Here is a 72,089-nt window from a genome sequence, read left to right as displayed (position 1 = left end):
ATGATATCTCCTTCTTACAATGACGCACGAACTACATCTAATTCTCTCGTGTTTCGTTTTTGAAAATATGGTAACCTTACATGAAAATCGACTGATCATGTATAACTTCATTCAAACATTGATAGAATATGTAGGTTGCCGTAAAGATTTAGTTTTACTTGCTTGTGGGAATATGTTCAGAAAATGAATAGCTTTCCTAGCGCAGAAGTAGCAGCAGTGCAGAGCAGATTCAAAGCGTCGGTTTCTTTGGTTCTCGCTTAATTTGTCCATCTTTTCACCTTTTCTAATTTCTCCAAATGCCCTGATACAGCCAAATGATCAACGTTTAGTTTCTCTGCAATCTATGTGCCGTTTTCCGCAGATCGGCTCCGGGGTATCAGCTTCAATTCGTAGTCTTCAAAAACCGAATGATGTTAGCGTTCTTTCTTATCCTTTAAACGTAAGTCATCACAACATAATCTTCGGAATCAACCTTCCATCGTATGTTCCTCTTACATTGTATTAAGTTAGACCTCATTTACATTAATGTTTCGTTGCGTTTCAGTTCAAAATTTCTTGTCGCCGTGAATTCTGTCGAGGAATTTGAAGCCTAAAAGATATAAAACGATAACCATGCCTGTTGTTCTGTATGGTTGCGCAACATAGTCGCTCACTTTGAGAGAAGAACATAGACTGAAAGTATTTGAGAACAAAATCCTGAGCCAAATATTCGGACCCAACAGGAATGGGAATGGCGGAAACAGGGCTCCCAGCTGTCCTATTTTCCTACTTTTTCCTATATTTTGGAAATTTGTGTTTATTTGTCCTATATATGTCCTATATTTTAATTTTGTCCTATATTTCCTATATTTTTCAGTGAAGGAATTATTAAAAGTGCATGCTAAGGGCAGTTCTAGTGATGATTTAAATTGCTACATATTAGCAATATGCTTAAATGTGTCTTAGCATTATTTTTCTGATGGACAGTCACTAACTATTTGGTCTAGGAATTAATTCGTGCGGTTGGTGCGCACACATTGAAGCTGTAGTACAAACACAAAATACATAGATACCTTAAGAAAAATATTGTCCATCGCTAGCCACCACTTTCGCCCATCTGTCAGGCAATGTACGGATTCCGTGGCGAAAGAAGTCCTCATCCTTGGAAGCGATCCAGTCAGAGACCCATGTTTCGATATCTTCTGAAGAAGTAAACCGCTGTCCAATCAAATCGTTGTTCATGCAATCGAACAAGTAGTAGTCCGAAGGAGCAACATCTGGTGAATACGGCGGGTGGGGTAAAACTTCCCATCCGACATTTTCTAAATAGGTTTTGACCGGTTTTGCGACATGTGGGCGAGCGTTATCATGTTGAACAATAAGTTTATCATGTCTGTTCTCCCATTCTGGTCGTGTTCTGGCCAGAGCTTGCTTCAAACGCATTAATTGTCGTCGATAACGTTCTCCATTCATAGTTTCACCCGGTTGCAGCAGCTCATAGTACACCACACCTTTCATATCCCACCATATGCACAGCATAACCTTTGCACAGTGAATATCTCGTTTTGGTTGTGATGGACCTGGTTCACCTGGTTTCACCCAGGCCTTTTTTCGTTTAGGGTTCTCGTAATGGATCCACTTCTCATCCCCCGTAATAATTCGATGCAGAAACCCCTTTCTGCTCTGTCGTTGAAGCAGCAATTCGCAAATGGTTTTTCGTCTTTCAACGTCTCTGTCTTTCAATTCATGTGGAACCCAATGTGACATCTTTTGAATCATTCCCATGGCTTTCAAGCGTTTGGAGACTGTTGTTTGATCAACGCCTAATGCTGCTGCAAGTTGTTCCTGCGTTTGACACGAATCCTGCTCGAGCAATGCTGTCAATTCTTCGTCTTGAAATTTTTTTGGCTGTCCAGGTCGCTATTGGTCTGCCAAGCCGAAATCACCACTTCTAAACCGTGCAAACCACTTCTGACACGTTCGCTCAGCTAGAGCATGGTCACCATACACTTCCACCAAAATACGATGACTTTCAGTCGCACTTTTCTGCATGTTAAAGTAATGCAGCAGGACACCCCGCAAAAACACTTTATCAGGCACAAATTGCGCCATGTTCACTTAACTACAAACTGGTGTTGTTGACGCTTTAATCCACTGCCCTATACTACGAACGATACGCGATGACAGGGGTTTGCAACACATGTGTGGATACACGGAACTGTGGGACGCTCCGTTCGTTGCGCCATCTCTTGTCCACCCGCACGAATTAATTCCTAGACCAAATAACTAACTAACTCTATGGTCTATGGAACCCGGAGGTTCAATACCGCGTTCACAAAAGCTCTCCACTGATTTCTATCCTTAGCTAACTGCATCCAGTTTCCACTTTGTATTCCAATCTGCGAGATCCATCTTAATATTGTCCTCCCATCTGCGCCTAGGTCTTCCTATTGGTCGTTTTCCGATTGGTCTTCCAGTCAAGACTTTGAAAGCTTTTCTACTTTCTTCCATTCTAGCTACATGACCCGCCCACCTAAGCCTCCTAGACTTGACGAACCTAACAATGTTGGGTAAACCGTATAAATTATGTAGTTCCTCGTTATGAAGTTTCCGCCATTCCCCATTCCCGTTCCTCTTGGGTCCGAATATTCGTCTCAGGATCTTGTTCTCAAATACTTTCAGTCTATGTTCTTCCCTCAGAGTAAGTGACCATGTTTCGCAACCATACAGAACAACCGGCATGATTATAGTTTTGTATATTTTAAGCTTCAAATTCCTCGACAGAATTCGCGACGACAAGAGATTTTGAACCGAATAGTAACACGAATTCCCTTCCTCACAATTTTTTTTAATTTGTTTTTTCCTATCCTTCCATGGCCACTTCTTTCACCCATCTTTGGTTCCTATGTGCCTATTCTTCCCCAGTGAAGCTTTGCTGAGGAACCTTGCCATGCTCCAGTTTCTTACAACGCAAGCTGTGTTAACATTTTCTTTCAACAGTGTGTGCAGCGGTATTGGCTAGGCATTGAGGGGTGTTTGTATTCAGCAACATTTCCCAACGCCTTCTAATATTGCTGTACAAAATACGCGTCCTGAAAAAACCTGGAAATAAAAGTGTGTCGTGGAAACGCTTTGGAAAAGTTATGGAAAGCAGACAAAAGGTGAAAATCCTGGAATTTATTTATGAACTGGAAATGTCCTGAAATTTATTTTATATAACAGTTGTTAGAAGTGTATATATATATATATATATATATATATATAATTTGCAGAGCTATGATAAATGAAATGTTGTTACGTTATTTATTTATTTCAGAGGGAAATACTTTGATCAAATAATTCAGTGTTTAATTAGATTCAAGTATTTTATTACAGAGAAATAAGTTATCAATTTTCTTTTTCCATTAGAAAGATATGAAGTAATGAAAAAAAATGCCAAATAAAGTGTATCTGTAAATAAAAGAACTAGAAGGTTTTGCTGGAAGGTAGAGAAATAGTGAATATTTTTGCATGCATTAATTAAATTTACGTATTCAAAATTATATATGAATAGTGGCATATTAAAAGTGTTAAATGTCATGGTAAACCTATAAATAAGAGTTAAATATTTCTTTTTCTTCTGAGCTGGTGCGAATATGTTCTGAATTCTAAAGATATTGGAGCTGCGTTTTTATTTTTATTTATTTATTTATTTATTTACTTATTTTTACTATTTTGAATAACAAATAGTTGTCCATTGGGGTGAAGGGTGGCTTTTTTTTTTTTTTTTTTTTTTTTTTTGTTCTTTAGAGCATAAAATTCCATTGTATAAACCAAACTGTCCTATATTTTTTCAATGTCCTGCTGGGAGGCCTGCGGAAACTTCATAACGAGAAACTACATAGTTTATACGGTTTACCAAACATCGTTAGGGTCATCAAATCTACGAGCCTCAGATGGGCAGATCATGTAGCTAGAATGAAAGTAGGACCGCTTTGAAAGTTTTAGCTGGAAGTCCAACTGCATAGATAGGAAAACAATATAAAAATGGATCTCGCAAAAATAGGAATACAAAGTAGAAACCGGATCCAGTTGGATAAGAACAGAGAGCACCGTCAACCTCTGTGTTCCATAGGCCATAGAGTTAATATCCAAAGCAGGGGTGCACCCACGGAGCGGTTCGCCAGGTCCAGACCCCCGCCAAATAATTTCGTAACTCGACTAAATTTGTAGACTTTGTTGTTTGACAGAATTATACTTGTTTAACAAAGAAATGATTGATGTGTAATGTGATTTTGGACTATTGGATGTGCATTTAAAAAAAAAAAAAATAGTATACTACTGTAAAAATAAGTTTAAGTAATATTTCCTGAAAAATAAGAAATTTTCACTTTCCAGAATTGAAAGTCAAAAACAAAAACAAATTCAAGAGTAAATACAACAGGTGAAAGACCAAACAAGATATATAAACGGGTAGCAAAATAAACAAGGGAGGAATAACTGGTAAAGGCTTCTTCAGATTGGATTATTGCTCAGTACTCATAATCAATGTTTCTCTCAGAATTAATGTTCCCGAAGGGGGGGGGGGAGCACTGCTGGTACTATTTTATTTTATTATATAATAAACGTATTAATTTGGCACTGTTAGAGCTCCGGGGGGCAGTACCCCCCCCCCAAAAAAAAAACAGGTCTGGAAGAAACACTGCTCATAATCATAGTAATATCACTATTCAAGAATGATGATGCATAAGGCTGTTTTACCTTCTCAATTTATTCCGTAAGTTAAAAGCTTTAATTTTGTTATAGAAAAGGAAACAATTATACGAGAAATGTTCATAATTATGCCAGGAGGTCTCCCTCTGTGCAGGTTATTTATTCATAATCAATATGTAAATGTTTACTAGCATTCCTTGTATGTTTGTGTAAAGAAAATAGAAAAGATGTATCTCACTTTTTTACTTTTATTTTTACCGAAAGATACAGTCTATTTAAGTTAATGGCAGTTATCCTTCTTCACTACTTTAATTTTTTGGTGTTAACTTAAGTTTCAAAAATTGACTAATTTAAATTCATAAAACATAACACACACTTTAATTTTAAAGTTACGAAACAGATGCAATTAAAGATTTGTTTTTACGCCTCATCTGTACTCATTTTTTTCTTATAAAAATAATCTACTTCTATCATTTAAAAAATATATATATAAGTGGCAGTAATTAACAATTACTAATCATATTTTCGGGTGCACAATAAGACAGGTTCAATATTACATAGACGTTTTGAACCCTGAGCTCCCTCGTGGCTAAGCGGTTAGCGTACGCGCCTTTGGCGTGGGAGACCCGGGTTCGATTCCCGCCGGGAGCTCATGTGGTTCGGATTCCACGTTAATCAGTAGGTCCACGTCTCATATAGCCTCGCTGCTGAACGGGATGCTAAACTAAAATCAACTCAACTCAACTCAACGTTTTAAACCCCACCGAAAAAAAACTGAACCCCTCCCAGCGAACATTTCTTGGTGCGTGCTCTCAACGGGTCGGGTCGGGTCGGGTTGAAGACCGACCCGACCCGACTAACCCGAACCGTGATCCGATCTGATTGACCTGACCCGATAACCCGACCCGAGTTGACCTGACCCGTTTGAGAGCACTACTTGGTGCACTCCTGATCAAAAGTGTACGTACACAGTAGACGCTAGTTTGCGGCTGAATAAAGAAAAATAAGTAAAGAAAAATGAAATAATTTACTTTTTGTTTCTCGCGGCGACAATATCCGCATCTAACCCTGTGATGTTTGCATTTTGCCGTGAAGAGCGCCAAAGATTGAAAAGCAAACGTTGTTATAATACAGTTTGGATGTATTCTATCAAGAAGGTGTTTATATTTTGGCACCGTCTCACACTTACAGCTCGTATCGTAGCCTATATTCTTCTTCTTTTTTCATCCAAAGTAAATAAATATTTCTTTTATTTTTTTTTTAAAGCAACCTTGTATGATTTAATATCTGACTCCCCGTTGCAAGCAAGCCAATATATAAGGAGCTTAAAGGAGGCTTGTACCGTTGCTATGGAAACCATTCGAACAGCAACAGGTAGCAGTCACCTACTCCTCTGAGTTATTTATAGTGGCTGAACATGGAAGCAGGAGTAAAACGGGATGTATCAATATAAAAGGTTATTACAAGTGCAAAACACATTACAAATAATACGTCCCTCACTTTCAGAAATATGTACGCCACTGTACTTCGGAAGATTGAAAACTCAATAGGATTTTTAGAATAGTTACCGCAAAATTTTGAAACTACACGGTGTTTTAAAACAACACCGACAACGTTTGGGAGGTGATTCCAGACACCAAGATAAGACAGAAACTATAGACCAACCTGGGTGCACAAATGCTTCTTTTCAGAGTTACAGGCTGCCGAAAGCATGAAAAAAAAAAGAACTTTAAAGGTCCATAGCTCCAAAACTATTGAACCTACCGTAGTCGGGTCAAGACTTCACTTAGGAACTAGCGTTATCCAAAAATAAATGTTTCAGAATTCTAAGGTACTCATGCAACAATTTTTTAGAGGGAATTTGGCTACGGGCATATAATTTAAAGTACTCACCAACTACCTCTATAATAATCTACCAGAAGGAAGTACGAGGATTGTGAAACTTGGATATTTGGATATGGCACATACTAGTTCCTAAGTAAAGTCTTGACCCGACTACGGTAGATCTCATAGTTTTGAATCTATGGACCTTTAAACTTCATTTTTTCATGTTTTCGGCAGCCTATAACTCCGAAATGACATGTTTCTGCACCCAGGTTGGTCTATATACTTTTTGTCTTATCTTGGTGTCAAGAATCAGCTGCTAAACATTGTTGGTATTATTTTGAAACACCCTGTATATTTGAAATATCGCTTATACTTGCCCCTTTGGAAACCACAACATGGTCTCCCTTGTCCAGAGGTACATTGGACTACAAATTCTGTATTTTCAAACGGCTAAGTTGGCTTATCTTCTGAAATTTGGGGAGAGGGAACACGATTACTTCTTAAGTTTTGGTAATTGCCAGAACGAAATTCGGTATGGTAGCAGTGTACCAGGGTATATAAGTTTGGCTGGTTCGTTTCACCCTGGGTAAAAAGTTGCCAAATTGCCAAATATTCAAATTTCAGAGGTTTTTTTTTTTTTAACCTATGTTATTCTTTTTAATGATGACTTATTCTACAGTGTGGTTAGGAAGTTACTTTACACTCACTTGTGACTATTTGATTAACCACTACTTACCTCCTATGGTTCCAAAATATCCTTGTGGGTTCCTCCACGTTCGAGCATATTCTTATGTGCCTCCATGTCCTATTTTTTTATTCTAGCCTTTTCATCCGCGACAGCATTATTATGGGTGATTTTTTGTCTTTCAGTTGCTCGTTATCAGTGTATCGGGTTTGTCGCGCCTCCTCTTCCGCAATATCCCAGAATGCATTGTCAGGTGTGGTAATAACTGGCGGCCAGGTCAACGGAGCCGGAAGCCGTTCTGACCAATCTCTGATTCAGCGATTTGAGAAAATTTCGTTCAGGCGTTCGCCGATGGACAAAGTGGAAATTACTTGTATCCGCCATCAGGATTCACTGAATTAAATTGTTCGCACGTTTTTTCTCTCACCCAGTAACTACAATGAAGTTTAGTACCAATCGTACTATGAAGAAAAGCAAAGCAAAGTATGGCAGTCCAGTTTAATATTAATAGTATTCTTTAACCTTCATGCAATTTGATAATATAATTTAATATTGATTGTAAAGGGACTTTCTGACCACGCTGTATTATGTGGTTGGTTCGATGAATACAGGAGTAGCAGGCCGGTAGCCAGCTCAAAAATGTAGGGGGCCGATCCAACCATATTATTGTTCATTTCCAAGCCTATCGTGAAAATTTTAGGGGGCCAGTAAAAATTTAGGGGGCCCGGCCCCCTAGACCCCCGTGGATACGGGCCTGAGGAGTAGTGTGGCTAGCAGTTGGGTCGAACTTTGCGCTTGGGTCCCTGACTGCGCTTGGGTCCCTGACTGCAGAGGTAAGACCAACCCTCTAAAATTCGGCAATAGGTACGTTACCCCATCATCAAATTTCGGTTTGGTACATAGGACCTTGGTATGTATTACTGTGTTTGGATGGTCTCGTTCCCTTTTATGGATGTAAAATTATCAACAATTCAAAATTAGTAGGTTTCTGACCTAATTTATACCTTTTGACGAGGTTTTATTACATTATGAAAGATTATAGAGCTCCATTAGGGGTGCATATGATCACCTCCTCTAAATTTTGGCAATGGGTACGTTGTACCACTCCAAAATTTCGTGAGGGGTGTATTAGGGTGGTCCTTAATTTTCGATTTCCGAATTTCTTTGCTACCAACCGCTAAATTGATTCGATGTCGGACCAAATTAACCCATAAAAAAAATTGGCTCAATTGAATATTAACCGACCCCCAAGCGACCTAAACTTCTGAATATATGTAGTATATGGCAAAAGTTTGGAATAGACCCTTGTAACTTTGAAACGGCTGAAGGGAAAGGGATCATATTGTGGATAGAGGTAATGGAGATAGATCCATACCTGAAAATCAGCAGCACCATGATAGTGGCCATCTTGGATTCAGAACCAAAATTTTAAATAGAAATGGGGTCGTGTGACATATCCTTTTGGGGTAACTTTTCACTACAAAGACATATATGTGTTTATTTTCAACTTATCTCTGATAATGTACAAGGGTTGGATTTTTAGTAATGGCAACACTGCCATACATATAGTCGGGAGAAAAGCAATCCATCATAATTCATACCAGCGTAGGTTAAATGCCGACCCTCCCTCAGAGTGCATGAATTCCACTGCCCAACCCTTCGTGCGCGGCAGAAGTTAGAAGGCAGTTCTGAGGAGTGAGTGCTCGTGGACTACAGTGGAGCGTTCACCTCCGGGGTTTAGGGTCCCTAGTTTGATCCCAGCTAGCGCCGGGTGCACCTTGTGTGTTCTCTCGGGGTTCTCCTGGGTTTTCTCGGGGTTCTCCCGTTTCATCCCACTTTCTTCATTCTACTATTTCATTCATTTCTTATGATCACCGTGTCCTTTAGCCTAACCGGCATAACCGTGGGACGTAAAACTGAAAGGTTTCATTTCAATTTCTTGTGAGGTGTTTTCGCTTGAATTGGCCCACAATGAAATATTTTTGCGTAACAATTGAAAGAGAGTCATTCCTGAATTCTTGGCACTCCCTTGGACTCAAAAGTACCGTCAAGTTAGAAATATCAATTTTCCAAAATGTACAGGATATGAGGAAATTGTTATAAACGTTTTTTTCTCTATTTCTTTAATACATTATGACATTGTAAATGAACTTTTGACCTCTATTAGCACTCAAAAATACAGATGGTGATCAGAAAAATGGAAACACCTGAACGAAATTGCAACTTACCAGATTAATATGGTGTCGGGCCACCTTTCGCCTTCAGAGCAGCCTTGATGCGACGTGGGATGAAGGCATAGAGGTCGTGAATGGTAGCAAGTGGAATTTTACACCATTCCTCGTGCAGGGCATCGGCCAGTTCTGTGAGAGAGGATGGAAGTGGAAATCGTCGCCGGAGTCATGTTCCTCTAACCACGCTGCAACAACGCCAGCTGTGTGAATGGGTGCATTATCATCCTGGAAGATGGCGTCATTGTCCGGGAACAACATCGGGACCATAGGATGCAAGTGGTCTCCTAAAATTGCGACATAATCGTTGGCAGTGATTCGTCCGCTAAGTGTGACCATAGGACCCAATGAAAACCATGATATGGCGGCCCACAGCATCACCGAGCCGCCGCCATGTTTCACAGTTGGGCGGAGACACTGCAGATCATAAGCTTCTTTGGGCGTTATCCACATATAAACACGGCCCGTGGTTGGGAATAGGGTGAAGGATGACTCATTCGACCATATCACACGTTTCCAGTCCTCAACGGTCCAAGTTGCATGGTCGCGGCACCATTTGCGGCATGCGAAAGCGTTATGGTCCCTAATGAGCGGTTTGGCCCGTGCAACACGACCCCGTAAGTTCATGTCATGTAATTCGCGGCGGACTGTGATTGTCGAAACAGAGTGGGGGAGGTGCTGATTGAGTTCCTTCGTCACTTGCTCCGCAGTGGCACGACGGTTCTGTGTGACAATGCGCTTCAATACCCGGCGTGATCTGTCACTCATGATTTTCTTCCGCACACTGTTCCGCTTCCTCGATGTGGTTTTCACGTGTGTTGTGTAGGCCGTCATCACCTTCGACACGTCCCTCGCGACACACCTAACACAGTAGCCACTGCCGTCACACTCAGAGTGCGAATTATCGGGGGGATGAGGAGGATTTTCCCCCTCAATCACATTTTGTTTCCCCCCAAAGAAGTCAGCTGAAGTATCCCCACTGGGGATGCTCGCTTTCCCCCTCAAACTATGCTTAGTATAACTCCAAATTTCACTGATTTTTGTTATTTCTTTTAAATTTAATCTTCTAGCTGTATTTCGAAATGATCGATGTAAACTGTTCAGTTTCGGTCATTCTACTTACCACCTAATTACCCACTATTTTCAACGTTGTTTAGTAGAACTATATTATTATGACTACGGTTGTTACTTGCAACTGTACCTTCGTACCCTTCAGTTCGTCATCGTTTGTGAATTTGAATGTACTAATTGCGTATAACAAAGCCACATATAGATTTATAAATGTTCTTAGCGGTTGGCCAAGAAGAAGTAAACAAATAGCTTCTTCTACCATACTTGGCTAAGTTCGGATATGTCATATTCATCCTCTATATTTGTATCGATTATCATCTTATTTTAATTTTTGTTATAACATGTTATTTCATTTTCCAGTGTACTCTTTGTTAGCACATGGTCTTCATTCCCTAGTAGGTTGTGTGTATGCAACTCAAAAGTTGCATTTAATTTGTGATAATTATCATAGTAATCACTGCTTTTACAGTTTACGGAAATGAACTTTTGAAACTGTACTCAAAATCTGAGATATAGGTATTCTCTCGTAAGTATATGTTAACGTACACGCTGGGGGATACGCCCCTAGTGAGCAGACATGTTAATGAAGGTGATTTTTAGGTGAATAAGCGAATAATTCAAGATTTGTTTCAGCATTTGTTAATACGACTGGTTCTCCGTGTCATTGTCCGTGTCTGTATAAGCATTTCAACTGGAGCGGTTTTTTTTTTTTTTTTTTTTTTTTTTTTTTTTTAAGTTAACCCTTCATTTTTCCATCTTTTCGCTGTACAGTTTGCTGTCCACGCAATTAATGTTGTCTGAAAAATTTCAGTGTAATGTTTTACTTTATTTGAATAACGTAGCCCATAGTGAATCAACTCATCTTCAACCTAACAGTAAAGTAATTTTTAAGTGTTGACTTTCTGTGCCCATCACGGAATCGATATTTGGAGAAAAAAAGTCGTGATGAGCACAGCTTTAGCGGGAAGTAGAAGCACAAGCTCGAAATTTGAATTGAGATATTTTAAATATTTGGCCTTCGATTTGACCTTGATGTGAGAAATCAGGACCAGCAACAATCCATTTCTTATTTGATAGGCTAATATCTAGATTTTCTTAAATAATAATAATAATAATAATAATAATAATAATAATAATAATAATAATAATAATAATAATAATAATAATAATAATAATAATAATAATAATAATAAAAATGTCCAGTTTAACTAATAATTTTAGTGGTTTTCACAAGACTGAAGTAGGTTTCTTTTCGCAACCTGTATGTATTAATGCAAAGTGGAAGCTTTCAATATGAGTGGAAAAATTAACATATGCTTGTGATCATGGCTATCGCTCGAGCCGAATTAACTAAATAAACCTTAGAGAGCTACGGGGACAAGAGTGAGTACAACATTAAAACACGTTCAGAAAGGTTTAGTGGGATGTGTGTATGTCAGACAATATATATGTGCATAGTTATTGTCGGTAGATTTATTAAATTAATAAATCTCTTATTTATTACAGATGTCACACACACATATATATATATATATATATATATATATATATATATATATATATATATATATATATATATATGGGGGGTAAGGCATTTATTGTCTCATTTTGAAATTTGAACCTTCAGACTATGTCCTTTGGCCTAATTTTATCCCCCCCAATATAGATTATCTAATTCGCACACTGGTCACACTCACTTCACATAACCGCGCACCAACAATTTGCCCTCTTTGAAAATCTGAGAGGTCTCCCATTTTACACTACCTCTGTCTGCTGCAGCCACTGGACACTGCTGTTCCACTGCGCCTGACGTAGTATGGAGACCGACCTAACACACCACCACCAGTGGTCCGGCGCTGCGGGCGCCTCAACAACACTGCCTACCCATACATCTGACGTGTTGCCAACTACAGGTGTTTCCATTTTTCTGATCACCATCTGTATATTCGGACATCTTTAACAGGCCAAAGTAGTCTAAGTACCAACAGCAACAATGTCGAACTTAATGTGCACATCAATATTAATTTCGACCATATCTCGACTCTACGAGAATTATATAAATATCGTACAAGTCAATTTATTTGCTGCTGGGCATTCCCACTTGCCCACTTGCTATGCTCCAGGCGCAACTGCAAATGAACATATTATTTGGGCAAGTCTTTACTTTAGGCAAGACAGTGACAATAACCAATTCATCTGAACCGGTTCCCGCAGTTACAGTTCCCAAGAAGGAAAGACAGAAAACAACGTGTCCTGCGGGGCTCTAACCCGCCTTCATTCGCTAACGCTCGCTCGGCAATACTACTGACATAATATCACTGCCTTGTCCAAAGTAAAGAGTTACCATTATTTGTTTATGTGGATTATATTTCTCCAATAACGCATAAATTTAGAGTCCCAGCACATTTTCTAGAAATGTGGAAAGATCCCGTTTTAGAAGGTTCTAGGTTTTCCTGACAGTGATGAACGAAGCACCACGAAACTTTTTACTCACATTGCACGGTAGAAATAAAACCGTGACTCACTGCAGCTTTGGTATATGATAAAATTAATATATCTTATTGAATTAATTGATGCACATTACACAATAGAATCAATAGTTAGATTTGAAATGGACAATTATTCTGTGTTATTTAAATACTGAAGGGATACAAAACATGAAACACATCGCAAAAACTCAATGGTACTAGTATATACTAGGGCGTCCATCAGGGAGGAAAGGTAGGGCGCTCGTGGTTACTTTGCACCAAACTTTATATTTCAATAACTATGGCCATATTGAATAATTACAAATGAACTTGCACTAATATTTTCCTTATATATCTAGCTATTATATGTTTAAAATACAGTGTTCTAAATCATTACATTTGTAAGTTACATGCGATTTTCTTTAAAATTACTTAAATCTTGTGCAAAGTAACCCCGTATTACGGTACCTAATATGTTTCGTTAGTCAGTCACTTTTTTACTATTACTGAAGCCCTTTCTGATATCGGTCATTTTCGATCATTTTTATATATTTCCCCCTCCTCCAAATTGCGGGGTTGAATTTGGATTTAAACAGCATGGGAAGTGTCACTCTTCATCTCAGCGACTTCGAAAACTATGTATTCGACACTAATATCGGCCATTTTCAATCATTTTTATAAATCTCTCCTCCTCCTCCTCCTCCTACCCTAAGTTGCACCGTCAAAGTGAAATGATAAAAGCTATCCCAGGCCCGAACCTTATCTTTTTGATCGAGCTCAGACGACTGGTTCAAGAGTTATTAGGTCACAAACAGCAGGGGCGGATCCAGGGAGGGGCGATCGGGGCGATCGCCCCCCCCCCAGGAGAGGAAACTTTCTTATTTTATATATATAAATAAAACCCATCCCAAAGATTGGAGCCCTTAAAAGTAGCAGTATGACAACCCACCGCCCCCCCCCCAGAAGTCGGTCCTGGATCCGCCCCTGACAAACAGACACTCATTTTTATTTATATCGATAGATATGCAATTTGAATTTCGCACTTAATAGAGTGTTTTTACAAAATATAATAAAAAATTTTAACTCTTGCACAAAGAATTTAGCATCTACACTATTAACCTGACGAATGCTGTTTTATGTTTGCAACATAATGTGTATATACAATTGTTTCCCAATTGTTGTACATTTTATAGCACTATAATGTTTTTTGCATTATATAAAGGTAACCAAGGAAGTTCTGAAGCTTTTTGTGGAGGTCTGTATTCAATTGGCCCTCACACCGTAAGTTGAATGCGAATGGAGATAAGACGAAGGTCAGTAGTTAGGGTGGGTATAACCAACATACTATCTGGTTGTGGTAATTCAGTTACACCGTAAACATGTGTAAGGACAGAGTGAACATGGAACGCCACAGTGTGTCATAAGGGCGTGTATGCTGTCAAACTGGAATCAAACGCCGCTGTAGCAGGGCGGAAGATATGGCAGGACTTTGGTGAGGATGTCGTGATTATGCGGATACTGCAGCGGTGGTTTAATCAAATTTAAGGACGGTGACGAAACACTTGAAGACACACTACGTGCCGGAACACAAACACATGTACAAAATGAAGAAAATGAAGATCTTCAGGCAGGAATTGAGGCGAACAATGGCCAGACATGTGAGGAACTGGGACTACAATTCAGTGAGAGTGGAGAAACCATTTGGCAGCACCTGCATCAACTTGGGAAGCGCTACAAGTTGGATCGATGAGTTCCACATGATTTGACCCCGGGCCAGAAGGCAACGCGAGCAGACACCTGTGTTTCTTTGCTGTCTCGTCTGAGGAAGGAGCCATTTCTGAACAAGGTATTGACATGTGATGAGAAGTGGGTCCTGAACGAAGCTCCACGGTGCCATCATCATTTGTTAGCATCCTATGAACCAGTTCCAAAATAGCCGAAACCAGAACGGCACCAGAAGAAGGTCCTCCTGTGTGTTTGGTGGACTGCTCGCGCCATCGTGCATCCGAAACTGCTACTAGCTGGTCAGAGCATCAATGCAACTGTGTACTGTCAGCAGTTGAGCCGTGTTCATGAAAAACTCAAAACTCTAGAGCAGTACTTTTGAATCAGAAAGGGGTCCTGTTATAGGACAACACTAAACCCCACGTGGCTAGGATGACCTGGGACACCATTCTACGCCTTGAATGGGAAACACTATTGCATCCGTCATACTCCCCGGACATTGTACTTTTCGATTATCACCTGTTCCATTCCTTGTACAATCACCAAGGACGCAAGTTCAAATCCCTCCTAGAGGTGAAAATGCACTTGATACCTTTTTCGCTTCACGGCCCACCGAGATCTACCGCGATGGAATCCATGGCCTTCGACGACGTTGGCAGAAAGTTTTCGATGCTGATAGGGACTATTTTTGATTTTCCAGGTACGTCTTAGGTGACATATCAATGTTCGAAGGTGGTGGGTGAAAAAGCGACAGAACTTTCTTGGTTGCCTTTATAGCTCCATACGAGCTCAGAACAAAGAAGTGATTTACGTCACACCTAAAATCAAGGTCAAACATCTAATAATCCATATGGGTTTGTTTGCAATAAGAATCCTGTTCGTTTCGGGATTGATATGAAGCTATAAGGAAAGTGCATTGCCCGAAGTGAAGACATGCTTTAAACACAAAGTAAAATGTTAATTTGTTTCCTCTCTCTCAGCTTGGACAGCTGTTTTACTTGAAACTTTATTACACTTCATTTTTTCGCAAAAAGGAAAGGATGGGCAAAGGAAATACGTTTTCATTTTCAAAATCATCCAATGGGAGAGGTCTCTGATCGCATGCATGCTTTGGAAATTGGTTTACGCCCCTGCTCTCTCCTCCTCTCTCTCACACACACACACATACACACATACATATACATATATACACCAGTTCTACTGTCACTATTTCGCAAACATTTCCCTTATATGACGCTTTCGTCAGTTTTCACCGTCAATTTCTCAAACGCTGCATATTTTCGTAGCAAGCGTCGGGTATTAGGGAAGCTTGCCCCAGTACCGGACTCCTCCCAGTGCCGGGCAGTACTAGTATTAGTATTCCGGTGTTAGAGAGCGGTAGTTGTTCTACATATATCCGCAGCATTTATCAAGAGGGGTGTTTGGCGCCACTTGTCTGTCGTGCGAACCAGTCTTAAATAAATTGCTGAAAATTGATCCTCACTGCTGCCTTACATTATGCATGTAACTTTTGCAGAAGATTTTTACCCTCTTCTGGTAAGTGAAGTAAATTTATTTTACTCTCATAATATTTCTTAAAATAAAAGAAACGTACAGTGTGGAAGCATTAACTAAAATTTCCATAATCTTTAGTTGGTAATATATATATTAATAGATCGTGTGCTCCCAGTACCGGACACTCCGTATGTTCCCAGTACCGGACAAAAGATATTACCTAATTAGTCTTAGTTGAGAAGATATTTAGGGTGGAATTTATTTCTAGAAACTTGATACAAGGATGGCTACATACAAGAAAGGGAAACGGGATGAAGAAAGTTAGAAAGCTGTGGATAGTGTATTAACGGGAAACTAGTGTTCGGAGAGCTGCTGGACAAAGCAGAGGAAAATACCCTCAGAGTGTCTTATTTGTAGAGAATGTTTCGATGAGGATTGGGTACAGTGCTGCAGTTGTCGAGAATGGTCACATGCAGCGTGTGTCGACAGCGAAATTATTGATTATTTCATTTGTGAAAATTGTAAGCAGTGAGTTTACTGAGATGAAGCACTTAACTTGAAATATCTTTTGGCTTTAATTTCCTACACATTATTGTTACTGTAATCTTAGTTTTATTATTTTAAAAATATGTTGCTTGTACCAACGATTTTAACAGTAGTCACTTTTGTGTAAAATTTAATACAGATAGAAATATTGTTGCAGTGAAGCATTATTTTATTTTGCTTTTTTAATTTTTTTACTTACTTTTCATACTTTTAAACTGAAAGTACAACGTCATATAGCTCATCCTGTCAGATAACATTGTAAGAACTGGATAATGTAATATTATTAACATAGCAAATAAATTGTATTTGACAACTACATCATAACATTTGCTTCCATATTCACAACCATTCCTCGGTTTGATATTTATAGTAATCTGTCCAACAGTTTTTTGACCAACGCCATTTTGAACATTTTAGAAAATTGAAAAATTTAATGTTCAATTCTTATAATAAAAATGTTCTTGTTATACTATATTATCAATGTTGTGATTATTGTCAGTGTGTTTTCTTGTATCGATTTGTTGATTGTTTTTTAAGCAAATAGAAAAAAAATGCGTAGGTGTCCGGTACTGCGGCAAGTTCCCCTATGCATGTATTCTTCGTTTAAAATAATAATTTAGGTAATAAAGTATGACTTTCATTACTTACCTCTATTCTAATTAGCACAAAATCAGTTCGACGTGTTCGAATATTTAACACTGGCAAACAAGGGTACGGTGCAGATTTACAATAGGAGTCCCGCTACAAATTTATCACGCAAGCTTTATATATATATATATATATATATATATATATATATATATATATATCTTAGTGGCTTCAAACATCTTATTTTATAGATGACGTAGCATTATAGGTTAACATAAAGAGAGCAAAATATACAGCAAAAAATAAGCAAATAAAATATACAGCAACTCACCCCAACCTACGTAAGGTGTTTAAAGTAACACTTATTATGGTGCAAAATTACAATAGGGATCCACTTGAAATTCTGTGCTTTCTCGACTCTTAGTAGCTTCAAAGATAGTGTTTTATAGAAGACGATGTGGTTCACGGTACAGGTTAGCTTTAGAAGGGCACAGTTATTGCAACTATAAATGGAGAGTTTTATTTTTTAAAAATACTAATGCAAAAAAACTCTTTACCAACCTGTGCTAGGTGATCACTACAAATAAGATTGCAATATATACAGTATGTCCGAAAAGTAACGGAACTTTTTTCTTTACAGATAACCACTAGCTCCATCTATTGAAGCATCATCGGAACCTGGATATCTGCTCAACAAAACGAGACCACAATCATGAGAACCGATTAACGGAGGGTCAAGTTATAGCAAGAAAAGTGAGTATATCTCGTATCACCTCGTCACCAAAACACGATGGAGCAAAGAGCCAATATAAAATTTTATTTCAAGCTAAGTAAAACATTTACACAAACCTTGGAAATGATGAAACAAGTGTATGGTGATGAGTGCTTATTTCATTCATTTCTCATCACCGTCCCCTTTAAGCCTAACCGGCATAAACGTGGGACGTAAAACTCAAAGATTTCATTTTTGTTTATACATGTGTGTTCGAGTGGTATACGCGATTCCGGGACGGTCATGAGTCCTTGAAAGACAACCCAAAGCCGGGCAGACCGAAAAACAAAAACCGAGATGAGTTGGTGGAACAGGTGCGTGAAATGATAGCCCACGATGCGAATTCGACTATGAGATGAATGCCGGAGGAATAAAATACGACAAAAGACATGATTCACGAAATTTTGACAAAGGATTTAAAGAAACGGCTATGCTCGATTTCTTCCGCACACTTTAACTGACGATCAAAAAATTGATCGCGTTGAACATTGCAAGGACCTGATTAAAACAGCCAGTAGTAACAGAACATTCCTGGAATCGACTGTAACTTGTGATGAGACTTGATGCTTCAAATACTACCCGCAAACAAAAGATAAAGTGCTACGTGGAAGTCTCCAGGTTCTCCCAAAGCGAAAAAATTGCGTTTTCAAAACTCACGTGAGAAGACAATGTTGATTTGTTTTTACGATTCCAAAAGTATTATACTTCAGGAATTCGTTGCACATGGTCAAATTGTTAATGGTGAATATTATCTGGATGCTATCAAGCATTTGTGGATGCAAATCACTCGCGTAGGGCCCGAGTATTGAGCGCCAGGCAGTTGGTCTTTATTGCACGACAATGCACCATGTCACAGAACCGTTACAGTTAGTGACTTTTGGCTAAAAATCAAATCTTTGTGCTTTCACATCCTCTGTATTCACCTGATTTATCGCCGTGTAATTATTTCCTATCCTAAAAATTCATGACAGGACATTTTACGACAATGTTACATACGTCCAGTCTGCCGTGACGAGGGTCATTGAGGCGATTCCGAAAAACTCTACCCGGCATTGGTTGAACATGTCCAGGAATGTATTGATGAGGAAGGGATGTATTTTGAATAAAAAGAATACCTAATTCTTTGGTAAAATATCAAATTCTTGTTTTTTTTTTTTTTTGTTTGTTTGTTTGTTTTTTTTTTTTTTTTTTTTAAGAAAATAAAAGGTTCCGTTATTTTTCCGAAACGGTTTGAAAGTTTTGACTGGAAGACCAATCGGAAAACGACCATTAGGAAGACCTAGGCGCAGATAGGAGGACAATATTAAGATGGATCTCGCAGAGATTGGAATACAAAGTAGAAACTGGATCCAGTTAGCTAAGGATAGAAGTCAGTGGAGAGCTTTTGTGAACGCGGCATTGAACCTCCGGGTTCCATAGGCCACAGAGTTAGTTAGTTAGTTAGTTAGTTATTTTTCCGACATACTGTGTATTCTGATTCTGAGACGGAAGAAGTTGTTGGCTCATTTAATTCAAAACATTTAACTGAGAAAAACAGTGTACAGTATCTTTACTAAAAGTTTGATTTCGCCCAAGTTTTGAATTAACAACGTACATTAAATAAAACCACTCCTGAGGATATTTTTAAATCGTTTATTAACATATTAAATACTGTACAGAACTCCTATAAAAGAGGAAAAACACTCGTATCCAATATACCACAAAAACACATACCCTGTAAAAATCGACTCAGATTAATATCAAACCATACCACACACTGGTCCTTGAGAAATGAGAGGGGGAAAACTCATCTTGCCTGTTCCATTATATACGTCAGAGCGAACAACAAAATCACCTTTAATACATTTACTTTAAAACAAACTTGTGATTATTTCAAACGAAGATTACATAATTAGTATGGTTTATGTTTACATGATTTAACAACAGAAAGTTACATAAATCGAATACAGTATTTTGTTTGCATATTACCATATAACAATTACTGAATAACCACAAAAAAAAAAAAAAAAAAAAAAATCCTGGAAGATATTACTTAGAATATTTTCATGTCATCCTTTCACGGTTCTGACAGAACTATGAAACTGTCAACTACAAAAACCAGAACAGTGCTTTTTTTTTTTTTTTTTGTTTTACTTTAGCTTAACAAGCTTATGTTCCGAGGCTGAGAGAGATAATGACCATGAGATAGATGATAATAGTGGAATAAAGAAAATGGAAAGAAACGGGAGAACCTCACGAAATGTCATGCACACTGAATCTGTCTACCGCAAGAAGAGAGCATGTAGAACAGGTGACCACTTTTCGGTATCTACTGTGTTATTAGGGCATGTAGAACAGGTGACTATTTTTCGGTATCTACTGTATTATTAGGGAATGTAGAACAGATGACTACTTTTCGGTATCTACTTCAGAATTAGGGTATGTAGAACAGATGACCACTTTTTAGAATCTATTATACTATTAGGGCATGTAGAACAGATGACCATTTTTCGGTATCTATTGTATTATTAAGGCATGTAGAACAGATGACCACTTTCCGGTAACTACTGTATTATTAGGACATGTACAACAGATGACCATTTTTCGGGATCTATTGTATTATTAGGGCATATAGAACAGGTGACCACTTTTCGGTATCTACTGTATTATCAGGGCATGCAAAAAAAGTGTCAACTATTTTATATCTAATATATTGTTAAGGCATGTAAAATACGTGACGACTTTACTGTATATAGTGTTATATTTACCCAACTTTCACACAAAGTATGGGAGTATTTCGTGCCACCTGTCGACGACGTTGTCTCTGACACCAGAACCAAGTGTGTGTGTAAAATTATACTTCATTAGCTGATTTAATTTGGGTCTTCTAAATCAAGCACTTGGAACACGTCACTTTGGTTGTGAAAAAAGGCATAAGTCAACTTGTTTTTTTTTATTTTATTAAATATCTCTGATGATATTGGATATTATTAAAAACCTCAAACTTTGTAGATCATAGATGTAAAATACATTATTGAAATAAGCTTCGAGAATTGTAGAAAAACTTATCTAATTTCAAGGATTAACTCAATCTCTATTCCATTTAATTTGTGTGTATCGCAGTATAGACGAATATCGCATAATACCACAATATCTGTTGATTATTATCTGAAGATTTAATATTTGTAGATATTGAACTTGTTGCTGTGAGTATCTTATGTATACTTATTAATGTTATTGGACAAGTTTTTGGTAATAAACAAATTTCGCACAGAAGAACCAGAGATTAGCTTATATCAGTTTTGTATTCAGTTAAGGAGGCAAACTACTAAATATTTTTGAAAAACTAATAATTTTTCTTTTGCCCATTTTTCGTAAGTGGGAAGAAGTAATAAAATGTAACTTACCGCAATAATAGATAATGTTATTCTACACCCGAAAATACGAATCGGAAGAATTTTCAGTGTTGCCATCCATAGAAATTACAGTGTGACCAGAATTTGAATTACTCAAAAATCTAGGTAAAGGCAGCGGCTGGAAAAGTGAACTCAACGGTAATTGATGACTTATCATGATGTCTATCTTCCTTGTTTACTACTTTTTAAATATTTTTCTATTTATTTTGTAATAACTTATTTATTTTGTAATAATTTATGTAAGTTTTATAAAATTAACAGAAATATTATTTAAAAAGTAGTAAACAAGAAACCTAGATAGCATGATAAGTCATCAATTACCGTTGAGTTCATTTTTCTAGTCGCTACCTTTACCTAGATTTTTGAGTAATTCAAATTCTGGACACACTGTAATTTCTATGGATGGCAACACTGAAAATTCTTCCGATTCATATTTTCGGGTGTAGAATAACATTATCTATTATTGTGGTAAGTTACATTTTATTACTTCTTCCCACTTACGAAAAACGGGCAAAAGAAAAATTATTAGTTTTTCAAAAATATTTAGTAGTCTGCCGCCTTAATTCTCAATTGTCGTATTGTAACTAACGGAATTAAATTAGCCTCTCTGAAATAATTATTGAACGGTACTCGTAATATCCTACTTGAAAAATGTTTCATCCTACTCAAGTGTCTCTGTACTTTAACCGATATTAGTGTTTAAAAAAAGAAAAAAATCCTTGGAAACTCTTTTATCAGATATTACACTAGGCATTATTGATAAAAATCTAAAATTTGATCCAAAAACAAAACAGATAGCGACTTTTTTGGAGCCCTGAATGTAATGTTTGGTCCCAGTATTATACTTTGCAAAGAAACAACTTTGACATTTTAAAAAAGAGGACGAATATGAGTATGAAGAAGAATACTGAAGAAAAATAGCTGGTTTGTACGAAGTACCAATGAAGTAATATTGGGATTAGGGGAAGAAAAGTCTATTATCGGAGACAATTTTAAAAAGGGAAAAAAATAAAGTATTTGAAAGCAATTGCGTACTGAGAGATGTCATTGAAGGTAAAATGAAATGAAATCTTTAAGGTTTACGTCTCACAGTTATGACGACTAGGCTAAAGGACATGGTGATGATGAGAAATGAATGAAATGATGAAAAGAAAGTGAGAGGAAACGTGAAAACCCCGAGAAAATCCAAGCGCACGGTGTTGGTCCACCACAAAGCTCACTTGGCGCGAGCTGGAAACGAACCAAGGACCCCATGCGCCAGAGTTGAACGCTCTACCAGTGAGCCACCGCGGCCCTGACTGAAGGTAAAATGGAAGTAAAGCGAGGAGGGAAAGATGATGAGTACAACTGATCACGAAAAATCACGAAAACTATTGCTTAGACGTATTTCTGATCTTATTTTCGCAGCTCTTAATGTGATAAACCCTTAAAATTTAACAGAGATAGACATTTTCAAGCTTTTAGTTTGTGTAGGTGATCTAACCGTTAAAAACAATAGCTTTAGAAGCCATCATCCGGTTCTTCAATTACTGTCTGACAGATGATGGCAAAAAGATTGGTTGCTGAAATTATAACAGGAAAGTAATCATCAGAATAGGAATCCCAAGGGGGCATAAAAAATGTTAATGGTTCTTACTAAATGCTTACTTTTTTATCTAAGTTTTTAGGTCATAAACTTAAGGCCCTGACTGAGTCATTTCCAAGTTTTATGCCGAGCTTCATTGGGTAGCAACCAAAAAATGCATTATAGTTTCAGCTTGCTTTATAGTTCTTAATGTGCAGAGAGCTTGCTTTATAGTTCTATGGGGCGTCGCGGGGAGAAGCAGAGTTCCCTACTATTGGAAAATGGCCATGTAGAATACGCGAAAAGGAAGCACTATATCAAAGTGTCAGCAATATCTCGTTCATCTTGCAAGGCAACCTAGTTTGTTTGTTTGTTTGTTTAATTTTCTCAGATCAAGACCGTCGATCTACAGCTTATGCAAAATACGAACCGTGTATATTTCACCGGGAATCGAACTCGAAATTCACATAAAAGCGAATAAGAACGCTAACAATGTACCAACAGTACATTTTTCTCTGAGTGCAACATGTTATAAACATTATGCTACATACACTGTATTAATGGTTCTGTTTCAATCTTTTCCTGATATGAAAATATTCCAAGCAATAATACACATATACAGTAATTAAAACTACATTTACTAAGACAATTGATCAAGAAAAATCATTAAGGAACAGGTACCATATTCTCTGTAAAATTAAAGATAAAGTGAGATCACAGCTATACCTATTAACCGCTACCAAACCTTGCCTACAGCAAGGCATATGTATGTATAACAAGAACGAACACTAGCCTTTGCACCTCGTGATACGTTACTTCTAATGCGAAACAAAATTACCACACTTATCTGGCACTACTGTCACCGAATGTACTGGCTAAATAACTGATTTTTTTTCCCCCTTTAACTTAAATTTGTTTTTGTACTACGTAGAGTAAATTCCAAAAAGAATGAAAGTTTCTAAATGGTTTACATGTATCATTATAATGTCTTTGCCTTGTACACAACTGGGAAACGTTTTTGATCCAGAACTACTTTGTGTAAATACGTTATGCACGTATCTAATTGTATTCTAACTTGTACTATATATTATTGCCGAGATAATGAAATGAACAAATATATGTGTTATATTGTTTCATGCTCAAATAATGAACCTAAATACTTAGCATAAGCAATTCACATGGATCTAATAATAAGTTAAACAACAATAACTGTAAGTAAATTGCTTACTAAATTTAATTATAGTCGAATGCTTTATGGTTAAATCTTTTGTATTTCTACGCACTATAACTCTCAAATATGTAATTATAATATTAAATATGAAGTCATATAAATATGTATTTGCACTAATAATCATACTTAAATATGGGACAAACTGTTTTTACTAATTTCTATGGTCTATAATCTGATTTAAAATATTTTCCAATTAATAACTTGGTACGCACAGTAGGATATATTTCGGTAATTGTGGGAAGTTATCGTCTCTTCTTAAAACATATAACAGAACAAATATATATATATATATATATATATATAAAGCGTGCCATTTTATCAAACTTTATAATTTCGGAAGGAGAAAAAAAAGTGATCATTCTAAACTCCCCAGTATTCTCCCGTATTACAGATGCCCCTTCGTGAGCAAAATTATTACCGCGTTTACTATCTAGGAGTGGGTTCCAGTCCGAAAATATCAGGTACAATGCCTCATATACAAACCAAATTTGTGGTTCGGGCCCACCTTAACCCTTTGCGCACCAGTGACATCCATGTGGGTGTCATGAAAACCTATCCCTTATTAAGGATCTTATCAATCCTGGAGATGGTGAAATTTGTTAGTGGATGCAAGGCAAGGCTTAGTTCTATTATTTCTTAGGTGGCAGCACCTTACTGGCAGAAAAGACAAAAAGAAATGTGCTGTCTCAGTAGATGGCAGCCCTAAGGCAGGATTCAATTATAAAACACACACGTGTTTTTGTTTACACAATAAACAATGAGCAACTTCGAGATCTATTTCAAGATTGAAAAAGGAAAATATTTGTCTTTGATCTCCGATCAATGTTGTTAACCTAACGTAGCATAAAATCCCTTCAGAACATCAGAATTTTCCTTTTCAGTTCAAATGTTCCACAATGCAAATAACTATTTTTATCAGTAATGTGAATGCTATCCTCACGTGCGCACAGTATTTATGCCCCATATAATGGTCTAGACAGTCTTTCAACAATAAATGAAACCAGTATTACAGTGCACATAGGAAAATAACACCTAGAACGCAAGGGGTTAAAAATTAGGTCCCGTCTCATATACATAGTCTCGATGCTGAAATGAAACATTAAACCACAATTAAGACTAGTACATAACATGGGTCGCAAGAAATGCTCAATTTCGAAGCAGAATCCTCCTCTGTTAAAATAGATCCCTACATTAACATGTATTATTATTATTTTCACAGTACATTTTATTGCGTAACTTACAAAGTCAAAACACATACTAAATTATAACATTCACATTCCCAATTCCCCAATTTAGGGGGCCTGCAGTTTTAAGGTCATCCAATTATATTTAAGATTCGAGAGAACTTATCCGCACGCAAACTTAACTTGAAACAGTCTGTCAACTCTACAAAGTATTTTAAATCAGATTATTGGGTCATTTTTTCAACATATTAAGTAAGAATCTAATGATATATGATTCTATAATGAATAAATTGATTTATGATAAGTAGACAATGTTAAAGAAAAAGTAAAGATACTTTGCACAGTTCGTCTCTGAATATTACTGCCACAGTTATACACAGAATATACTGAAATTTTACACGTAAATAGAACTTTTAATAACAGATATGGCAACAGTTCAGTATCATAAGAAATGAAATGATCAGAACAGAACACAAGTGTAAATTCATATGCTATACTCCCAACTTCGTGATTTTTTTTTTTTTTTTTTAAACACAGACTGATTAGCAATACCATGCAATTAACAATCGTATACTCTTAATAAAACTTATGTGACGGCAAAACACTTAACAGCACATTTCTGTAGCAAATTATCGTAGTGATCACAGTAAGCAAACTGTTGGTATCTTGATATCTGTTTCAAATTATCATACATAGTAGTTTCTCCGATTACCATAAAAAAAATATTTAATACACCAGGATAGGATTTAAGATTTACAGAGGTCAAACTTAAAATACAATAGAGGATGCTGGGTGGAACTTGTAGGTAGTGAATGAGACATACAAAATAAAGTTGTGATTCCAGATAATAATGTCTCAAATAAACATTTAACTGCAGCATTATATTTCGTCAGTCTAATGCCAAAACCGCGAATGTGCAAATTTTGCTATTTTCACCTAAGTGCAGTTTCATGTTATTTGGGGCGCACAGATGCCAATACCAAAGTTCCATTGTAAAATATGAGTATATTAGAAGTTATCGTAAATTCCTAAAACATGTACCTAAGTTTATATACTGATTTTTCGGGGTAAATTGAATATTAAAATGCTTACAACTCAAAGTCAAATTTAGCACATTCGCAGTTTTGGCATTGGATCGACGATTTGTAATATACTACGAACAACAATTAAATTTTACAACACGTGGAACAATACAAGTTATTTTTTTTTTTAAAAAAAAAGGAAAGAAACTTATACTTCAAAATGTATCATACTATATCCCTTCTTAATATACAGGTGTTTCAAAACAACAACAACAATGTTTGGGAGGTGATTCTTGACACCAAGATAAGACAAAAAGTATAGACCAACCTGGGTGCACAAATGCTTTCTTTCCGAGATTTAGGCTGCCGAAAACATGAAGAAAAAATGAACTTTAAAGGTCCATAGCTCCAAAACTATAGGATCTACCGTAGTCGGATCAGGACTTCACTTAGGAACTAGTATGTACCCTAGCCAAATATCCAAGTTTTGGAGTCCTGCGGTACTTCCGCAACAATTTTTATAGAGGTAGTTGGAGAGTATTTCAAATTACATGTCCGTAGTTAAACTCCCTCTATAAAAATTGTTGTGTGAGTACCGTAGGATTCTGAAATATGTATATTTGGATAGCGCACATAGTAGTTCCAAAGTGAAGTCATGGACCTTTAAAATTCATTTTTTTCATATTTTCGGCAGCTTATAACTTCGAAATGAAGGATTTCTCCACCCAGGTTGGTCTACTCTTTGTCTTATCTTGATGTCAGGAGTTACCTCCCAAACGTTGTCGGTGTTGTTTTGAAACACTTGTATATATATCTGTATGTGTGTATTTCGTTTGAAAACCAAGAAATCAAACACTACCTACTTTTATTTCTACACTGCAGCTGTGAGAATTATTTCCCACTTAGTATATAATGTACCTGTCCCGAAACTCAATTGAATAATGCAACTGATTAGCAACAAAAAAGATAACCAGCAATGAAATGAAATTTGTGACCAAAAACTTGTCATAATATGAGTGCGTAATCAATATAATAAAGAAAACATTACTGGCCCAACGGCAAAACAAAATCATTAACACAATAACCTACAGACGAAAATTTTCAACGAATGTTATATTTATTAACTGTATGCATTTTAAAATCAAACCCAACGACTAGAAAGAACAAGAACCTTCAGACCGGAACCAAAAACGAATTATTTTTCTGGCTTTTTTTTTCAGTGATAACAGTCGAACAAAAGGTATAAATATAAATAAAACTGGCCTCATACTGTAATTAACCACGGTTTTTTCCCCTAGAAAAATTAGGAACAATAACCAAAAGAACACAATTTGAAGAAGGAATGATACTATGTTTTGAAACAGTCAGTTCTTCCCATGTACCTAATGCCACAATAGGCTGTGGATTATTCACCATATTTGACTTTTAGTCGGTTGCTTATATGTATATATATATTTGAAGCTTGTGATTTTACTGGTATTGCTTCTTGGTTTTTTGACGTACCTTTGTTACACAAAATTAAATATTACTGAAGCGTTTAAAATAAAATGTTTTATGTAAACATGAAATTTTTGTTTCATGATTATATCTTGTAAACCGATCATGCTGATGATGATAAATCTAAAGATATGGAAACAATTAAGTAACACAGGCACAAAAAAAAGTTCTGTGCATCGGACCCCCAGAACGATCTATCGTGTCATTTTATTTATTTATTTATTTTTTGTTTATGGACGAAAAATTTTAGTGATTTTAGATGGGGAGGATACACAGCCATACAAAAAAAAAAAAGTGCAGCGTACCCCAGGGTCTATGGATTTGATGTATTTTGGCACACAGAATCCAAATTTCGAAACCCCAGGACGACTGACCGTTTCAATATTGTTTTATGGGCAAAAAACGTATGTGCTCTCTTACGTACCAAAATTCGCGTAAGTTTTTCGTACATAAAAAAAAAAACACGGTCCGTCGTCTTCGGGTTTCAAAATTTGGATACTGTGTACCAAAATACAACAAAACTTTTGTTTTTCTGTACGGCTGGCTATCTTACGTGTATTCTCCCTATGCAAATTCGGTAAACTTTTTCGCCCATTAAGGTTAGTGTAAAGGGACAAGTTTTGCCGATAGATGTCACTACAGTCCTCGTATCTCTCTCATGTATTTTTTACCTTTCACGAAAATTTACAATTTCTTTTATAAATTTCAACCTGGAGACCTTTTATAAACTTTTTGAGAAGGAACTTCATAACCTATTAAAGGGAACAATCCGTGCCGATTTTTTATTTAGAATTTTCTTCATAGTTGAAGCAGTTCCATTGTTAAAGGCTTGGATATCCTTTTCAATAATCAAGCCATTTCAACAATGAAGAAAATTCTAAATAAAAAATCGGCACGGATTATTGTCTTCGACAGATTATAAAGTTCTTTTTCTAAAAAATTGAAGTCTGTTGGTTGAAATTTGTAAGAAAAATCCTGAATTCTCGTGAATTTCGAAAAAAAAAAAAAAAAGCATAGGACAGATACGAAGACTGTAGTACCATCTATCGGCAAAACTTGTCCCTTTAAACCAACCTTTTAAAAAAAATGACACGGTCGATTGTCTTGGGGTTTTAAAATTTGGATTCTGCGTAACAAAATATATCGAATCCATACCCTGGGGCCCAGTGCACAGAACTTTTAACTTTTTTTTATTTTTATTTTTTTATTACTTTTTTGTGTGTTTGTGTGTGTGTGGCTATGTAATTAATGTACTGGTCATTAAATGAAACAGAACTAGGAAATACGTATGAAGTAGGCCACTAGGATGGACTAGCACTGAAATTTCGACAATGAACATGAAAAAGACCGCTCCCACTAGTCCATCACAAAGTTGAAAAGATGGTATCTACACCCTACTGATTTACAATGACAAAAGTCTACATAATTTATTCATGAATACCCTGCTTAGGTTAGGTAATACTTCACCAATCTCTTAGGCAGTAGTATTATTTAGGTTGTAGTCCTCGAGATATCTTGGATAATTTTTACATAACTGTTCTTCGTAGAATGTAGAATGTAGATTACTTTTAAACATAATGTTTTGAGATTTATTGTCAGATTATCTTATCGATTTTATTATCGGTTAAAATAACAATAAAGATTAAATGTACTATCTAGCTACAAGAACCTTCTGATTTTATGTCTACACTTTCTGAAACTAACACTAATAATAGTAGTGTATACTCTTATCCCCATTACTTTCCGAACACAAGTCATACTTTTAGTAAATATCAACATGACATATTAGTTTTCAAACTTCCTTCACATTTGCCTCTTTATTTTAATTTTTTATGTCCCTGTTTATTCCCTGATGTTTTTCTAAACATTTTGTCTTGGCTTGTCTGTGTCAGTGCCCACTTAGGGGTACCACATATGCAGGGGCGGATTAAGGCTTTTGGGGCCCTGGAGACGACTATTTCAAGGGGGCCCTATGTTACGAATAATTCCAGCGCATAAATTTTCGTTGCTGCCTTACACAACCTCAAACGCTTACCGAAACACTGAGAACTATGCTGTTATATTTTAATGTGCTCCACGTTTACAATGATTAGTTTAATTACATTCATTATTAACAGTTAAATGCTTATATACTGAAGTGTAACACACAAATGCCAAATATAACCCAAATGGTCAACAGTCCCTGCAAAAAACACTAATAGAGTAAAAAGGAAAAAAATCATATACAAACAGGTAAAGCTGTACGTACAAGCTTACATTGTTAGAAAAGTTTCCTTCCTACGTTTTTGCTCTCCAAATGATTCTATTTTGTCATTAAACAGCATTGAAATGACAGAGATATTTTAAAGGAATTGTCACCACAAGGCAATATTTTGGTTTGTAATAGAGGCCCAAAATAGCTCACTTCCTCACAGAATAAGAATCGTGAAAACGCTGGTAGAAGAAGACTTAACTCTAGTGACACCGCGAGCGTAGCAAACGGGAAAAAAATTAGCATGGGTCTGAAGCCTATAACATAATACGTTGATTACTATATTTTAGTACTAAAGAGAAAGATTTTTGGAGAAGGATTTGGAGGCCCCCAGAGCATGGGCTCCATTGGCTCCGCCCTTAATCCACTCCTGCACATATGCAAGAACTGTGCAATTGTGAACTCATTATAAAGATAGTTGCATCTACACATAAATTCCTCCTACATAAAACACTGTGACTTCCTAAGGTATCAAAGAAATGGAAGATTTCAGTTTAACGTCCCACGATTATGCCCTTTAGACTAACACGATGATTAAGGCAAGTGAACGACCATGGAAAAATTGGTGAAATGACAAAGTAGGAGGAAACGGGAGTACCCCGAGAAAACCCCGGATACGATGTTGTTCACCCCAAACTTACTTGGTAAGGGATCGAACCAGGAACCCCACGCACCAAAGATAAGCGCTCTACTACTGAGCCACTGTGCCCACACGATATCAAGGAGCACGAATCTACACAGAGGGAACTCCCTTGGCCTTCCAACACGAAATCAGGAAATTGCATCAGAGGTCAACGACCAGAGACGGACGAGCAATTAAAGAATGTACTTACTTCGCCCAGATATAGCAGAAAACAATGATTTTTTTTTCTTAACGATGGTCGTTTTATTCTGTTCGTTTGTTTTTAAGGAGTCTGGTTACCTTGTTTGTCCATGTATCCTTCGGATGACCAAAAGTCGCAAGAAATCCTTCATGGGTCGCCATAAATTTTGGTGAAGTTGCAATAGGTCAAAGCTGGGAATATAGTTCGTTGAAGCACATGATTCATTGTTAAGCAAGATATGGACAATCGAAAATCGGCTCCCCATGTATGAATAATTATGGGTATCATCCTTGCTAGACAGACTACTTGCAATGTCGTTGAAGTTAACGGGTTAGTATAATGCTCAGGATACAAAATAACTAACCTGCCGTGGAATACAACGCTAACATGAATCTCAATGACATTCTAATCGACAAATGTAAATACTTAAATATTTTCTATTTCCAAATATTCATTCATTCTTACTAAAGTTTTTGAGTAGGGAATGAAGTGTGAGGGGAAATACGTCAATTTTCACGTTTATACATTGTGACAAGCCAAAAGTCTTGACGTGGTATACATTGTGACCCTGCTACTGTTATTAATGTTAGTGAGGGGCTCTTAAAATGTTAGTAAAAAACAAAAAGGGGAGTTAACTTTACAACGCCCGCCCTAGCAGGTATACTCACTCAGAAACGAGAAATTACACACTAATAATTTTATGAAAATGGATCAAAACTTACTTAACCTTAAGCTAACCCGTTCCTAACCCCTACCCTACTTATTTATATCTTACTCTACTCTACTATCTAGGTATACTTTTTAAAAGGGCCCTACTTATCGATGCGCAGCTGGAGCGTGTCTTGTAAAGTTTACCCCAAAAAAGGCAACAGAAGTGACAAAACAACGATGTTTTATTGGTAGCCCTCCACGATTTCGGACAATCCTCCAGGATATTGGATGAACCAGAGCCATGTTACTAGAAGTCACGAAATGTTGCATAAAATCGTATAAATCTAACGTTTGTCATAACATAACAATTGTATCGATTTGTTACTTTCATTGCTAATCAATCCTCATCAATCAGAAAAACATGTCAGATAGACACCTCAGCCAATAAAGATGAAGTAAAATTTTCCCTTGGTCTGATAATGAACACAGCATGCTCGAAATATCAACTGAAATTGTTTGACTTATGACTGGAAAGCAATGGAGGTTAAAAGTAATCACAATAACTTTCTATATGTTATTTGATTTCCTGAGTTTATGTTATTACATCAGGGTGTCTACTGTTTCATTTTCAAAATTCCAGTATATTTCCAGTATATTGAGTATAACTATCAGCAAAATTCTTGTACCTAATACAATGATTTTTTTTAAAGTTCTTTAGAAATAATCACACTCTTGATTTCAGGTTTGTAATTGTTTTACCATTAAAGAAATATTTTATTTTTAATAAATTTAGTTAACCTTGATTTCCCAACTCCCCTCACAGCCCCCCACTCCACCCATTGCTTTAAATCTTTAATTACAAAATATATATACAACTCTTGCTTTGGAAAAATTTACAATCTCAATGGATACAAAATTGTTTCTAACACTATTAAAACAATTACAAAAAAGTATTGTTGACAAATTATCAGTTTCATGATTTTTCCAGTATGTGGATCAAAATTCCAGTAATTTCCAGTATCAGTAGACGCCCTGTACATAATTGTGGTTTAAAATCAAAAATCCTGATTTACACACCAGAAGAAAAAAAAAGAGAGAAAGAAAAAGAAGAAAGAAAGAACTAGTATATAGAGTATATTCACAGTTCCAGTACATGGAGTTTATCGTAGTAACTTAATCAGAATATAAAAGGAACAGATTTTATACACAAAGTTCATCAGTAATACTAAAAAATGCTTCACGATATCCGATCTTTGTTTTATATTATCGGTAATCTTTGATTTGAAGTCAGGTCTGTAGCAAGCAGTACATTTAAGAACTGGCTGCAAATTTGTTTCAAATTACAATTCCCAACATAATTAAACTTCAAGAACTGATTTCTGAGTAATATTACCAAAATATGTTACTTAAATGTGGCTCTAATTTCAAACAATGTCCATTCCGTTTCAAAAAGACATGATTTCTGGGAACTTTGGGCATCTCCATATCTTACCAACTTAACGAAATATCTGTAACAATACAAGCATTTACTCACATGTGCGAACATAACACGTGACAATCGTACCGCATTTTATAAACACGGGGTTCAAATTTGTACTTCTAGCAGCTAAAAATTATTTCATGTTTAAAATATACAGAGTGACTATAATTAAAGTCCCATTTTCAAAGTGCTGTTAAAAAAAAAAAAAAAAAAAAGAACCACTGGTCAGAATGACTTCAAATTTGAACTGAACATACTCGAAGAAGGGGGAAAACGTATGGCATAAGAAAATAATTCCGAAGTGTATCAATAAATGGCGCTATAAGCCACACAGTAAGAAACATTTTTGCTCTAGAATTTCTTGCTCGCATGGAAGTGGACAATGAATAGCCATAGAATATTTTGGGGACAGACGAAGTCCATTTCCATCTAAAGGATAATTAAAAGCCGAGTTTTCCCATCCAATGTGCTCCCGTGGTGGGTGGGCTTTCCACTAACAGTGCCACAACTGTTGAATGACTTGGACGTAATTTCTTTCCGTCACAAAACCAAAACAATCATGCACATTGAAGAGTACAGTTGGTTTCATGTGCAATTCATGCCAAAGCCGTCTTATTTCGATTCAAAATGTCAGTTATATCCGAATCCACTTTCGTTATGCCGCTTACAGCGCTATCTACTGATACACTTTGGAACTTTTGTTTTCTTAAGCCATACCGTTTCCCCCCTTCTTCAAGTATATTCAGTTCAAATGTGAAATCATTCTGACGTTAGACAATATCGTCGATATTTCGGCACTTTGTCCTGGTTCCTTTCTCTACGCAAAAAGGATTTTTTTTTCCTATTATGGTTAAGTTGGAAAAGAAATTGGAATTAAATGTATGTCGAAACTGGTAGAATACAATTCCAAATATACTTGTAGTAATGGAATTTACTTGTAATAATTACAGTACAATTTTCACGTAAAACGACTGGAAACAAAATGACTGAAGACAAATTTAAATCAAAAGAAACCAAAGCATGATTCTGAAATATAATCGATATTTAAGATAGTTTACACTGACTGACTGGGGACACTATAGTCTAATGGTTACAGGGTTGGACTCACGTCCACGTAGTCCCGATTTCGATTCCCGGCCGGTGCTTCCCAATTTTCGGTCGCCACCCAGTATCGTGAGGCAAACTGAGGAGTCACATGAATAGCTCCTGATAACCCTATTAGAGACTGGTCGACGCAGCGCATTGACCACGTGTTCGTCACTAGGCTAGACGTAGTTGTTCAGCCGGTCGCTAACAGATGGCGTTGGAGCGGCTCAGGTCCACAAAAGGCTGTTACGCCAAATGTTTTTTGGTTTGGTTTTATATATACTGGACTTGAAGGTATGCACCCAAATAATAATAATAATAATAATAATAATAATAATAATAATAATAATAATAATAATAATAACAACAACAACTTCGCATACTTATTAAGGCTGGTGTAAAGGGACAAGTTTTGCCAATAGATGTCACTACAGTCTTCGTATCTCTCTCATGTATTTTTTACCTTTCACGAAAATTGACAATTTCTCTTACAAATTTTAACGTACAGACTTCAAAGTTTTGGAGAAGGAACTTCATAATCTATCGAAGGCAACAATCCGTGCCGATTTCTTATTTAGAATTTCCTTCATTGTTGAAACAGTTATATTGTTAAATGTTTGGATATCCCTTTTAACAAACAACCAATTTCAACCATGAAGAAAATTCTAAATAAAAAAATCGGCACGGATTGTTGCCTTCGATGGGTTATGAAGTTCCTTCTCTAAGAATCTGAAATCTCTAGGTTGAAATTTGTAAGAGAAATCGTGAATTTTCGTGAAAGGTAAAAAATACATGAGAAAGATACGAAGACTGTAGTGACATCTATCGGCAAAACTTGTCCCTTTAAACTAACCTTAAGTAGGTTCAAAACTAGAAGGATGCTGAAACGAAATATCTCCAACTGCCAAAATTCTTTTTTTTTTTTTTTTTTTTTTTCGTTTAACGTCCTATGGGTATGCCATAGAGAGTATAAAAGAGACGGATGATAGATAAAAGTGAATGACAATTAAAACCTGTTCAAATGACTACTCGAGAAAACGGGAGAACTGAAACAAGGTTCCTTCACACTAGAAGTGAACTCCACTACTGAGTTCTTCCTTCATTGCATAAGTCCTACATAGCAATATTTAAGATCACAATATATCTCGCAACCTGTTTTGAATCCTATATTGGTTTTGTATGTACAGTCATGTTATGTATATAGTGGTTGTATTCATAGTATTTCCAGTTGACTTATTATTTGAAAGAAATAGTGGTGGCCACTACTGTATATGGCACCAAAGTTCAACTGCTTGTCTAAAATTAAAATGAAAAGTGAAATGAAATATTTGTTTAACGTCCCACGATTATGCCCTTTAGGCTAAGGGAGATGATGATTAAGGCAAGTGAATGATGATGGAATGACAAAGTGGGAGGAAAGAGGAGTACTTCGAGAAACCCCGCGAACACGATGTTGTCCACCACAAACTTACTTGGCCAGGGACTGAACAGAAGACCCTACACACCACAGGTAAGCGCCCCTCATTGAGCCATCGTGCCCCCCTCTCACAATTGCTCGTCTGACGTCCCATGATTTCATTACTGTCTAACGTCCCATGACTTCATTACTGTCTAACGTCCCATGATTTCATTACTGTCTAACGTCCCATGATTTCATTACTGTCAAACGTCCCATGATTTCATTACTGTCAAACGTCCCATGACTTCATTACTGTCTAACGTCCCATGATCTCATTACTGTCTAACGTCCCATGATTTCATTACTGTCTAACGTCCCATGATTTCATTACTACAAGTCCTTGGCACTAACTCTGGAAAGCTCATGGATTAGATTTTTTTTTTTCTACTCAAAGTGCTATTTTGCATTCTTTTCATGTGTCCAGTTGAAGAATAATGGGGGTTTAAACTCCAGTTAATGTAAATCCCTGGTACTCGAACAATGCTCCCTTTGAACGATCTAGTAATACAAACACTTTGCACTAGAACTTCTTTTGTAACGACAACCTACCGACATTTTTTAGGTGAGAAGTCTTTGGTAGCGAGTTGGTTTAGGTAACGCTTTGAAAAAAAAAAAAATGCTTTTGAAAACGAAAACAAAAGTCTTGTATAGAGTAAACTCTCCATTTAACTGGCTAATTGGGCCGAAACAGTGCCCGTAAAATAGGAAGTCTGTTAAATTGCTAACAATATTTAAAATTGCATCTGTCACTGCATTTTTTGAAAACCTGGTCGAAGTTTTCACCTCAACAAATTCTTTTTTCTAACTACATTTGGTTCATTAGGCAAATTCTGTCTGTTAAATCCGAAGTACATTGATTCGAGATCCGTGAAATCGGGAGATCACAGTATTTCTCAAATAATATTCTGAAAAGATTTATAATTTCATAGGACATTTAAGAACTGCAAATCTTGCTATTATTTACTTCAGTTTTTTGTGGTAAAACATACATGTTATGGCTAGATATAAGATGGAAATTTTAAATTCTGTTCTTAAGTCTTGATCCAACTTCCCTAACTACGAAGATAAAAGCACATTTCCTGAACCACTGCACATGCTTTCATGTTTATATTTTTCTTTGAAACAAAAACCTTCTTCTTCCATCACTAAAATAAGACTTAAAAACAGAAAAAGGATGAAAATATATCTTCTCCTACCATTAAATTTAACGTATACACATACTTCGTTAGTTTATATATTAGGGGGCGCGGTGGCTCAGTGGTAGAGCGTTCACCGCCGGTGCTTGGGGTCTCTGGTTCGATCCCAGCTCGCGCCGTGTGGACTTTGTGGTGGACAAACACCGTACTCATGGGTTTTCTCGGGATTTTCCCGTTTCCTCCCACTTTCTTCATTTCACCCATCTCTCATCATCACCGTCTCCTTTAGCCTAACCGGCATAATCGTGGGACGTACAACTTAACGGTTTCATTTCATTTTCATTTATATAGCTTTACATTCTACGGTTATGCCTTATAAGACAATACGGAATTCGCCTCTATCGAACCCGGAACCACTTGTCAGTGGGAAAACTTATTCGTTATTCCACCACGGTGTCTACCAATTGTCCAAGTTTTCAGACTACTTTAGTTCTGCGTTCTGTGGTGCCTAACGGCTACCTTGTACAACAACACGACACTCAGCCTCAATCAGCGATCGAAGTCGGATCCATATTTCGTTGTTCCACCAGAGCGAATACTGACCGTCCAAAGTTTTGCAACTCCCTTAGTTTTGTGTCTGTGTAGGACAACGGAAGATTTAACCGATTATTGAATCCGGGACTGCCCAAGGTGACTACCAACTCTCCAAGCTTTGACTGATTGATTGATTTTTACGTCCCGTTCAGCAGCGAGGCTATATAAGACGTGGACCTACTGATTAACGTGGAATCCGAACCACATGAGCTCCCGCCGGGAATCGAACCCGCCCTCCCGCGCCAAAGGCGCGTTCGCTAACCGCTTAGCCACGGAGTAGCTCTCTTCAAGTTTTGAGTTTCCCTTAGACACGTATTCTTGGTCCCTGGTAAACCACTCCAGTGATATTTACTAACAGACACTATGGGTTATATATTTATAAACTGATTACTAATCCTGTAGCCATGAAAAGATTATTATTATTATTATTATTATTATTATTATTTCAGTAGGTTGTTACTTTCTTCAGTAACGTCATGACCAGCTATGGTAGATTCATTGCATATTCTTCAGTAACTTCATGAACTGCTATACTAGATTCATTGTGTATTCTTCAATAACTTCATGAACTGCTACGTTAGATTCATTGTGTATTCTTCAGTAATTTCATGAACTGCTAAGCTAGATTCATTGCGTATTCTTCAGTAATTTCATGAACTGCTATGCTAGATTCATTGCGTATTCTTCAGTAATTTCATGAACTGCTATGCTAGATTCATTGTGTATTCTTCAGTAATTTCATGAACTGCTAAGCTAGATTCATTGCGTATTCTTCAGTAACTTCATGAACTGCTACGCTAGATTCATTGCGTATTCTTCAATAACTTCATGAACTGATAAACTAGATTCATTATGTATTCTTCAGCAACTTCATGAACTGCTATCCTAGATTCATTGTGTATTCTTCAGTACCGTCATGAACTAATACGCTAGGTTCACTGTGTATTTTTCAGTAACTTCATGAACTGCTACACTAGATTCATTGTGTATTCTTCAGTAATTTCATGAACTGCTAAGCTAGATTCATTGCGTATTCTTCAGTAACTTCATGAACTGCTATCCTAGATTCATTGTGTATTCTTCAGTACCGTCATGAACTAATACGCTAGGTTCACTGTGTATTCTTCAGTAACTTCATGAACTGTTACGCTAGATTCTTTGTGTATTCTTCAGTAACTTCATGAACTGCTAAGCTAGATTCATTGCGTATTCTTTAGTAATTTCATGAACTGCTACGTTAGATTCATTGTGTATTCTTCAATAACTTCATGAACTGCTATCCTAGATTCATTGTGCTAGACTACTGAAATCATTTAATAAAAAAAAAAAAGGAGACTCTTTCAAAGGTACAAAGTTAGTTTTCTAAATTCACTCTAAAGCCGCCTCAATTTTGAGTTTTCTTTAAAGTATGTACACAAGAATGTAATATCAACAATGCGTATGTTTCTATATCATCTGTATCATGAGTTGAGTTTGAGTGTAACGTCCCGTTCAGCAGCGAGGTTATATGAGACGTGGTCCTACTGATTAACGTGGAATCCAAACCACATGAGCTCCCGCTGGGAATCGAACCTGGGTCTTCCGCGCCAAAGGCGCGTACGATAACCGCTTAGCCACGAAGGAGCTCATCTGTATTAATAATGTGTTTATATACTGTTGCCTATCAGAACGAGGAAACAAAAATCCTGCCACCAGGAAAAAAAAAAAAACTCATTCCATCCAGATGTTGTCAATGATTTTGCAAAATTAACGAATTATTAGGAATCGTCTACATAAATAAATTGTGTCTAAGAGAACATACTGGCAAAAGAATACAATTGTGGTGGTGGTGGTAGTTTGCTTTAAAAAGATAAAGAAATAAAAATAAAACCAACTGTACATCACAGCCTTCTGCATCCAAGGGACTCAGCACTTGTGAAATAAATGCTTGCATTGCCGTATATTTCCTTACACTTGTCCAATATACTGGGACAAGATAAATTTAATGAATATTTTAAATAATTTTGCTCATCAGTTTCGACATCTATCACCGATTACTTTGACATATGGTGTCTTAAAAATACAGAGACATTATTCCGCAAACCGAAAAATAATTGGCCTTAACTTCAGATTTTCAGCAAGTACATTTCAATACATAATATATACTTAAAAATAATATTATATTAGGCGTTGCTGCACAAGTAAAGTGAAGTATTACCACACTAATGGACATAAAAGAAAAACTTTTCTCTCACTTTCTTTTAACACACGCCTCAAATAAATAAACGAACGGTATTTTCAGCTCAACACTCAGGTTTTAAAAAAAAAAAAAATCCAACATAGTGTAGCACACCTTACTTCTCTTGCCAGCATTTTTCCACTGTACTATAATTTTCAGTTTTAATTAGAAACATGAGTGAAAATTCAATGTTAAATATACTGGGCCGTATTCTTCTTGAAATAAGCAAGCGTACGAAACGAACTAACAAAAGAAAACTTTATTATAATTTCTTTTATCGAAAAAAAATGATCAGAAATAAAACAAAAAATTCATTCATATTAAATGGATAGATTTCATACACTGGCTTGAAATCAGCAATTAATAAAAATAGTTTGAAATAATTTTTAGTGTTTGATCTCGAAATTAGCTTTAACGAGCACGAATTATCTTTCTTTAGTAGGAAAGATACAAAATTTCACCTATTCTAAACCTATACCACAAATAATTGAGTTGGAATCGAATACAACATCAAAATAAATTAATAAATAAAGACCTGGAGAGATAACACAAGCTTTGACACTAGAACCAGATCTCAAGCTTTACAACATTACTGATGTGATTTTTTTGTAAAATATGCAGAACGTGTAAACGAGCAGTCTTGCACGAAATTACGGCATATAATATAGCACATTTTCATTAACAATTTGTTTCCTTGAAACAAGCACTCTGTAAAGTAATATCAGCAAAAATGTAATAAGTTTTAGCGGGAAAATACGTAATATCATAACTGCCTTTCCATATTATTACTATTGTTATACCTAATACTGTATTTGCATAACGAATCATACCGAAACCAACCGTACAACCAAAAACATGTCACTTTTTAAGCTATTCTAGAAATTAAAATTTTCTAATCACCAGGTATATACGCACTGAGATTAAAATAGTTTATTTTCATGGTTTAGTTTAACGTATGAAGTGACAGCGTATTAGAACACAATTACAACCGCTTTTTTTTAAAAAAAAATAATATAACATGTAACCTATGTGCGTTTTTTGCTCTTCGCTAAAGTAACACACTATTATTGTGAATGCATGTAAGTAAACACGATACATACATATGAGTTTTTAAAATATTTTATAGGAGCAAATAACTATTTAAAGGGGAAAAGGTTATATACTTTTTTATGCATACTTATTTAGTATGCACTACGTTTTAGGGTTACGTTATATTTTTATATACGACAAAAGGAAAATAAAATAATTGTGTACTTGCAATACGCAGCCTGCATAACGCAAACTTTCTATTTTTTTTTTTTTTTTGAAAAAAGAAAGTAACTTACATATCCAAATCAAATATCAGGTCATTTCGGAAATCAAGGTTTCTCTTGGTATTTTTAAAATGATCGCTTGGGTTTTCAATATGCTTTGTTTTATCTGACGCCTCGACTTGATCTTTGGCTGTATTACTAGGTGCAACATTTTTAGAAATCTCCTCTTGTGCATTACTGTTAATACTACTACTTACAGTACTAGTTTCAATATTTTCTTCCTTACTGGCTTCATTCTCGATGACAGCACTGTCCTCTGTGAGTTCCTCTATTAAGCACTTCTTTTCCGCTCCACCGTCTGACGAACTCTCTTCCCGAATGGCATTCATGCTGCTTGTATCATCATCATCATCGGTACACGAGCCGATTGTTTCAGAGTGTCCATTCTCCTGAGTCACTGACTCCGTTTCCCCCTCGGAATTCTCACTTTCACTGGCTCGACGTTCTTGTGCTTTCTTCTTGTTGCGAGTTTTTCTCTGGTTTTTCTTACGTTGGCCCAATATACTGGAGTTTGACCTGAAATTTAAGAGACATTCAATAAATATGGTGTTTAAAAAAAAATTATTTTATTTTTAAAAGGAACATATATGAAGTACACATATGAATATGTAGTTTTAAAAAATATAACAACGTATTACAACAAATTGTACATTAATTTCACGCACATTATTTCCCAATCTGGAGTCCGCGGACCCCCAGGGATCCACAAGATGATCTCAGGGGGGTCCGCAAGCCAATCTGAGAAACGCGCACACAGTGGTGAAAAATTCATCATTTTAAGCGGAGACTGAGGCGGATCTTCGCTTAAAAGTTTCTTCGTTTTATCCTGACATTTCCAAGTTAGTGGCTGAAAGACAACACCAACTATCACATTGATTGAAGTTGTTACCTCGGTGGGTCATATACTTATTATAATGTTAACTTGTTGAATATATATATATATATATATATATATATATATATATATATATATATATATATTTTTTAAAGAAAAATACTTTTCTCTATATTCTCTATATTCTAGGTAGGCTATCGTGGTTTAGTTTTGTGTATGTACTGGATTTCTTTTGTATATTTGCAACATCTTAGTCAAGGTGTCCGGCACCAGGTTTGAAACCCAGGACCACCTATTACGGAATAGGCATCATACCACTCTAATATGTTTATACCACTGCAAAGAAAAACAAAAACTCACACCCATTTTCTATATATATATATATATATATATTGTACACTAACATGGGAAAGAATTGATTGATTTTGAGTTTTACGTCCCGTTCAGCAGGGAGGCTATATGAGACGTGGACCTACTGATTAACGTGGAATCCGAACCACATGAGCTCCCGCCGGGAATCGAACCCGGGTCTCCCAGGCCAAAGGCGCGTACGCTAACCGCTTAGCCACGGAGGAGCTCTACATGGGAAAGAAATATATATTGCAAGGGGTCCTTCACATATATTGTAGACTCTAAACGGGATCGCAGTGTGGAAAAGGTTGGGAAAGGCTGTCACTAAAATGTTTCAGGAATCTCTGTTGATCTCGAAAACCCACGTTTCTTTTTTTTTTTTTTTTAATGTCATTTTGCACTATTTTCGCGTGCCCAGTTTAAACTCTGTTAATGTACATCCCTTGCACTCGACAACTCTCATTGGACGATTAACTGATTGAGATTAGAACTTCTTTTGTAACAACATACAAGGTCTAGCTAAAAATAACGGGACTTGTGTCAAAAGTACGGTTTTTGTCACAAACTTACAAATTAAAGGTGATTCCTTTCAACATACTTCCCTCCCCTCTCTAAACATAAAAATGAAACAAAATCTTTAAGTTTTACGTCCCACGGTTATGCCGGTGAGGCTAAAGGAGACGACGATGATGAGAGATGAGTGAAATGGTGGAATGAAGAAAGTGGGAGGAAGCGGGAGAACCTCGAGAAAACCCACGAGCACGGTGTTTGCCTCTCTAAACATATTTGCACACAAAATTTCCATTGTTGGAAATAGTTGTGGACATCTTCAGGTTTCATCATCTTGAATACCGCTGCCGTTTTCTGCTTCACCTCTTCCACTGTCTGAAAGTAAGTTCCCTTGAAGGCGGATTTCATTTTCGGAAAAAGAAAAAAAAATCGCACGGTGCCAACACTGGAGTTTTCTTAACTGCCAGAAACTTCTTAACGATCAAAGCGGTAAGCGAGCGAACATTTTTGTGATGCACAATCCATTCATTGTTCTTCCACAAGAAGTTCCTTTTCTTTCTCGCAGCTTCACCATAACTTGCTGATAATATTGCTTATTCACTGTCTGACCTGATGATACCCATTCAATCCGGAGCAGGCCATTGATACCAAAGAACACAATGAGTATGACCTTCACTTTCGATTTCCTCTTGCGTGCCTTTTTCATCAGCGGTGATTAGCAAGTTTTCCAGTGCATGGATTGCCTTTTCGTTTCAGAAGATCCACGTCTCATCATAAGTGACGATTTTCGTTAACAACTCCAGTTCTGCTTCCAGACGTTCCATTACGTCACTGCACACGTGCTTCCGGAAGTCTTTCCGCTCCTGCGTGAGGTTTTTTTGGCACCATTTTAACGCAAACTTTGCGCATGTTCAAATGGTCGAGCAGAATTGAGCGGACAGACTCTTTATCGATGCCCACCATGTCTGCTATCATTCGAATGGTGAGCCTACAATCTTGCGGACAATGTCAGACACTTTGGTCATATTTTCCTCTCTTGTTGCTGTGACAGGACGACCCAATCTTTCATCGCCATCAACGTTCTCATGTTTCTCGCTGAAGCGTTTGTGTCACACAAACATTCGCGAACGTTATATTGTATTATTAAGTTACCATACGCATCCTGGAATAGTTTAAACATTCACTTGGTGATTTCTTTAATTTCACAAAGGATCTGAAGTTAATACCCAGCTCAATTTTCACATTTGCCATTCTTCCAGCAACACAACTACATACTTCTCTCTTCAATCACTGCTCACAGATTAAACCCGTACCCGACTGCAATTCAGGTATATTAGTCTCTTCTCGAAAGTTCCAAGCTGCTCTGCGACGTAAGTTCCTCGCACACATCTTGCAGAGATTTGAAACAAATTTTTCAATCGAGCACGTATGACTTCGAGTGTCATGTTCTAAAACGCACTCTCTACGTTGCATTCTTTTTTGAATTACTGCCCTCTGAAGTTCCAACGCTTTCGACACCTTATATCGCCGAAACTATCCCTCACTGACCAAAGTTCTACAAGACTTTTGCTGGCTTCAGTGTCGGAAATCAGCTCCCGAAGTTTGTTTAAATAGTTTCTTACGATCCTATATATTTTATTATTATTTTGAAATAAATAGGTCTTATAAGATCTGATACAAATTTATTGAAACATATGTAAACTCCCTAGGACTTCATCTCCAGCCCTGTTTGAATTTCCCTTTATCAGTATCTAATAAAAAAAACTTTTTACGAACATATAACAAGATTCGAATGTGCTTCTTTCTTTGCAATTATATTATTCAAAATTCGAATTTTGGCAATTTTAATGTTTATTTTCCAACCAATGTTAAGGGAGTTCAGAAATGGGAGTGTCAACAATCCTCAATTATTTTTTACTTACTTCTTTCTTATCTCGAATGTTGATCTTTCTTTCATTCATACCCAGTGGCGTATTTAGGATTTTGTTTCGGGGGAGAAGGGCTATGCACAACACGGGGAAAGCAGAAGACAATTGACTACCTGAGTTTGAGATTTAAATATATTTTAATCATCACAATAGTCTTTCTGCTTTTGATCATATCTTAATCAATTGTCTACTAATATATTAGTAAAAAACGTGAAACTCGTATGTCGGTGGAGGATCTTATCCTCTTCTCCCCAGGCAAATCTGAAATGACGCTCCTGCAAAAACACGCTGAATATTTGTAATCTCGTTTCAACGTAACTGATTTCATTTTAGAAGAAAATGGAATATATTCCGTTTTATCTGTGTACGTTTTTACCTTAACGAAAATGTTGACACAAGTTAAAGCTGAAATATACTGATTGCAGTTTTAGTTGGTGTGGAACATCAGTTTCGCTTCTCAGTTCCTCTTTGTTTTGGTGGGGGGCGCGGTGGCTCAGTGGTAGAGCGTTCACCTCCGGTGCTTGGGGACCCTGGTTCGATCCCAGCTCGCGCCATGTGGACTTTGTGGTGGACAAACACCGTGCTCGTGGGTTTTCTCTGGGTTCTCCCGTTTCCTCCCACTTTCTTCATTCCACCATTTCATTCATTTCTCATAATCACCGTCTCCTTTAGCCTAACCAGCATAATCGTGGGACGTAAAACTCACAGATTTCATTTTCTTTGTTTTTGTGTTACTGACAACGGCCGACCTGAAACATAACTAACAACGGTCGAAAGTATGATAGGAAAAAGGAAAGGAAGTAACAACTAAGAAAAAGAAACAGAAGAGCAGAATGGACGAAGGAAAGAAAAGAAGAACGCAGTTCTTACATGGAGAGAATTGGACAAATACAGTATTATTTCTGAACAAAGAGCATAAGAAAATGGAAAGTCAATAAAATCCTTAGAAATTGTAAGAAGGATTATTGTTGTACGTGGAATGCGAAAGAGTAACAAATTTATTTCCGGGATGGGCGGGGGAATTAAGCCCGATAGCCCCCATTGCATAAGACGTAAACTAAATTAATAGAGCTGTTTTCAAGAAAATCTCATTCTTTTACTATATTTTTACTCTTGAGTAAACTACCCTTGTTTCTAAGGGTAGAAAGAAAAAATGAAAGGCAAATTCCTAGAGAATCTTAAGAAAAAGTTAAAGTTCGGTGCGGATAAGTTGAACGGAATGACCTCAAATTGAGTGAGCATGTTTATACCAGACGAAAGAACGGACAGACAGATACTAAAAAATCACTTTTTCGGTATGCAGGGTGCATGAAATCTGTAAATTCATTGAAATCTCAAATTCGATTTTTTTTTTTTTCCCTTCATGATCACCATACTATTTCTTTTCTCCTCTTGTCGCTCAAAAGTGAAAAAGCACTCACTGAAATGAAAGATCTAAGGACAGTCTCTAAGAGAACTTACCTATAGATTTGGCGTGATACTACTTCACTGAAGCGCACAGTCTTTTTCACTCTCTCTCCTTCTTCTTCAGGGATGCAGCAATCAGAGCTGGGAGAATAAGCGATCACTTCTTGGGACGACCACGGGTAGTCATCAATACTGGATTCAGACAGGCTGCGACTCACTCGGCCATGTTTTAGAATTCCTTTCTTGGCTGGACTCGACCTCTATTCAGTCCAAAAGAAATGCATATACTAGATTATATATATACCAATCAACTTACATAACAGAAAAAGAAGTCAACTTTTGTGTACTAAAATAGATCTTATGCATGTACCATAAAATGATGAGCCCTAAGTCGTTTAACAGTAGCAGTTATTCGCAAGCTTGTAAAAAAATACGTTACAAAATTAACGATTAGTTGTAAATAATTCGTTAAAAAATTAACGATTACTTGTATATAATTCTTAAAAAAATTAGTGATTACTTGTAAATAATCCGTTAAAAAATTAATGATAACAATTAACGATTTCTTGTAAAAAAAATCATTAAAAAATAACGATTACTTGTAAATAATCCGTTAAAAATAACGATTACTTGTAAATAATCATTTAAAAAATTTAACGATTACTTGTAAACAATCCTTTAAAAAATTAACAATTACTTGTAAGTAATTCGTTAAAAAATTAACGATTACTTGTAAATAATCCGTTAAAAGTTAACGATTACTTGTACATAATCCGTTAAAAATTAAAGATTACTTGTAAACAACCCGTTAAAAATTAACGATTACATTAATCAATTAAAAATATTGTTAATTCTGTTTAATCAACCATTTTTCAGGAGTTAATTTTTAATTGTTAATCGTTAAGATCAATTCGTAATGATTAAAACATTAATCGTCAAATTTATTTTCCAGAAACCAAGTGAAATGAATATTTTGATTTTAATGATATCTTAATTTTACTGTGTATTATTTATAGGTGGTTGAAATTTTCCAACTGCATTAGATGTTTGGGCTTCACACTGGTGCTCAACAATGTTTAAATGAAAACCAACGCTGTCAGTTCAACAGCATGCTCCCTTGGGCCCTCCCAGGACAACAATACAGCATCTTTGGGAAAAGGGATTCGAGAAGTGTTTTAAGTTCTCTCACATAACTATGTCCACGTTCCCAGTGTCATTGTTTCGTGCCCTTATGTTCCTTTCAAGCAGTCTGATAAACAAGAAACATTGCTTTTCATTGCGAAGAAAAAAAAAAAGAATTCAAAAAATTACTACACAAAAACTTCTGTCCACCTTCTGATCTAATATACTCAAAATATTTTACGTTCACTCATACAGTTCTTACCAATTCATCACTGGATTCCGACACTGTTCTTGCCTTCACCTTTTGAACAGAGCTATTAAAGACAGCCGACGTAAACACTTCCTCAGAGCCGCAACTGTCTCTGCTTTCACCGGAACTATGGCGCTCTTTCTCCTTACCATCTTTTAAGCACCAAAAATCATCTTCGAAACTCGAACTAGTATTGGTTCCTCCATTCGTGCTATCGGAAGAGTTCTGTAAAAAAAAAATTGTGGGTAAAAATTAATGTGAAACAGAACTGTAAAATAAATTACCACATAAAACTGAAAATGAAATGAAATGAAATCTTTGAGTTTTACGTCCCACGGTTATGCCGGTTAGGCTAAAGGAGACGGTGATGATGAGTAATGAATGAAATGGTGGAATGAAGAAAGTGGGAGGAAACGGGAGAACCCCGAGAAAACCCACGCACACGGTGTTTGTCCACCACAAAGTTCACTTGGTGGGGGCTGGGATCGAACCCGGGACCCCAAGCACCAGAGGTGAACGCTCTACCACTGAGCCACCGCGGCCCCCACACACACATAAAACTGAGTTTTATTATATTGTTACCATACTATCTAGCTACAGGATGTCTCAAAATTCACACAAGAATAATTTTTGTGCGATTTGTGCGGTAGGATGTGTCAACGAAGAAGAAAAAAAAAGCGTGACGCTGGCGCACTACACACGAAAGAACAATGTGTTTTCATTGTTGAGCAATAGTTAAAACAATATTGAAGATTTGGCAGCTAGAGTTCGCAAATTTGCGTACAAGGTCGGAATAGTGATTTAACTTCATCAACTGTGAATAAATTATCGTAATTTTAAAATTTAGGGAGACTGCATCAATTTGTGATCTTAAGCACTGGCCATCTTTCAACACAAACATCGAAGCAGTTCGTGAGAGTCCAGGAACATCAATTCAGCACCGTCGTCAAGAACTGGACATTTCGAGAAGCTCTCTACAGCATATTGTCACGAAAGACTAAGATGCGTTAGTTATCTCGTCTCCAAAAATATAAATAATAATAATAATAATAATAATAATAATAATAATAATAATAATAATAATAATAATAATAACTAGAATTGAATTTAAGAAGAAGAAAAAAAATTGGATTCTTTTAATTTTAGAATTTAGGCAATGGAGGTGTATAGCTATACTAGCGAGAACTTTAATTCCAAAAGAGACAGGATGACTCGGTAAAGATAAGTAAAAGTTAATAAAATATTGTCAAATAAAAAAAAAAAATATGAAAAATATGAGTATAAAAAAAATTAAATTTTCAATCCGATTCTCATTACCATGACCATACAAATCCATTTGCCAAGTAGTGCAGATCCCTGCCTCAACAAAACCCGAGCCCCTTTCGAATAAAATAATCATTTAATAATAATAATAAAAAAAACGTATCACATATATATCTAGCTTAGAATCACACATTAACAATATCTTAAATAAAATATATTTTTCATAAACCTACCATAAATCAGGTGCTGAGACTGTTAGAAAAAAATAATAATTGATAAATACGTAAACCGCTGAGTTTTATTTAAAAGGTTTATTTCCCAAAAGGGGATAACAAAACAACAAACAAACAAAAAAATATATAATAATAATAAAATAAAATAATATTAATTAAACAAAATAATCGTAATAATCATCCAATAAATAAATAAGTAAATATATACATATATTAATTAAGAAGTTCATCCATTGTGAGAATTGAAATTAGACAAAAATAGTTAAAAAAAAATAAATAAACATTTTTAAATAGCTGGTTCACACATTCATCAAACAAAAAAATTGTTTTAACTAAGCCAAAAAAAAAAAATTATTGGGCTCGAAATAACCTATCCTCACCGGTGAGAAACTACTAACGAATAGCACAAAGGAGTCAATATACAATCTAGTTGCATTACGTTGTTGCAAAATTTTTTAAAAGATTTTTCTTCCTTTTTTCCTTTTTTTCCTTCTTTTTTTTAATACTTCAAATCACAGTCTTCGAGATTCAAAACATTTAGTATTCTCGTCGACATAATATCTCGTTCATCATTATTTCAACATTTATCCGAAGAGGAAAACTTTATAACGTTGAAAGAAAAAGAATATACAATTTAGTAATTATTCTTGTTCACCAATTTAATCCTCACAGTTAACTCTGACAAATTAATTCAGTCACCAATTAAACTTAATGATATTTGTCCAACAGACAGACACAGGAAGCCAAATAATTCTATATTAATTTCTAAATACTGTAAGCTGAAAGTTTATCAAATATCCAAAATGCAACTAAATTCCACGGTATCGTCCAAAAATAAAGAAAACTGAAAGCAAAATAATTTTAGTCTCAATTTCCAGTACTAAGATCGAAAATCCAATTAAACATGACTATATTCTGTATAAACTGTCACTAACCCTTCATCCAATAATCCAACCAAATGTAACGAAAAGGTTAATGTTTCTGTTCAACTTTCAAACTTTTCCAGAATTTAGATTGGTGAAAAGTTTTCCAGAATTATAGATGATTCCAAAACAAATAACAATCAATGTGGTAAATGTCGATGTCTAATTATGAAGTAAGTCCAATACTTCTACACACATTGAGGAGAAGAAACGTCTTTTTTATTATTATTATTATTTTTAAGTTTCAGACGGCAGATAGAGGAATTCCAGGATCAGATTAAGAACCACTTAGTTGTCCAATCAACACGTACGCATGATCATCATATACAGTTCCTAATATCATAGAGATTTTATTTTAATGGCCTCTTATTCCCATTAACGTACTGAATTCATATTGACTTCAATAATGTTACGATTACCAGTAACAATTCCACTTCTAAGGCAATCACAAAATTAATACTTTAAAACCGAACGCAATGAATAAGACGATAGAGACAGCCGCAGGGATTTTTTTTAATTTCTCAGCTCCGTTACAAACTTTTACTACGAGTACTCATCATAATAATATTTTCATATTTGACATTCATTGGCTATTCTTTACAATTGACGCGTTGCTACATAACTTATTCAGTCAACGAAGAAAGGAGCTACATTTCCTAATCAGTATAAAATTAACTACGATACATCATTTCATTACAATTGTATCCCCGGGTAATTTTTTTAAAAAAAATCGTCTTTCTACATTACTTATACTACATAAAACTTAATTCAAGCTCGAAGCTTATACTCAACACCAGAGGCCTTACAAAAGGAAAGGTTATACGCCAATCACAAAACGTAGAATAATAATAATAATAATAAATTAGTCTAAGAAGTTTACGCTCCTTTGGAGTTTCAAAATTTCAAACTACTACTACGAAAATGCAATAAATCAAGTGTCATTAATGAATGATTACAAAGATAAACGAAAGGTTGGATACAATTCAAACAGCCGAAAACGCGATAACAGCTTTCCTTCATTTTCAAAATTTTGCATATTCCTCATCACTGATCAAACCGAAATAACTGTTATCTAGCTTAAGGACAAATTAAAGTTAAATGTAAACACATAGTTGTTGGGTAAAAATTTGGAAAGAATTTAGAAACATAAGGTTGAAGAATCGAAAATTTGACCATAAATTGATAAAGTTTCGTAACATGTCCTCTCCGAGAATAATTTCTGTCACAGATATTATATTCACAACGTCCAATCAGAGGTAATCAATCATCTCGTAATCAATTCAGTAATACACTCTTCCAAGATATATTTAAAATAAACGTAAACATTTTTGTTCTTCGAAATTACGAAAACTAAAACAAAATTAAAATAAATAACATGGAACAGCATAACTGGCAACACATTTATCCTCCTTCAAATAATTTTGGCATCCGACGGTAAGTCTAATTAAATTGGGTTCCCTATGCTCAAAGATAGGCAATCGATCCCCGAACATATTATGGTACACTGATAAAATTGGCAGTTAACACACGAAAATGAAAGAAAAAAAATCACATTAACGGACATATCATACAAAAGCCAGAAGAAATGGACAAGGGGTGTTGGGTGCAAAAAATAAAAAATAAATAAATAAATAAATAATAATAATCTTTAAAAAACAAATGCATATGTGTGATCAACTATTTTCAGCAGTACGCTGTAGTAAGTAAGACCCTCAAATGTAAACAACCCAAAATTTTGTTTTTAATAATTACTGTAGAAAACCACGTATCTCAAAATAATTAGTGAACATATTAAACAGCATAATTTAAACTACCACCTCCCCCTTTTGACCTATTCCGTATTCTGAAGTAAACATGTAATCAGACAAAATTTTACATGCACCAAAATAACAATACTATGCCATGATTAATCAGAATTTCAATATTTCTACCGGTAATAAACTTGATACAACACGAATTTTTTTTTTTTAAAAAAAAACCTAACTTTGCATTTGTAACTACCTATCGTGATATTTAAAATTTAATAATTACACCACCATAATTAACTATTTTCGATCTATGCCATTGCGCCATCTCATTAGTTCAACAAATCTAATATTTCAATTAACATACCAAATTGTTGTCATTACTAAGACGTTGAATATGTTTTGTGACACGAAGAGTATATTATTACTAGCAAAAATCAGAAACTTTTAAGAACGAAATCACGACATAATAATTTTTATCTTCGTCTCCTTTATACCAAAAACAATTCTAGTATCTATTTACAGAATATAAACACATTTTTATTCCCTAAGCCTCAGCACACTTACATAATTATGAATTTCACTACTTTCAATTCATCACATATCAACGAATTATAACGAAATAAATAATGGGGGAGAAAATAACAGAATAAATGATTCTTAAATGAAAATTTTAATCACATCTTGGCATTTACTGGAAACCTAACGAAGGAGGAGTGTTAGTAAAACTAGCCTCTCATATCTCCAATTGTTACACGTTACACAAAAATATGGCTGCCCTACAAAACATGCATACGAAACGAAATTTGTCGGGTTTTTTTTTTTTCCTTTCTATTATTTTTAGAAAATGAGGCCTTTTTTTTTCTTTTTTTTTTTAATCACTAACTTATCGGTTCTCGGAGTCCATATTTGATTTTATTGTTTTCTTCATACGTTATACCTGTGTATTTTGTTCATTAGCTGCAGAGAATAATATCTAAAACGAAGCACCTCGGCGGATTTTTGACATCCCAGTACGCACACCTCCTGCCTTTGTTTTTGCTTCTAGCCAATATTGCTAACTCCCTCTAATATAAAGTTCACCAAAAATTCCCCCCTCAACGTTTTAAAAAATGAAATGAAATATTTGAGTTTTACGTCCCACTCTTATGCCGGTTAGGCTAAAGGAGACGGTGATGATGATTAATGAATGAAATGGTGGAATGAAGAAAGTGGGAGGAAACGGGAGAACCCCGAGGATACCCACGCACATGGTGTTTGTCCACCACAAAGTTCACATGGCATGGGCTGGGATCGAACCCGGGACCTCAACGTTTTAATAACTAATGATAAAATTATTTCGGAAAATACTGTTCTAAGTTAAATATATCATTTTGAACAGGCCGAATACAACAAGGAATGGAATTTAAAAAAAAAAAGGAATAAAGAAACACTGAAGAAAACGAACATAATGTAACGGATAGAATTATCTCGTTACATGATTTTCATCTTTATGCTTACAAAATTCAATTCACTCAAGAACTGATGCCTGGCCACGCACAGCGAAGAGAGTTTGTTAAATGAATTCCGGAACAACTACAAGTGGATGCTGATTTTTCGAACAAAATCATCTTCAGTATCTTCGGAAAAATCCACAAGTGATTGTTGAGAAACAAATGCATCCACAACGTGTCACTGTGTGGTGCGGATTTTGGACTAGAGACATCATCAGCCCATTTTTCTTCGAAAATGCGGCTGGTCAGGCAATAAGAGTTAATAGTGCTTGCTATCGCGACAAGATAAACCAGATTTTTTTTTTTTTTTTTTTTTTTTTTTTTTGCCTAAATTGCAAGATATCGATGTGGATGACACATGGCTTCAATAAGACGGTGCCACATGCCATACAGCGCGAGAACAATTAAATTACTGCATGAGGTTTTTTATTTATTTATTTAATATTTATTTTATTTTATTTAGGTTTATGCCAACAAGCATACCACCTTCCACGCCTTAAAGGAGAATTTGAGTGTTGTATCAACGACATTCAGCCACATTTATGCTAAACGGTCATGTAAAATTCAGTAGCGTCTCCTGACGTGGATGTTAGGGCGTTGGCAAGAAAGGAAAAATATATTAACCCTCACAACCATAGGCGATACTAGAGGGGGAACCCCCTTTTCCCAGGAGCAAAGATGGGCCCACCCACATTGCTTTACTGATCACAAATATTGTGATAAATTTACCTCAATTTACGCATAACTATTTTAGTGGCATTCGCATTCAGCATACGAGTATTTAATAGCGACTATACTTTGCCCACCCATCGATTTCCTGAATACAGTCTGTACCTGGAAGTTCTTGCAATTTTCGAAAGTAAGGAACCATGGTCGTCACTGCATAATGTCCTATTTACGCCAACCTATAAATAGCAATTTACTTCTAACAATTTAGTCTGTAAATTATAAAAAGCAATCAAGGAGAATGTTATTACGTAAGGAGAATGTTATTATACCCTCAAAATATAAAACTGAAAATCAAAAACAAGCAATTATTTACTTACAATTACGTGAATTTCAGCTCAAGTCGTCTTTCAGAGTAAAACCTCTGGATTACTGCTTTAGAAACAGTAATAGAGGCCCGAAACCGTAAGTCTTGAGGGTGTCACTAACGACAAAGTAAATGAAAATTAGGGAAATAAAAAGGCAGAATGGAAAACCGTTCTGTAGCTTAACGTCCAGGCTTTTTTTTTTTTTTTCATCAACTGACACTTCCAATACAACTTGCATCGAGAAAAAAATGATGTTTCTTTTCATCGTACTCCTTACACGTATTTTACGAACAACTCGATTGCACCATTAACTTTTGAATTAAATGATATGTTTAGCAATAAAAAAGTGCGTAGATCATACCCCCTCTCCCCCCAAAAAATGTTTTCCGTATTGCTATAAAATATGTGTACATCCACAAATAAGTCTACAGAGTTGGCAACGCTTGAGAGAAGCAGAAAACCCAAGACGTTGATTTCCTAACCAACGCCTTGGATCACACAAGCATGAGGTGAGGAACACGAAGCGGATGCACAATAGGGGTCTTCTAAAACAGTGAAACTTCAGGCAAAGCGTGACCAACGACTTACTCGCAGAGTTGCCTCCTCAAAAAATGACGGAGACCGCACAGCACTTCTCTGTTCTTTTGCACTTCAACAGTTGATTCTGTCTCGTTGAAAATAAAAAATCCCAAGTTCTGACGATCCGTTTAATTAAATTAAAATACTCTTTTTTTCATTTTTCGTTGGGCGTTAACACACGACTTGCACACCCAGAGAAGATGCTACTGGTAAAATTTCAACAAGAGTGCATATGTACCAGCAAAGCTGTGGAAGCCATTTACCCGATATGCTATTCCATACATAACCCTATACTGTATATTTTATGAATCAATAAAAAGTTTACAATTTTTTATAAACCTGTCATTTTTTATCAAAATTGCTTCTTGCGTGAATTCTGGACACTTTATATTTAAAGCAGTCACTCCCTACTGACCAATGTATGATGTAGGAGCAGGTTTTACTATCAAGCCAGGAGAAAGAGAACAGGTTGAGGGAAAAAGGGGAGACGAAGTAAGCGAAATGAATAATACCAGTGTTGGCAGTGTACGATTAGTAATGACTCCACGGGTAGTATATCTATAAAACCGTGAAATGATTTCCGATGAATTTCCGACAAATTTGTACATGAATTTGATGTATCACTTGTACCTATTTCCATTAAAAAATAGATAAATAAAAAACAGAAGTTGAATCCAATATGACGGATCCAAGATGGCAGCCGAATTGGGTAACATGTGTCAGAGAAGCAGTACTTGATTAAATTTCTTTGCATATGCCCACATTCATGTCTAATTACATTTAAAGAAACTACAAGTATTAAATAAAATATTTCATTTTTAAAGAAAATATAAAAATAACTCATCGTAAAAATCAAGGGCTTGAAAAGCAAATATAGAACAAGTACTAAACAACGTTCAGAATACTCCGTATACAACAACTATAATTATGATATCATTATGTATACTTGCATGCACACGTTAAACAACATTCCATCAAGTGGGTTTTGTGGTGGACAAACATCGTGTGTGTGGGTTTTCTCGAAGTTATCTCACTTCCTTCATTTTTACGATTTAGATTTCTGGGCTTTCGGTATCTATGGCCATGTTAGCCCGTCACGTATGAGGGTTAGCGGGCTAGGAAGAAAGGATTGGGGAAGAACGGAAGTGATCTGAGACCTATATGTTAGGTACCACCCCGACATTTGCCTGGTGCGAATGAAGAAAACCTCACTCAGAATGGCTGGCCTGGAAAAGCTTTTCACACTTTCGACCAAGTGGCCCCACCGGGAATCGAACCCGGGACCGTTCGCACTGAAGGCGAGTGCGTTAGCGACTACGCTACACGGAACCACACACTTTCTTCATTTCACCATTTTATTCATTCTCATCATCACCTCCCCCTTTAGCCTACATGGCCCAACCGTGGGCCGTAAAACGCAAAGGTTTCGTTTCAAATAGTATTCCTACGATACAAAACTGAGGTTTCTGGTTCGATCCGAGCTCGCGCCAAGTGGACATTGTTCGCAGGTTTTCTCGGGGTTCTCCCATTCCCTTCCAGTTTTTTTCATTCTACCAAGTCTTCCATACCCTTAGAGCATATACGTAGGATATTAAACTATCACAGAAATTTAAAAGCACTCTGATCTCTTATAATGAAAAAGACACATCCTTCAAGAATAGAATTTACAATACATTTATTCACATGTTAATATAACGATTTTGCCTTGTACCTCAGTTACGTCATTTACTAACAAGGAACCCCTTGAGTGCGAGGTCGCAAGTGCAATCTCTAGTAAGGCTCATTTGAAAGTGTAATGTGAACAATGATGACAGGAAAAATATTAGCTGCTAATGGCTGACCATGTGCATCAGGAGGGCGACAGAAAATACGTGTCCTGAAGATGCAAGGATCAACTTTCTATGGGGACACTTCACAAAATGGACATTTTCGATATTCACGAAATGTTCAAAACAAACCATTAGCTTGCACCATGAACACCGAATGAAAAATGACGCGCCAGAGTAATCACAACCGCCCCACCAAGTTCGAAGGCGACCTCCTGGGGAGTTAGAAAGCGTTTAGGGCGTTCAGCTAGGTATCCACACTTAAAGAATGCATATAGAATCATATTGGTGTAACAGGTGCCATCACATTCCATCAGTTTTCATTTCCCCGTTACATCAGTATGATTATATATGCATTTTTTGAAAGTGGATACCTAGCTGAACGCCTGAGCGGTTTGTAACTCCCAAGAAGTTCACCTTCGAAGTTGATAGCACGAAGATTTATGATCACTGTGGCGCGTCATTTTTCATTCGGTGTTCATGGTGCAAGCTAATAGTTTGTTTTGAACATTTCGTGAATGTCGACGATGTCCATTTTGTGAAATGTCCCATACATCCCATAGAAGGTTGATCTTTGCAACCCCCGGACACGTATTTTCTGTTACCCTCCGGATGCACATAGTGAGTCATTAGCAGCCAATATTTTTCCTGTCATCATTGTTCACACTATACTTTCAAATGAGCCTTACTAGAGATTGCACTTACGACCTCGCACTCAAGGGGTTCCTTGGAAGACTGTTTCAGTATGCGCTGCCATCTTCTTCACTGAATTTTTAACATTGCTAAACTGCACACATTTTGAGAATTCTTTCCTCTGGAACTATTCTAGAACAATCAGTACAACATTAATACTCTGAAATTTTAGAAACAATTATTTTCTTATTTGGAATTCATGTGTTGTACTGTTAATAAAGATTATTGCTACTTTTTTTTATTATTAAACCCTCTTATGATAAAGAAAATATCAAAGTTTAACAACAAAAATACAGTAAGAAGTCGAAAATCCGAACTAATTGGGACCACAGGTAGTTCGGATTCTCAAATTGTACGGATTTTCGAAAATGACCAAGAAAATGCCATTTAGGATTAGATATACTGTACGGTATGCTCTTTTATCGACACAGTGGTTATACAGCACATACAGTAATTACAATACCGTACGTAAGGCTACTTACATTTAATATTTCTGAAGAGCCTGCTCGTAAAGTAAATTACACTGTTCTTGTAACTCACACTTAAAACTTAACTTGTAAAGGTCTAAGGAAAAATAAAAGTATGTATGGCAAACAATTACATATGAATGAGCTTTTTTAAAAACACTGATTTCACACAACGCCGACGGAATAGTTTGTTTATCGCAAGCGCTAAGACAAAATGTAAAAAGCTTCTAGAGACTGCGTTCGGATTTTTGACGTTCGGATTATCGACGTCCTACTGTATCTATAATTTTTTATTAACAGCAGAACACACAAGTATCAAATAAGAAAAACAATGTTTCTAAAATTTCAGAAAATTAACACATTTCGGTCAGGCTACGGACCTAAGCCCATCCTGCTTAACGTAAAAGATTTCTACATGTAAGAACAATTTTTGTAAGTGTATCAAGGAATGTATCTTTTGTGACAGCCAGTCTTGTAATTTTCAAAAATGTTTTTAAAAAGAACAAATAATTTTTCTCTTTGAATTTTTCAATAACACTATAAAAACCTCCATCAGCTGGGAAAACCACGTAGGTCCGCGAAGAGTTGTTCCACTAATCCACAGGGAAGAAGAAATCTTTAAGTTTTACGTCCCACGATTATGTCGGATAGACTAAAGGAGACTGTGATGATGAAAAATGCTGGAATAAAGAAAGTGGGAGAAAATGGGAGAACCCTGAGAAAACCCACGCATACGGTGTTTGTACACCACACAGCTCACTTGGCCACAGGGAAGAAGAATTTAATAATGAGTCCAAATTAGCAATTTTAACAAGTTATTGATGAAAGTAGCAGGCAATGCTGAAACAGTCCAAGTAAAAAAAATCATCCAACTTGAGATGGAAGGCAAAAACGTTACATTTAAATTATGCATCCTATAGCATTTGTCAGCAAATAAATCAACTCGTTAAACTTACCTCTGGCGGTGAGTCACTATTCCTTCTCGCCTTGCCCTTCCTGTTTCTACGACTACTGTGATCTTTCTTGCTTTGTTCACTTCGGCTGGGAGCAATCTCTATCACAACTTTCTTATCAGGCTTTAGCACCACGCTGACGTCACCATCCGACGACCCCTGTTCATCCTCCTCCTGTAATTAGAAAGAAAATAAATAAATAAATAAATCATGTTAACAATATTATTGTATTCACCCTGAAATAGTTACGAGAATTTCAGTGGTGTGTGTACTTTTAATTTTCAACAAGAAGATTAACCAAGGCCATATTTTCACAAGTGAAGTAGTTTTTGTTCGTAAACTTTATAATGTATCGCAAACAGGGCCGGATTTCCATGTTTTGCGCCCATGGACTCCCTAACTACATCAATCGCATCGCTCTCCAAAACTTCCATTCTCATGAATCCACTTCTTAAAATATTACTTTTACGTTTTGCTACTAAATTATAATCATTATTAATTATTACTATTACTATCCTGTTCTTCCTGTTTTATTTTACTCATTTTATGTGATATATTTAAGAGGCTTCACCCCGGCGAAATTAAAATACGCTAATCTTACAGTAATTTTGTGATATCTTCAAATCGAAATGTGGAACAAGAGCGCCCTAGACAATATCATTTTACATGAGATACCGTTATCACGATTCACTTATCTGCTTTCGATTTCGAGCCATTTTGAAAATCGCCATTTATTTTCGCGATTCTAAACGGCTGAAAACGGAAAGCCACTAGGTGACTTGTGATAACGGTACCTCACGCAAAATAATATTGTCTAGGGCGCTCTTATTCCACATTTCAATTATCTTTTATCTATTTGAAGATATCACATAATTACTGTAAAATTAGCGGTATTTCAATTTCGCTAGGATGAGGCCTCTTAATTCCTATATCTGGCCAGCATTTGGAGTCGATTCGTTAAAACTTACCTAGCTTATGTCTAAATGATGTAAAAGACAGCAAAATATAAAACACTCTTAAATGATATAAAGAGGTATATTATTGTACCTAAAAATTTACTAAATGACGTTTCTGAATTTTTTGTATATCAAAACTATTTACGTCTTGCTTTGACATTGGCAAAATCATTAATAATGTCATCAAAATCAAGTTTAATAGTGAAGTCATTTTTGATGGCTAAAACAGCTAGATGAACCAGTCTCTTCTGAGAAAGAGTAGATCTCAAATAGTTTCTGATTCTTAACAGGGTGGAAAATGATCTGGTATTTGTTGAATAAATAAATAAATAAATAAATAAATAAGTGCCAAGTTGTGAAAATACGAGTGTCGAGCTGCCTACTGCAGCCCTTTTCAGCAGATCCACCGACAACTGATCAAACTATCATACTAACCAACTGACTTATGATAATATTTGCTACGACTAAACTGCTACAATATTATCGTAGTCACGGCCATTTAAAAAATATGGCTTTCGCTTATTTTATTGAGTCATTGGTAAATATATATATTTTCAATAGTTTTATCGTTTTTATTTTTTTTTTAAATTGCCTCCCCTCAAAATTTGCCGCCCTGGTCCCGGGCCCATGCCTAAATCCGGCCCTGATCGCAAAGGGGACCTTAATTATTGCCATCATCAGAAAACTACAGAAAACAGCCACCTACAATCTGACATTCTTGCCAGTATCATCAGAGAAAATGAATTATGGATTTACGAGAGCGACCTTGAACATCTTCCCAAAGAAAGTCACCTGGATCTCCGAGACCCCGAAAGGCAGACAGGTTCGATCCCAGATGAAAGAGTTATACTGATTTGTGTTCGTGACATGTACAGGAACGTGCATCACGAATTTGTTCCGCAGCAACGGCAAACTGTAAATAAGGAGATCTAAAATAGTGCATTATAACGGTTACGCAATTCCGTTCGTCGTAAATGGCGAACAAGTGGCGTTTGTACTATAAGAATGCTTCGTGTCACACTTGAGGAATGGTGTCAGACTTCTTGCCCCAAAACAATATCCCAATTGTACAACATATCCGCCTACTCACCGGACCTATCTCCATGTGATTTTTTCTCCTCTTTTCTACACTGAAATCTACTAAATTCAGTTATTGACATCCAGGACAATACAACGAGGGAATTCTCCAGTTGTCCCAAAGCTGCTTCATCGATAGCGACAACTTACAAAAATTCCTGACCGCAGGAAAAAAAATTACATATCAAGGTTAATATTTTCATTACGTATCCTGTAAGTTCACGAAATAATTTCAGGATGTTCATATTTAGAACAACAAATGGAATTAAATTAAATAAATAATGTAGGACTGACACAAAAAGGAGAACGGTTAACTAACAGTCAGGGTTGGCTGGTTTAAACCAGCTGGTTTTTTCAAAAAAAAAAAAAAAAAAACTGGTTTAAACCAAAAAATAAATAAATAAATAAATAAATAAATAAAGGAAAAATGCTTTAAATCGTGTGAACTTAATGATGACGTTTCCACATATCAAACCATCCGCAGTACGTTTATCTACTTTTCATCTTTTAATCAAGGGGTCCCGTGTTCAATTCTCGGTCGAACCACAACCCATCTTTCAAGTGTAAACCAAGTAGCGATTCAAGGTGTCCCTTTAAGCGAAAGTCTTCTCCGTGATAACCTTGGTATTTCTTAAGGATGTTAAGCCTAAACATACGAAATGAAACCAAATTATGTATTTCTACTTGAATGAATGCCTGTTGTTTTATAAAGAAGCCAAGCTTGCCTCTTATTGATAGAAATTGGCAAAATTTATCAACTGCCTACTTAGCTTCCAACATCAACTTGGATTTGACTTTGTTTTAATTTTATTGAATGATATCTACATACCAAATTTGTAATTTAATACCTCAGTTTTAGCGTAGTGATTATGATATGTTGACCTTAAAATTTTACATATAAATACATTTAAAGCAATAACAGGATTTTCCCAATGGCTAAGGCGGGAGTTTCCCGATTTATATATAATTCTACTTGTGTAACTGTTTTCTTTTTGTCCTTCTGAAATGACTCTTGACAATTATATTAACAACTAGGCCTATGTAAAGATTAGTACAACGTATTTTTATCAGGAGTCCTTCGTGAGTGAGTCGGCAATCGCATTTGTGACCAATTAGTCCCAGTTTCGTGTCGAAATGGACAATTTCTCTTGGATGTAAGTCGAGAAGCGGTTTGGATTCTGCTTTAAGCTTATGTGACCTCTTCCAGCATAACCTTGTTGTTGCATAATAACACCAAGGCGAAACAAACTAATTTCTGTCCATATCTAATATAAATACAGAGAGTAAATTATTTAAACCAAAAAAAAACCTGGTTTAAACCAAAAAAACCGGGTTTAAACCAAAAAAAAACTGGTTTTTTGTTTTTTTTAATAAAAACCATGGTTTTTGCCAAGCCTGCTAACAGTTACTAAATGAGTACAAAGTCTTTTGTCATGGCGTGATGCGTAACATTTCGTTCTATTATTAGTAGCGTAAGAAACAAATATAAAGACAAAAAAAATACCTCAACTAAAAGGAAAAACTCTTGCTGCAAGATCCGAACTTGCTTCTCAGGTGGTAAACTGTTGGAAGGCTTGAATTTAAATAATATAGGAAGAAATATTGTTTTACAGGTAATTTAATTTGAGATATTTTGTGATTACTATGTTTATAATTTATATAATGTTGAAATGTGTTGATGTTTTCAGATTTCTTTGGTCTGTCTTGGGCACTATACGATATGTTGCAATATCATATGCTTTTCAAGTAAGGTTATAAATGTAGTCATAGTTTCCATCGTAAAGGTCTGATGCATAATTTCGTTGCATGTCGGTAGCTGACACACATACTGCAATTTGGGTGCAGTTATCAAATAAATACATAAATAAATAAATAAATTTTAAAAAAACTACGTTTTCTGGTTTATATGGGGATGAGTGAACCTGAATTTGTTTTGTCAAATTACGAGGGTAAATCGATTAAAGTTTGTGATTGATACAGAAGGTGTGGTCTCAGCAATTTAAGTTAACCACGACTTGGTGAGGTCTAGTTTACTGAAACCATATGTGGGCCTTTCATTAAAATACAAGGCCAGATTAAATGTAGTATTCAACTAGGGGACTTCAACTACATCTTAACGTTGGTTGCTTGTTATAGATAAAAGGGAATCGTACCCTATATAATAGAACGTAAATGGCTTGATATTATACCACCAGACTAAGGAAACTTAAGAGTAAAGATATTATACCAAACGTGGCATTTGAGCAGATGAACAGCCCAGCCTGTGGATTTATAATATGAGGCCCACCCGAGTCCGAAATGTTTCAGTATTTAAGCCCGAGCACGGCCCGAACTCACGTGATAATCAAATGAGCCCGAATTATAGAAAATGAAATGAAATCCTTAAGTTTTACGTCCCACGGTTATGCCGATTAGGCTAAAGGAGACGGTGATAATGAGAAATGAATGAAATGATGGAATGAAGAAAGTGGGAGGAAACGGGAGAACCCCGAGAAAACCCACGAGCACGGTGTTTGTCCACCACAAAGTCCACACAGCGCGAGCTGGGATCGGACCAGTGACCCCAAGCACCGGAGGTGAACGCCCCGAACTATATAAACTTAATAATTAACGCAAAATTATATTTTCATTTACAGTAACTAGAGGTTTAATTTTGCAGTTGTATTTTAAAAGTTCTCCAAAAAGAACGGTCCAATAGATATCGTTGTACAATATATTTACAAAGTTAGGACCGAAAAGGTCCGAGAAATATGATTGTGTACTTAAAAATTTACTGTCTCAGCCTGGCCCGAAGTGATATATTCTTTGTAGGCCCGAGTCCAGCCCGCAGCCAAGGTCCGGCTCAGGCCCGCGGGCTCGACCCGAGCCCATGAGACCTCTAGAGCAAGAGTCACAAAAGCGAAGATCAGCAAACGAACAAATATCTTCAATATATTTTAAACACGTCTGCCTCCACATGTTCTCATAAGTACTGGGCAGGTGTGAGGAAAGCCTTTGGGTCCCATCCTAATCGAAGGGAAAATCCCAACCTACACCTCCTCGCGGGAGAAGGCCGGCAACGTCTTAGGCGACTAACGTAGGTGGGGACCGAGTGACTCCCGGGATAAGTAAACCTTTACCAAGTACCAACGGTCTTTTGGGAGGAAGTCAGGGCATCCTCTTGTCCTTAAGGGTCTTCACTACAGCGAAATTAAACTACCGCTAATTTTAGAGTTTTTCTATATTTTCAAAACAAATAAAAGTATTCGTAAAGCAGAAACGTAGTGAACTAGACAATACGATTTTGCATGTGATACCGTTATCACAATTCATCTATCTGTTTTCGATTTGGAACTGTAGATAGATTCAGCATTTTTTGCGGGTTCTGTAAATAGCGGCATACCAAAAGCAGATACGTGAATTGTGGTAAAGGTATCACATGCAAAATCGTATTGTGTAGTTCACTACGTTTCTGCTTTTCGAATATTTTTATTTGTTTTGAAGATATTACAGAAAAACTCTAAAATTAGCGGTAGTTTAATTTTGCTGTAGTGAAGACCCTTAAGAGCGGAAGAAATATGCAAGCGCCAATAGAACATGAACTTTTAAAGCACTGGTAGTCAAGTTTTTGAAAATAAAGAAAAACTATACGCTTATTTGTAATTATGATATGGTGGCCTGAATATTCTCAATCTGTGTTTGATTTATTTTTAATCTGAACTGATGTAGCATTAGACTCTAATGTTTCTGGTCTAATACAATAACAAAATAAATAAATAACGCTGATATATATCTAAAATAGTTGGAATGACAGAACATTACAGATGACTTTTAGTGTATTTTATACTAGAAGAATAGGTCTTATTAACATGTTATTTTTATATGTTGGAAGTATTTTACTTAGCGTATTTACGCGATTCTAAGACGCACTTTTACGTCTATTTTTTGGCTCCAAAATCAACGTGCGTCTTAGATCTGAGTTATGCAAATTTAGGCCAGTTTAGATGGAGTTTTGCCAAAAATTGTTAATTCCGTTAGAGATTCTCTAAAGGATGTGTATTTTGTGTGTATTTAGAAAATAAAAGTGGAAAAAGATAGAGATGCCGATGAGTAAACAGATGATGACCAGTAACGTTTCAGTGTTATTTTTGCGAGTGTGAATGCAAAACAGAAGGAAAGAAACAATGAGTTGAATTTCAGTTTAGCGTCCCTTTCAGCAGCGAGGCTATATGAGACGTGGACCTATTGATTAACGTGGAATCCGAACCACATGAGCTCCCGCCGGGAATCGAACCCGGGTCTCCCGCGCCAAGGGCGCGTACGCTAACCGCTTAGCCACGGAGGAACTCAGGAAAGAAACGAGTTTAAATAATTGCTGAATAACTGTTTGCTTGTGTGTGTGTGTATAGAATAGAATAGAATATTTATTGTCATTAAACAACACTTGTTGCAATAGACATGGATTGCTATAAAATTGACGCAAGTAAGCGTTCTACCGTAATTACATTAGGAAAAAAAACGTACCAGCAGATGCACATGAATATATCGTAAATTCCAGCATTAAGTTCAATGTTTCTTTATTTTCCCATGTTTCTTAATCCTTTTATTATTATTTTTTATTTATTCTTTAAAATGAATGCAGTGTAGTTTTCTTTTTTACATTTCGACAAAGGTGCGTCTTACATTTGAGGATTTTTTTTATTTAATTTTACCTTCAAAAATTGAGGATGGGTTTTACATTTAAGAGCGTATTAGATTCGCGTAAATTCGTAAATTTTGTCACTTTCCTTTTACTATCCCACTTAATTTATTTGTAGTTTACAGTAACAAACTCAATATAAAAGCACTCCCTGAAGCTTTCTAAGCGCTTCAGAAAGGGGTCCCGATATGTGAAGTCTTGCCAAACACCCTGTTTCTGTTCCCGTGACGTAACCTGCACGGTTTTATGTTGTTTGAAGTTTTATTTCTCTTTAACTAAGGAACATTTTTCTAAGATTTTTGGTATGTGCTATATTCAAGACTAGTTGTACGCGATGGAATCATTAAATTAAAACTTTTGGTCAGAAACGAAATGTCCATTCCAAGTGAGTAGAGACCGATTAGATAAGGGTATGGTACCTTTGACGAAACGAACCCATGGACCAAGTCCATAACATGACAAATTTTCCCCTTTGCCAAGAAATCCCAAGTAAGTATCTGCGAATTACGTTACTTATCTACACGCGTGTGGATTACAAGTACTCCCATGAAAACTACACTTAAAAACACTCAAGAAGTTATAATTTAAAAAAAAACAAAAAAAACAGCAACGAAACCAAAAATTTAAATCACACTGTAATTCCATAAATTTTGCTAATTTTGCCTACTTCTGACTTTCTGGTCCCCTTCTGTGGAACTAATCCCCTCTCTCCTTTTGAGGTGGTTCAGTGGTAGAGCGCTTATCTCTGGTGCGTGAGGTTCTTAGTTCGGTCCCCGGCCAAGTAAGTTTATAGTGGACAACATTGTGTCCGTGGATTTTCTCAGGGTACTTCCGTTTCCTCCGACATTATGATTCCACCAATTCTTCTATCATTGGTGGAACCCAAGGACTGGATTACCGTGCTTTCGCCGAGGACCAGAATGCGTGCTGCACCTCCAGCCTCTCGGTTTGGAAAGGAACTCCGGTGCAAGAGTGAATGTTGCGTGAGTGCATGAGTAGAGGCGACGCGAGGATAGTGTCTCAGAGAGAAAACATAGAGCAACTCTCGCCAATAGGACGGCCCATCCCGGGCGTGCCGGCCGAAGGATTAAACGGACCAGGGCCTGTACTAAGTGATCTGAGTGGGCCCTGGACCTCAAGCCAGCAAAAATGGGTGGAAACTGGCATTGATACGCAACTGAGAACACTAAAGCATCAAAGCAAAAGCAACAGGAAACGCTTATATAGAAGTATAAAAAAATTAAAAGTTCTGAAAATGTGAAAATTTAGATAAAAGTAAGTGTAGTGTGTGTGTTTTGTAGTGTAAGTACTAGTTGGTGAAGGTTAGTCATTTCATCAAAAGCAGTCAGTGTCAATATCTGTAGTGAGTGTAGTGTAGTGTTGATGCAGGATAGTGAAAAGAGGTAAAATATACAGGTGAAAAGCCAGTGTAAATAGTGCAAATGTGAAATAGAACACACAGGAGAGAAATGCAGGCAGAAACCAGAGAAACCAAACATACAGAGTGAAAACCTGAAGAAAAGAAGAAAGAAGATGATGACCAATAGGTAAACACCAAAACACAAAACATACGACATACAAAACAACACTCACGTAACAAACTCAAACTCAATAAAAACAAAAAAAACATCTCACAAGACTAGAAATGAGAGTAGAGTTAAGCAAATATTAAGTTTAGTTATTTTTGTTTTTTTGTTCGTTTTATCTTTTATTTTTTGTCCAATCCCTTGTTTTAGTTTCACGTCTTTTTTCCCTTCTCTTTCCTTCTTCAAAATTATGAAATAAATAAACCCAAAAGAGAAATCATTCGCAATGACGATATTTCGCCGGTTTTGAATGCTCAAGGCACCGGCTGACAGTAACGCGGCTGAGCGAATAAAAAAAAAATCTTCTATCATCATTCATTTGCCTTAATCATCGTCTCCTTTAGCCTAAAAGCGCATATCGTGAGACGTTAAACTAAAGATTTCATTTTATTTGTTTTCTCTCTTTTTGATACATTTTCCTTGTAAATTATTCATTGCAGCTTTGGGAGATTCAAGATTACTAATAAAACTCCAATTGACCAAAGCAGTATATGTGTTACAGTTTCGGCTATGTAAACATAGCCTTCCTCAGACACATTTTCTAAACACTGGTACGCCTGTTCTCTATCGTTACCTGAAAATGTGTGTAATACTATAGTAATCTGTATTTGTACAGGAGAGAAAGAGCAAATATTGTTACCTGTATGATGGATCTTTCCGAACGCAAGAGAAAAAATATGAATTAATTACCGTCCAAGAAGTAATCCTGAGACTAGAATTACATGAATAAGCAAATAGTGAGGTTTGCGAAATACTGTAGAAAAATAATAACCCACGACACAGCACACAGGTAACAATACTTGCCATCATTTACATAAAGTGCATACATGTGTATCCTGTATCTACTTTTAATTTCATTTTACTGACAGATAATGGTTACCCCTAGAATCACTTTGCACTTGCTAGCTTTTGGCTCTTCCTTGGAGCCTTGTTTAAGGAGGTTAAAAACTGGAAAAAGAATACACAAAATCGGGTTAATTGCCAGAGAGTAGGTCCAGAAATATGAACCCTAGCCTAGCCTAACTTAAGCCAAACCTTAACATCTTTGACCTACTCTGCGGCACAAAGGTCACAAAAGCATCAAGAAATGAAAGGAACGGACAGCATCTTGAACAGAGTGTTTTCTCGCACTGCCCAACCCTAGTGAGTCCGTTCATAATTTTAACCTTCGTGAACAAAGCTCCAGGAGAGAGACAAAAGCTAGGCTAGGAAGCGCAAGGTGTTTCCAGGAACTGGCATTTGTGCTGTATCGCCGGACCATAAGAAAAGTGAAAAAAAAGTACCAAAATGTACTACATTTAGTTAGATTAAATTACGTTACATTAGGTTGAGTTAGTTACCTTCAGAACAGAGGTTTGTAAACTTGATTGATTGTTTTTTTGAGTTTAACGTCCCTTTTCAGCAGCGAGGCTATATGAGACGTGGACCTACTCATTAACGTGGAATCCGAACCACATGAGCTCCCGCCGGGAATCGAACCCGGGCCTCCCACGCCAAAGGCGCGTACGCTAACCGCTTAGCCACGGAGGAGCTCAAGGCTTGTAAACTTTTACAATTTGGAACAGGCACTTACTATTTGCGCATAAATACGGTGTCTGGATATATGGCATAAAAATAGTGCAAAAAACACGAACCAACCTGTATAGAGACCACTAAAAAGCATGAATGATATCGAACCGAGTCAGGGCAGGGAGAAAATGGTGGGCCCGTGCTAAGTCCTAAGAGAGAAGGCGCATCAGCGACGCTTCTGTACACTGTACAGAAATGCACCGCTATAGTGGCCTAGCAGGTTAGATTGATTACTACACGCTTGCTATATAATTCTATAAAACTCAAACACGATAAGTCACAATCTTAACATAGAGGTGCCATTTCCATTTTTCATAAGAAGTGTACCTCTCCGCCTAGTAGCCCCTTCCGCCTCCACACACAGTGCCGCTTACATAATCAAAAACACCCTACAACAATCACCACCTTCTTAACTTTAACTATACCCTTCATCTGACTTTCATTCACTCTTCCTCACAAACCAAAATCAATTCACCCGGTAAATTTCCTAAAACTGGTTTCGGCGATACAAAATTAACCCTAAGGATTACATCGTTATCTGTCAGAGTGTAAGAATTGCTAAGCATGCTAATATATTGTCTGTAGTTTTAATATACTTACCTCAGCTTCTTGAAGTTTCTTCTTGAATTGTACTGGTTCTGGCAGTGTATAATCTTCTAGCTCATCTTCTGATGGACCAATCTGGATTTCACTACAATTTGTGCTATCGGTGTTGGAGCTATTCAATGGAATTTGTACTATTACATTGTTGTCCCAAACTTCTATAGCAATATTATCTTCATCGATTTCCAGTTCTGTAGGAAACTTGGCGCAAAAAGCATAATAGAAGGGCACGAACCCAGCACCAACCGACATGAAACATAAGCACAACGCATTCTTGTTACGAATTTGCTTTTGTACTGAGTCAGGATCTACATTTTTCACGTGTAATGTAAATGTAATAACATTGCAAAATGCATTGCACGTATACGTTGGGAAAGTGTACTGAATATCTGGTCTTAGAATAGATGTATTTGCGGGAGTTGTATTGCTCGAATCTGTAGTCCGATATGTTTCATTTTCACTGGTTGTTTCACTATCAACACATGAGGAACTTGATATTTCTTCAATTAAAGGTGAATTTTCACTGTTATCGTCTTCACTACTTGATTCTGTAGTCCGAAAACCTGGGTCGGTATCAACACCGCTGTCTTCTCGACTAATATCAACCACAGAGGGACGTTTAACTGGTAACGTTATCTCAAGTTTTCGCTTCTTTTTGTCAAATTTTGCATTTCCCTCTTCTTCATTCACGGGATACGGTAGCGAAAGCTTGAGTTCATACTTCGCAGGTTTTTCACTTTTGAGCGACAAGGATTTCTCCATCACATCCAAAGCCACATCAGCAGTTGAGCTCAGTAACGGTAAATCAATCTCAATTACAAGTTCCCGTGGTCTTGTAGCATGCATTTTAGCTGTTTTTGAGTTTTCAAACTCTTCCATATCGACATTATGTCTATATTTGATCAGGTACTTTGGGGTTGTATACAAAGGCCTTGCACTACGCGGTTTCTGGCTTTGTACTTCATTAACCGGCTTCTTGTTTTCTTCCGTACCTTCTTCGTTTGGCGGGGGGTAAGGGTACGGGCACTGACTAAGAATGTCGTCGTCATCGAGTTTTTTCGGACCGCCAGCTGAGTATTTTCTTATAACTGTTGACTTAGCTAAACCTTTGAATGCAAGCTTAGGAATTTTTAAGTTAGTTCTGTCAAGAGTTACATTAAAATTTTTCTCTACAGCATCTAATGCTGTCTGTATAACAATTTTCTTAAATTCTGGATTTTTCGCTGCCAATTTATGCGTGTCTGGATGGAAAAGTACATCATAGATCATGCATCTCTTACCGCTTTTATCGAGATCCTCTTGTGGCGGTGCTTGGGCGTATGGAATTGACCATTTTAATCCCCGTTGACCCGATTCAGTAGCACGAACAGCTTCAGGCTTACCTACATTAACATTTTTACAAACATTGATAAACGCCTTTTTCGTACCGTCAACGCTAGTTTTTATAACGAAACCGGGATCTGGGTTGAGGAAGGTTACATCCACACCTCTCTCCTTTTCTAACTGCGTAATTTCATCTTGATATATCTTCCTATTTTCTGGACTTGTTACTTCTTTCGCATACTCACTTAATAATTTACAAAATTCTTCGTTTTTGAATGCTTCTTTCAACTTATCAGCCTCTTCCCGGGTCAACTCGAAATCCTCACATTCGTCTCTTCTATACCTCGCCATGTTTGTTTACAACTGTAAATGTTCAATACACTAACGTAGTAGTAGGTCAGAAAATTCTAGAGTCGCTATGTATTACGTGGTGCCCTTTAAATAACATTACATAAGATTTTAAATAAACACATGAACTATGCTTGCCATTACATAGTAATACAAAAATAAAAATAATAATTTTACTACAAGAAATATAAATTAATAAGATTATCTATCTATATAGATTTGAATTAAGGTGTTTGTTTACAGTTAGTTTATGTTTTTATTTTGATTTCCGTTCGAGTCAGCTGCTTTCAAACCAGTGTTTCCATCGCTATTTTTGTACTACGTAGTGTCCTCATTCACGCACAGAATAATTACAATGCATTTTAATGCACAATAAATATTTGCAAAGTGCACGCTATACTTCAATGGAGCTTATCTTACGTCCGGAATCAATGGGCTATACAATTTTGACTTCAAAATGAATGTAGATCAATTAGCTAAACCTTCTTATATTTCATACTAAAGTCATTCCTTTCTATCTATTAGGGGACACACTGCCTCCCTCCACGGTGATTTTCATAGGAAACCTATTTTGCGGGATTGCGAGTCGTTTTGAAGTGCATGGATTGTCCACGACGCGACGATCTACGATACTTCTCGTTTGTGTTCAGGCCAGTAGCCAGCCCAAAAATATAGGGGCGGGGGGGGGAGGTAGAAGTTAGAGGGGCCCGATCCAACTACATTATAGTTAATCACCATATTATAGTTCATTTGCAAGCCTACCGTGAAAATTTTAGGGGGGACTCCTCCTAGACCCCTGGATAGGGGCCTGTTTGTGTTCATTTTGAACCTGATAGACATAAATAAATAAAATAAATGAAGGAAAGAAAGAAGCAGTCGAAGACAGTATAATAAGACGAAATCAAGTGCTCATTTCTAGTGCAAGGAAGCCCTGGTTCGATCCCAGCCCACGTTTCCTTCCACATTCTCATTCCATCAATTCTTTCATCATCATTCACTTGTGTTATCATCTGTACCTTCTAGCCAGTGGCGGATCCAGAAGGTAAAAACTGGGGAGGCCCAACCAGAACCCAGACTAAATTTATGATAGGTGTCATGAGTTCATTATAAACTTCAAAAAATATATAAATAATAGCTTAAATTATTTGTGACTCAATAAACTGGAGGAGGCTTTAGGCACCCCCGGCCCCGGGCTAGATCCGCCACTGCTCCTAGCTACAGAGCATAAGGACGGACGTAAAACTAAAAATTTCGTTTAATTTTTCTTCCCATCTTTTGTATTATTATTACCAGGGGTGGATCCAGGACGGACTTCTGGGGGCGAGCGGTGGGTTGTAATACTGCTACTTAAAGCTAC

At 36.4% G+C, this 72,089-nt stretch overlaps 1 protein-coding gene across 1 annotated transcript; it reads right to left on the bottom strand.

The window, feature by feature from the left end:
- Positions 1-19,693: 19,693 nt before the first annotated feature.
- Nop17l (PIH1 domain-containing protein Nop17-like) lies at positions 19,694-70,782 on the bottom strand. Its single transcript, XM_081745374.1, has 5 exons — positions 69,059-70,782; positions 58,596-58,766; positions 47,396-47,608; positions 46,066-46,271; positions 19,694-41,496 (listed from the first exon to the last, which is right to left on the bottom strand). Exons 1-5 carry the CDS (start codon positions 70,733-70,735, stop codon positions 40,989-40,991), a joined length of 2,775 nt encoding a protein of 924 aa, XP_081601500.1. The 5' UTR covers positions 70,736-70,782; the 3' UTR covers positions 19,694-40,988.
- Positions 70,783-72,089: the final 1,307 nt, after the last annotated feature.

Source organism: Thermobia domestica, chromosome 18 (genome assembly GCF_964235325.1).
Source record: "Thermobia domestica chromosome 18, izTheDome1.hap1.1, whole genome shotgun sequence".
Classification (NCBI taxonomy): Eukaryota; Metazoa; Arthropoda; class Insecta; order Zygentoma; family Lepismatidae; genus Thermobia; species Thermobia domestica.
Note: the sequence above shows the minus strand (reverse complement) of the source record. Positions and strands in the feature narration are given on the sequence as shown.

Excerpts from the sequence above, each read along its gene's own strand:
- Nop17l (XM_081745374.1), bottom strand. The coding sequence starts at position 70,735 with ATGGCGAGGTATAGAAGAGACGAATGTGAGGATTTCGAGTTGACCCGG. Across the intron at positions 46,272-47,395 it reads CGGAATCCAGTGATGAATTG|AGGTCGAGTCCAGCCAAGAA; the intron begins GTAAGAACTGTA and ends TGGACTGAATAG. Across the intron at positions 41,497-46,065 it reads GTATCACGCCAAATCTATAG|GTCAAACTCCAGTATATTGG; the intron begins GTAAGTTCTCTT and ends CTTAAATTTCAG.